Source organism: Dryobates pubescens, chromosome 1 (genome assembly GCF_014839835.1).
Source record: "Dryobates pubescens isolate bDryPub1 chromosome 1, bDryPub1.pri, whole genome shotgun sequence".
Classification (NCBI taxonomy): domain Eukaryota; kingdom Metazoa; phylum Chordata; class Aves; order Piciformes; family Picidae; genus Dryobates; species Dryobates pubescens.
In genome coordinates, this window is record NC_071612.1 from 21,272,803 (window position 1) to 21,328,318 (window position 55,516).

At 55.4% G+C, this 55,516-nt stretch overlaps 3 protein-coding genes across 4 annotated transcripts in view; all 3 read left to right on the forward strand.

The window, feature by feature from the left end:
* The first annotated feature begins 943 nt into the window (after positions 1 to 943).
* Positions 944 to 31,813, forward strand: CELSR3 (cadherin EGF LAG seven-pass G-type receptor 3). 2 transcript variants are annotated; one of them, XM_054162593.1, is made up of 36 exons: positions 944 to 4,081; positions 10,439 to 11,071; positions 12,891 to 13,113; positions 13,507 to 13,622; positions 14,430 to 14,518; positions 14,918 to 15,075; positions 15,277 to 15,440; positions 15,896 to 16,021; positions 16,195 to 16,364; positions 16,562 to 16,747; positions 16,898 to 17,008; positions 17,279 to 17,447; positions 17,692 to 17,833; positions 18,022 to 18,142; positions 18,447 to 18,630; positions 18,724 to 18,825; positions 19,460 to 19,474; positions 21,091 to 21,185; positions 21,833 to 22,042; positions 22,515 to 22,698; positions 23,168 to 23,317; positions 23,580 to 23,760; positions 24,063 to 24,230; positions 24,555 to 24,681; positions 24,834 to 25,040; positions 25,148 to 25,322; positions 25,822 to 25,934; positions 26,245 to 26,324; positions 26,951 to 27,077; positions 27,667 to 27,780; positions 27,974 to 28,110; positions 28,200 to 28,306; positions 29,059 to 29,232; positions 29,377 to 29,577; positions 29,760 to 30,816; positions 31,469 to 31,813. In XM_054162593.1, the coding sequence occupies exons 1-36, from the start codon at positions 967 to 969 to the stop codon at positions 31,494 to 31,496; spliced, it is 9,459 nt and encodes a 3,152-aa protein (XP_054018568.1). In that variant the 5' UTR covers positions 944 to 966; the 3' UTR covers positions 31,497 to 31,813. The 2 variants fall into 2 exon arrangements, 1 of the variants encoding a protein (XP_054018568.1); XR_008462307.1 differs by lacking the exons at positions 26,951 to 27,077; positions 28,200 to 28,306; positions 29,059 to 29,232; ... (1 more) ...; positions 29,760 to 30,816; positions 31,469 to 31,813 and having other exon boundaries at positions 27,974 to 28,081.
* A 5,423-nt stretch (positions 31,814 to 37,236) lies between these two features.
* Positions 37,237 to 42,333, forward strand: SLC26A6 (solute carrier family 26 member 6). Its single transcript, XM_054172201.1, has 19 exons — positions 37,237 to 37,427; positions 37,734 to 37,873; positions 37,973 to 38,083; positions 38,326 to 38,498; positions 38,585 to 38,749; positions 38,877 to 39,029; positions 39,199 to 39,281; positions 39,376 to 39,523; positions 39,630 to 39,743; positions 39,851 to 39,928; positions 40,052 to 40,147; positions 40,270 to 40,376; positions 40,465 to 40,534; positions 40,701 to 40,793; positions 40,884 to 40,988; positions 41,524 to 41,700; positions 41,826 to 41,880; positions 42,105 to 42,223; positions 42,310 to 42,333. The coding sequence occupies exons 1-19, from the start codon at positions 37,300 to 37,302 to the stop codon at positions 42,331 to 42,333; spliced, it is 2,139 nt and encodes a 712-aa protein (XP_054028176.1). The 5' UTR covers positions 37,237 to 37,299.
* Positions 42,334 to 45,312: 2,979 nt separating this feature from the next.
* The window catches only part of LOC104308811 (cytochrome b-c1 complex subunit 1, mitochondrial), a 10,247-nt gene continuing 43 nt past the window's right edge, over positions 45,313 to 55,516 (forward strand). Inside the window, exons 1-13 of the mRNA XM_009910036.2 lie at positions 45,313 to 45,427; positions 45,949 to 46,089; positions 46,519 to 46,605; positions 48,077 to 48,206; positions 49,155 to 49,353; positions 49,901 to 49,980; positions 50,125 to 50,240; positions 50,448 to 50,591; positions 51,316 to 51,476; positions 52,440 to 52,525; positions 53,748 to 53,836; positions 54,386 to 54,461; positions 55,319 to 55,516. The exon at positions 55,319 to 55,516 is cut by the window's right edge and continues 43 nt beyond it. Of these exons, the coding sequence (XP_009908338.2) occupies positions 45,356 to 45,427; positions 45,949 to 46,089; positions 46,519 to 46,605; positions 48,077 to 48,206; positions 49,155 to 49,353; positions 49,901 to 49,980; positions 50,125 to 50,240; positions 50,448 to 50,591; positions 51,316 to 51,476; positions 52,440 to 52,525; positions 53,748 to 53,836; positions 54,386 to 54,461; positions 55,319 to 55,383 (1,446 nt within the window). The 5' untranslated portion in view covers positions 45,313 to 45,355 and the 3' untranslated portion in view covers positions 55,384 to 55,516. The remainder of the gene's footprint in view (positions 45,428 to 45,948; positions 46,090 to 46,518; positions 46,606 to 48,076; positions 48,207 to 49,154; positions 49,354 to 49,900; positions 49,981 to 50,124; positions 50,241 to 50,447; positions 50,592 to 51,315; positions 51,477 to 52,439; positions 52,526 to 53,747; positions 53,837 to 54,385; positions 54,462 to 55,318) is intronic.

Genomic DNA, 55,516 nt, shown 5'->3' on the forward strand with positions numbered 1-55,516 from the left:
TGGAGGAGACTTAAAAGGGGCTTACGGGAAAGATGGAGACAGTCTTTTTAGCAGGGCCTGTTGTGACAGAACAAGGGGTGATGGTTTTAAATTAAGTCTGGTTTGACAATGAGGGAGGTACAGCAGAGGATCAGGTTGCCCAGAGATGTGGTAGATACCCCATCCCTGGAAACATTCGAGGTCGGCTTTACAGGACTCATAACTTGAGCTAGATGTCCTAGCTCATCGCAGGGTGGTTTGACCAAACCAAGTCATTCAATACCTGGGGGCTGGCTGGGATGCAACCCCTCACCGCATCGCAGCAGCTAGACCCCGCCTGTGCCCCGATGTGCCGAGGGAAGCCCGGGCTTTACTACTGGCAGCCATGACTGGAGCTGGCACCGCTGGGCTCTGCGTGCCTGAAGGGCAACCAAGGATGGAGGCAGGTTGTGCCGGCAGGCAGCTCGCCCGCTGCCCCCCGCGACGTAGGCGGACATGTCCTGCGTGGCAGCGCCCGTGCCTCCCGCGAAGGCTGCCGAAAGTCCCGAGAGGGCTAGCAGGTCTCCCTGGGGGCGGACACGCCTCGCCACGGCGCAGGTGTGCCGCACACGGGGGTGGCCACCCCACACAGTGAGACCAGGGGACACGACCCTCCCCGCGACACGTCCCTGCACGGTGCCCGTTACACCCCTCTCTGAAGCCCCGGCAGGCGGCACCGCGACCGCTGCACTAGAGCTGAGCAGCGACACGACCGGCATCTACCTGCCCTCCGCCAAGATGGCAGCGGCGGGGCGGGTGGGGGCGCGGGGCGGGGTGGGGCGGGGCGTCGGGAGCCATGTTGGGGCTGCGGGAGGAGCCGCCGCCGCGCCAGCCCCGGTAGTGGCAGCGGCGCAGCGGGGCGGGGGGTGGCCATCGCCGCCGCTAGGCGGGGGCGGTGCCGAGCCCAGCCGCCGTGCGCCCGGGCCGGGCGGCGGCCGCCGAGGCACCATGGCGGCGGAGGAGCCGGTGGCTGCCTCGAGCCGCGGCTGCCGCCTCCGCCGCCACCAGCACCGGAGGCCGCCTCCGCTGGTGCTGCCGTTGCTGCTGCTCCCTTTGTTACCCCCCGGGCTGGGGGCTGCCGCGTCGCCGCCGCTGGGCTGGGGGCCGCCGGTCCGCGGAGGCTGCCCCGCCGCCGTGCCGTGCTGGCCGGCGGCGGTGCCTCCGGGGCTATCCGCGGTGCCGCGCCGCCGATTCCCGTCGCGCTGCCCGCCCCGCGCCGCCCCGCTGCGCCCGGTCCCCTTCCCGTCTCCATCCCCGGGGCGGCGGGGCCGGCGCGCAGCCCCCAACCGCCACCCGCTGTTCCCCCAGTACAACTACCAGGCGGAGGTGGCGGAGAACCAGCCGGCAGGGACGGCGGTGGTGACCGTGGCAGCGCAGGACCCCGATGGGGGCGAGGCGGGGCGGCTGGTGTACTCCATGGACGCCCTGATGAACAGCCGCTCGCTGGAGCTCTTCAGCATCGACCCTCGGGCTGGTCTTATCACCACCACGCAGGCCCTCGACCGCGAGAGCATGGACCTCCACTACTTCCGCGTGACGGCCGTGGACCACGGCACACCCCGGCTCTCCGCCACCACCATGGTCGCCATCGCTGTGGCTGACCGCAATGACCACGATCCAGTCTTTGAGCAGAGCGAGTACCGGGAGACCATCCGGGAGAACGTGGAGGAGGGATACCCCATTCTGCAGCTGCGGGCCACCGATGTTGACTCTCCACCCAACGCCAACATCCGCTACCGCTTCGTTAATGAGCGGGCTGCCCACGCTGTCTTTGAGATCGACCCTCGCTCTGGCCTCATCACCACTAGTGGGCCAGTGGACAGGGAAAAGATGGAGAGGTACTCCTTGGTGGTGGAGGCCAATGACCAAGGAAGGGAGCCAGGGCCTCGCTCTGCCACAGTCAGGGTCTACATCACAGTCCTTGATGAGAATGACAACACCCCTCAGTTCAGTGAGAAGCGCTACATTGTCCAGGTGAGAGAGGACATACGACCCCACACTGAGATCCTGCGTGTCACTGCCACAGACCTGGACAAGGACAACAATGCGTTGGTTCACTACAACATCATCAGCGGCAACAGCCGTGGTCAATTCTCCATTGACAGTGTCACTGGAGAGATACAGGTGGTGGCCCCGCTGGATTTTGAAGTGGAGCGGGAGTATGCTCTGAGGATCCGGGCTCAGGATGCAGGGCGCCCTCCCCTCTCTAACAACACTGGCATGGCCAGCATCCAGGTAGTGGACATCAACGACCACGCCCCCATTTTTGTCAGCACCCCTTTCCAAATCTCTGTCCTGGAGAATGCTCCCCTCGGCCACTCCGTCATCCACATCCAGGCCGTGGATGCAGACTATGGCGAGAACTCACGCCTGGAATACAAACTGACAGGGGTCTCATCTGACACACCTTTTGTGGTGAATAGTGCCACAGGGTGGATCACAGTCAGTGGACCCTTGGACCGGGAGTCAGTTGAGCACTATTTTTTCGGGGTAGAGGCTCGAGACCACGGCTCCCCATCTTTATCTGCCTCTGCCAGCGTTACCATTACTGTCATGGATGTCAATGACAACCGCCCCGAGTTCACCCAGAAGGAGTATTTCATCCGCCTGAATGAGGATGCGGCCGTGGGCACCAGCGTCCTCAGCGTCACGGCGATTGACCGAGATGTGAACAGTGCCATCACCTACCAGATCACGGGAGGCAACACGCGCAACCGCTTCTCCATCAGCACGCAGGGTGGGATGGGGCTCATCACTCTGTCTCTGCCGCTGGACTACAAGCAGGAGAGGCGCTACGTGCTCACTGTGACAGCCTCTGACCGCACCCTGCGTGACAACTGCCACGTTCACATCAACATCACTGATGCTAACACACACCGTCCCGTCTTCCAGAGCGCCCACTACTCTGTGAGCATCAATGAGGACCGACCTGTGGGCAGCACTGTGGTAGTGATCAGTGCCACAGATGATGACGTAGGGGAAAATGCCCGCATCACATACTACCTAGAAGACAATGTCCCTCAGTTTCGCATTGATCCGGATACTGGAGCCATCACTCTTCAGGCAGAACTAGATTATGAGGACCAGGTCACATACACTTTGGCTATCACTGCAAAGGACAATGGGATCCCTCAGAAAGCGGACACCACCTATGTTGAAATCATGGTGAATGATGTTAATGACAACGCCCCTCAGTTTGTCAACCCTCATTACCAGGGCATCATCTCTGAGGATGCACCTCCCTTCACCAGTGTGCTCCAGATCTCTGCCACCGACCGGGATGCCCACACCAACGGGCGAGTGCAGTACACCTTCCAGAATGGGGAGGATGGGGATGGAGACTTCACCATAGAGCCCACCTCAGGAATCATTCGCACTGTCCGCAGGTTGGACCGCGAGAACGTTCCCGTCTACGAGCTGACTGCGTATGCTGTGGACAGGGGCATCCCTCCGCAGAGAACTCCTGTCCATATCCAGGTTACCATTCAGGATGTGAATGACAATGCCCCTGTCTTTCCCGCTGAAGAGTTTGAGGTCTTGGTAAAGGAGAACAGCATCGTAGGCTCTGTTGTGGCCCAAATCACAGCCATTGACCCGGATGAAGGACCAAATGCCCAGATCATGTACCAAATTGTGGAAGGCAACATCCCTGAGATATTCCAGATGGACATCTTTTCTGGGGAGCTCACGGCCTTGATAGACCTGGATTATGAGACAAAACCTGAGTATGTGATTGTAGTGCAGGCCACCTCTGCTCCTCTGGTCAGCAGAGCCACTGTCCATATCAAGCTCATTGACCAGAATGACAACAGCCCTGTTCTCAAGAACTTCCAGATCCTGTTCAATAACTACGTGTCCAATAAGTCTAACACCTTCCCTTCGGGGGTCATAGGGAGGATCCCAGCTTATGACCCAGATGTGTCTGACCGGCTTTTCTACACCTTTGAGCGGGGAAATGAACTGCACTTGTTGATTGTAAACCAGTCAAGCGGGGAGCTGAGGCTGAGCCGTAAGCTGGACAACAACCGTCCACTCGTGGCCTCCATGCTGGTGACTGTCACAGGTAGGGTGTGAAAATCATTAAATCTTTAGTGCAGTACCTTTGGGGAGCTCTGCACAGTCCCCCTTAGGGAGCCCACTCTACATCAGGTGGGCAGGTTGGGGATTGGCAACAACGTTTGTGTTGAAAGTCTCTTCCATTCAGGGAAGGGTTTGGGAAGGGTGGCTGTGGAGGGCATGCTGCTGGGAATGCACTGTAAGGGGGCTGAGGCTGGAGGTGGGTTGCAAGAACAAAGCATCGTTACTCAGCTGTGAGGATCGCTTGTAGCTGCTAGCGAGACACCTTTGGGGGGGTGGCACCAGTGGGGCTGTGATGTGCACCATAAGGTGCTGGCCAGGCAAGCAGCTGTTTTCTGGGTTGGCTAAGCTGCTGGCCCAGGGGGTGGCACACCACTTCACTCCCAAGCCTGGGTGACTCTTCTCCCTGCTGGGACCGAGCGCTTCCTTCAATTGCTCAGGAGGGAGCAATTGAACTCGATGTGGAGAGAGCCCTCTTAGATACCCATCTGCTGGTATCAGTGCTGTAGATTCAATCTGGATTCTGGCTGTGGCACCTGCTGACACCTGCATTTTGTGGTGTGGCTTTTAAAACCTGGTACCACCTTTCTGCAGCCAACTTAGTGTTGCAGGGCACAGCTGTGACAAACCTCAGAGCACAGAGCTTAAAACTCTCACATCATGGGTGTTCCCGGAGCATCCAAATGCAGATGCTAGCAGTAGCTGCTAGGTTGACTTTGGGGAGTGTTGGAGTCTCCTCGGGCCAAGCTGAGAGCAGGACAAAGATGGACCTATGGGTTTGTGAGCAAGCAGGGTCTGGACTTGGAGCTCCCTACTGCCTGAGCTTTGCCTTCACCATCAGCCTTTCTTTGCTTGTGAATGCATGAGCTGAAATGGAGGCATCTGTCCATTGCTGAACCAAGGAGCAGCTCTGAGGGAGGGAGGATAAGAGCCTTTTTTGGAGGGGCCAAGCACCGAATTACAAGAGTGCCCTGGGAGCCATTCGTTAAATCATGAAGCTCCTCTGACCCTCAGCTATCAGCTGCCTTTTCGTCCTCCCCCCTTTCTCTGGCTTATTCGGTGAGGAGAGGATTTCTTTCAAATGATGGAGTGAAGGCTTTAAGAGGAGACCTGCTCAAGGCAATTCTGCATGACCAGCACCAGCCCATCATGGATTTGTGTTCTTTGGGGGTTAATTGTAACCACGGGGCTGGCTGAGAGTGGGTGCAGGCACACACATGCCGGTTGCTGGAGGTGGGGGGTAGTTTTGACCTTTGCAGCTTCTTCCCGAATGTGTTTATGCAAGCCCTGCCTCCTCTTGCACTTAACCCTGCACAAAGGCAGGAGACAATCACATCCCCAAGTCCTGCATCGAGCTGCCTCGCGGCAAGGGGGCCCTTGCAATTAGAATGTCGTCATCTTCCAGTGGGAAGGGAAACTGGGAGAGGTGTGCTTGCGGAGGAGGGGAGAAGATGGAAGGCAAAGAGCTATAGCGGGGAAGGGAAGCAAGACTGGGAAACAGGCATTTTGTTGGCGTTGGTACTGGCATTTGAGGTCTGATTTGTGGTTTTGGTCCTTATTGTTTGAACACCCCTGCCCAACTGACAGCCCCACTGGCCCCACGCTGTTGCTGTGTGCAGGGGGAGGGTGGGAGTGTGGATTTGCAGAGCTGGCATCCAGGACATTCAGACCAGGCTGCATTGTTTGCCCCGGTGCACTGCCGGCAGAGCACCTTCCTCCCGCAGTAAGGCAACAATAGCTCCTAGATGGCAACTCCTAGACAGTCAGCATCTGAGGAAGGAGCAGCTTCCCTGCCTGCCTGTGTGCTTTATGGTCCCTTTGAGAGAGGCTGGATCCCCTAAATCACAGGGCAGCAGGCCCTTCTATTTGCCTGTGCACTGTGTGTTCTCAGCTCAGCCCCTTGTAGGAAGCAGGGAGGACTTGAGCCATCACAAACCAGCACCTTTCCAGGTGGACTCACAGCCTCAGAACTGACCCTATCTCCTTGCTGATTCATGGACATCTATGGCTGCTAAAACCTGCTCTTGGCTGCTGTGGATGTGAGACAGTTGGGTGGTGAAGCTGTGTCTGTGGCCAGCAGCACAGTGTGAAATTGGAGCATTGCAGAAGGCTAACATCGTGTTGGTTTTAATCCCTTCCAGACTGGTTTCACTGGATTTTTGTTCCCATTTAGGGAACAGTCATGGAGTTGTCTTAGTATGTTTTAGTCTGTGTCTTCAGAGCTGCCAGGAGAGTGACATTCATACTCTGATAAGAAATGTTCACCTTACCCATACCTGTCTCCTTTCCTGGCTTCTTCATCTGGAGATGTTTTACTTCTCCTCAGCAAATGTGAAAGCTGCCCCCATCTGCCCCAGTGCACCCTCACCGTTCAGGGTGTCGCAGACAGAGGAATGACTTTTTGTTTTCTCAGATGATAGCTTTGCTGCTCAGAGGACAGGTGGTGATGCACCAGAACCCATTTCTGAGCTGGGCTCCCCAAGTGAGGGATAGGGGTGCATTCCCTCCTGGATCAGGGAGGCTGTTTGAGCTGAGCTGCCTTCTTCCCAATCCCTGGAGAAATCACTGAGAGGATAAAGGCCAAAGTGTTTGCTGTAGAGGAAGGGGGATCTCTGCTAGTTACCCAAGGCTCTTGGGGGTGGGACCTTTGGCTGGAGCCCATGCCTTGTGCTCCATGCCAGGCTGGGTTGCTGCCCAAGGATCCTGAGAGCCTCTGGAAGCACAGGGGCACAGGAAAGATGGGCTCTCAACTTGGCTGACTCAGGAGGCCATTGAACAATGGTCAGCAGTCCTGCTCCCCCTCAGAGGTTTCCAGAGCAGTTTTGGAGCTCCATTCCTAGGCTGACAGTGCAGCTCTCCAGAAGCAGTCTGCTGTCCATCCTGCTCTCCAGCTGGAGCTCTTCTTTATATAGCTTTGCTGCTTTTGAAACTGGTAATTGTCAAGTCTTGGAACCGCAAACATGATGACCTGGTGCTGCCCAGCATGGGAGGTTAGAGCCTGTCATGTCCCTTCTCCCTGCTCCTTTCCCTGTAGGCATGTTTCCAGGGCTCCTCACTCTGCTGTATGAATATTCACCAGGCACCAGCTCTCCAGCCACAGGATTTAATCAGAAAGGCTGAGCATTTGTGATTAAAATGCTTCCCAAGGGGGTCAGTGCCTCCAGCCAGCTTTGAGCTTTCTTTTGGTAGCTTCTTTTTTTTCCCCCACCCATTTGCAGCAGGTCATTCTCTTAACCATCTGCTTCCCCTTGCACAGAACGGAGGGAGGAGACAGCCCTGTGTGTGATGCTGAGGTGCTACAGGAAAGCTTACCAAGGAGGCCTGTGGGGCTGGGCCTGGCTCTGCATTGCTGTGGGGAAACACAAAAAGAGGCATTTGGGCTCTCATGTCATGGGCTGGGCATTGCCAAAGGCATCAGGCACCTTGCAGCCCACCTTCTTCCCTGACAACAGCCTTCTTGCTTCTGGGGGGCATTGCTGGCCTCTGACCTGCCCCAGGACTCAACATCACATCATTAAAGATGTGGCAGGGGGGTTGGACTCCATGATTGTTTGAGGTCCCTTTCAACCCCTAACATTGTGTGATTCTGTAAGAGCCATAAATAAGGCAGATGTCTGCCTGCCTGTTGCTGGCTGCTGAGCAGCCCTTAGGGAGAGCAAAAGCTGTCTCTGGGCCTTGCAGCTGCTTCCAGGTGAGCCAGGACCTAGAGAGAGGAGAGCGGAAGGCAGCTGGGCTGGAACCAGGCTCCTACTTGCGTTGACCAGAGGGGCAAACTGAGAAGAGGACAAAGGGAGAGAAGAGGGAGTGGGAAGGGAGCTGGTATCAAAGTGGTGGCTTCTTGGAGTGTAGCCTCACTGAGTGGTCCCTCGGGGAGGGATGCTCATGACTTGGGGAGTATCTTACACCAAAAGTAACTGAGCCAGGCTTGTGGCTTTCCCCTCACTCCTGCTCCAGGGCAGGGTGATCACCAGGGCTGGGTGATCTTGGCAGCCCATGAGCCTCTTGCAGAGAAAAGGTGCCCTGGGGGACACAGGCGACAATGCCAGTTCCTTGTGCTAAACCCAGGTAGGTCTACATCCCTGACACCTCCAGCCAAGTGCTGTTTGGTAACCACTGTTCCTGCTGCCCTCCATGTCAGAGCTGTCACAGTGTTACATAGAGGCGTGGTTTCTCACCTTGCTTCCATATGAAGTGGGAGCAGTTTGATTTCAGAGAGAAGCAACCCTTGCTTCCTCCAGGAGATTAGCTCTTGGGTGACTGTGCTGCTCCCACAGCCTGGTGTGAGCCTTATCTCCAGAGCACCAGCCCCAGCACACAGGCTGGTGTTCGTGCTGGAATTTGCAGGGTTGCCAGAAAGCTTTCACCTTCTAAAGAGCAGAAGGGAGAGAGGGGGAAAAGGAAGGCGTTTCAATCTTTAAATCCTCCTGCACTGCAAACTTCAAACGGGGCTGAGGGAAATCAAAAGGCTATGCAGTGCAGCAGCTATGGGAGGAGAGGAACAGTAAAGGCAGCTTTCTTTCCACATGAGGCTTGGAGCTGGGGCACAGGTAGGGGACAGGTGGTTGGCATTTATACCCCTGGTTCTCATCAGAACTGGGACTTGACCAGGGTGGTGAGATGCCTGCAGCCCCTGGTGCCAGCTTGCACTGAATTGTGGAAGATGAAGCAGTGCTGCAGGGTCTGGCTGGCTTTGCCAGGCTTGTTTCACATGTGACCTTGGCACAGGCTGATGGCAGTGGTCTGGTCATAGAATTGTTTGGGTTGGAAAAGACCTCTGAGATCATCAAGTCCAACCATCAAGACCTCTGACCCAGGCTGGAAAGGACCTCCAAGATCATCAAGTCCAGCCATTTTGGTCCATTAGTCTGTCCTCATCAGAGTGCCAGAGATGTGCCATGTAGTAATGGCAGCACAGGCAGGGAAACTGTGCCTTTGTGTGACTGAGGACAGGATCACCTTTGAAGATGTGAGTCCACTCCTGCTCTGAGGAGAACAGGATGGTGTGCTACCCAGGCCCTGAGAGGGGCAGAGATTACAGCGTACAGCTCTCCTGTGCTCACACCAGTAATGCACTGTGTAGATGTTTGGGGCTCTCAGATCACTGGGAGGTGAGACATGGGAACAGTAGGTGATAGCTGTGTGCTGCTGGTGCCTGTGGGGCACTGGCAACGGGCTGGGAGATGGATTGTCCGATTTCACCAGGAGCAGTGAGGGTCTTGATGAGCCTCCCTGAGTGTTTCTGGGGCCACAGAAGTTAGCGTGGTCCTTGCTTGTTCATGCTAAAGGTTGTCTCTGCCTGCTAGAGCCTGTTTCAGGAGGTGGAGGGCCCAGAAGGAGGAGGACTGGAAGAGAGGAGATGTCCTGGAGCAGCGGGCAGTCTTCTCCCCATTGGGTGCCCCATCCAAAACTGCTAGCAAAGGTGCCTGGGGTGGCCTGAGCGAGGGGGACATTGGCAGGCTGCTTTGTTGGGATACTTCCTGGCAAAGCCACTGACCAGGGTCACATGTAAAGGAGAGTTAGTGACTGAAAAATAAAAACCCTGCCCAGACTTGTGTCTGGGCAAAGAGAAGAAAGAGCACCAGCCCCAGCAAAGGGGCTAGTGGCACCTCAGTGTGCCTGATGCGGGGTGAGATGCTGCTGACAGCCGGGGTCCTGGGAGATAGCAGGTGGGCACAGTCCCAAGTGTGTGAGTGTGCTCCTGTGTTCAGTGCCTGGGAGATGGCTTACGTGATGCAGTGTCCCAGGGGAAAGGAGTTTGTTTCTGAGCAAAAAAAGATTAAAGAGAATTAAACAAACCAGAAACGGGCTGAGGGAGGAAGAGATGCAGAGCAGATGGTGAAAAAAGGGGAGACAAGGAGACCAGCACAAAAGCCATGGAGACTCTGGAGGAGAGAGGAAGGAAATGGCAGGAGGAGAGCGCAGGGAAAGGCATCGTGGGGGAGGCAGACAGAACACAGCAGGGAAGCAAAACACCCCAGGCTCTGGCATCACTCCTGTGTTTGCCCAGCCTCCTGCTGAGACTTCCTTCTGCCCAATTCTCACCAGCATCTTTGTTCCTGAGAGCTCAGTTTGCTGCCAAGATCCAGGACAGGGAGCAAACCTGAGAGTTATCTCAGTGGAGAGCCTGAGAGGAGGGAGAAGATGCAGCCACACCAACTGCTCCCTCTCCAGCCCAGGTGGCCCCCTGCTAGCCCATGGGGCTGTGGCTCCAAGCTTCCTTGGCCAAAGACTTGGGCCTTTTGGGGGTTATGCTAGCGTGCAGGGCTCCGCCTCAGGGTGGGAAGGAGGAGACCCTCCAAGCAGCAGGCAAAGACCTGCAGCGTGTCCCTGTTCCCTCCCACAGATGGGATCCACAGTGTGACGGCCCAGTGTGTGCTGCGAGTGATCATCATCACAGAGGACATGTTGGCCAACAGCATCACGGTACGGCTGGAGAACATGTGGCAGGAGCGCTTCCTGTCCCCACTGCTGTCCACCTTCCTGGAAGGGGTGGCCACTGTGCTGGCGACGCCCAAAGAGGATATCTTCATCTTCAACATCCAGAATGACACAGATGTGGGCGGTACCGTGCTCAATGTCAGCTTCTCGGCCCTGGCTCCGCGGGGCGGGCGCTACTTCAGCTCCGAGGAGCTGCAGGAGCAGCTGTACATGAAGCGCATGGCGCTGACCGGTGCCTCCATGCTGGAGGTGCTGCCCTTCGACGACAACGTCTGCCTGCGGGAGCCCTGCCAGAACTACATGAAGTGCATCTCCGTCCTCAAATTCGACAGCTCCGCTCCCTTCATCGCCTCCCCCTCCACCCTCTTTCGGCCCATCCACCCCATCACCGGCCTGCGGTGCCGCTGCCCCCAGGGCTTCACCGGGGACTACTGTGAGACGGAGATCAACCTCTGCTACTCCAACCCCTGCCTCAATGGTGGCATCTGCACCCGCAAGGAGGGAGGATACACGTGTGTGTGCCGTCAGCACTTCAGCGGTGAGTGCCCAGGGCTGGGGACCACGAAGGAAAGAGGGGGCAGATGAGTGTGTCCCTCGGTGTTGATGTCACCTTGGCAGGGTACTTTTCCCAGCAGGGTGGGGGATGTTGGAGTCCCTGTTTGTCCACAGAGGTCCTGCTCTGCTCCCAGCTCTCCGTGTTTCCATGGCACTGGATGTGCAGGGCTGAGGTTGCCATAGAAATCTGGCTTGTAGGGAGGTGACATGGAGGGCTCTTGGGGACTCTGGCCACCGCCTCCCAGCGTTTTTCACGGAGCAGGAGGATCAAACTGGACCACGCCAGGCTGGGACATAGGAGGCTCCTCAGCCCTGTTCCATGCCCATGAGATGATGGGCTCTGGGACCATGTAAGGTGCTGGTTTCAGTTAATCTGGCAGAGGTGTGGAGTCTGTGCTGGCTGCGTGTGTGGTGGGTGAGCTGCTGCCCACCCAGAACAGAAGGCAATACTGGGCCTAGCTGCTCCAACAGGCAGGACCCAACCCAGGCAGATCTGTGGGGGGAATCCCTCAGCCAGACAGTGTTTTGTTGCCACAAGTAGTCAATAAGCCGTGGAGACCCATGCCTGGCCACTGGCAACTTGCGGGTGAGGGAAGATGGCCTGTGGCTGCTGGGGAGGGAGCCCCTGCCTTGTGTGGCAGCAGATGGCTGCCTTGGAGCTGCTCTGCTGTCAGTGGCTCCTGGTGAGATAAGCAGAGTCAGTGGTAATTAACCCCCAGCATTTGAAGCATGAACAGCCATTAGCAGAAGGGTTAATGAGCTCATTTCCCTGTCACTTCATGCTATCTCCTCATCCTCCTTGCATGCCACAGAGCAAGTAATGGGCCTGGGGTGTAGGATTGAATCTGAGTGGGTCCCTTCATGCTGCAGGGACACCATGGGAAAAGGGGCTGGCCAGACCCCCTGCACAGTACTGCTTGGGGTGTCCTCATTACCAGTGCTACAAGGTGCAGGAGTATTTGGTGCCCCTCATCTGGTTGGTTTCCACTTGTCTTTTGTTCCTATGTCAGAGCCTGCATGCAGGATTATGAGGCTCCTGGTGCTGTGGGTGAGACTTTAATAGCTATTGTCAGGGGAGCTCAATGGTACTGAGCTCTCCCTACACCCTGTGCACCAGGGGAGGTTTAGGCTGGATGTTAGGAAGAAGTTCTTCACAGAGTGACTGGCCATTGGAATGGGCTGCCCAGGGGGATGGTGGAGTCACCATCCCTGGAGGTGTTTAAGAGGGGACTGGATGAGGCACTTGGTGCCATGGTTTAGTTGATTAGATGGTGTTGGGTGATAGGTTGGACTTGGTGATCTTGAAGGTCTTTTCCAACCTGGTTAATTCTTTTCTATTCCTGGAGCCTGGACTGTGATGCCTATCCCAGGCCTGTGTAGTGGTGGTGCCCAAGGAGGCACTCTTAGCATTGCCAGGACTTTCCTGGTTTGTCCTTGCCTCTCCATCCTTAGGACTGTGCAGCCCAGCTGTGGCCAAACCCCTCCTGTCCCATTCCCATGCCATCCTGGGTCCGAACTTGCCTCTTCAGCCAGAGCTGGCATCCCATCCAAACCAGTGACTTTGGCTGCAGGGCTGACCATGTCAGCTACCTTGCTGACTACTGCGGGGGACACCTGGGTGACACTTGGGCTGTCACATTATTTGCCTGCCCCCAGCCCCACCATAAACGGCTGCCCTGTGGTGCCCTGCCCCATACCTGGGTCGAGGTGTGCACTTCCAGGGCAAGAAGCAGATGGGTGGCTGCTGTGTGCACATCCCCCGGCCAGAAGATGCCCCAAGCCTTGGGTCTCTCTTCCCGCAGGTGAGAACTGCGAGGTGGACAGCCGCTCGGGGCGCTGCATGCCCGGCGTGTGCCGCAACGGCGGGACCTGCACCAACGCTGCCGACGGCGGCTTCCACTGCCAGTGCCCGGCGGGTGGCTTCGAGATGCCCTTCTGCGAGGTCTCCACACGCTCCTTCCCGCCGCGCTCCTTCGTCATGTTCCGGGGCCTGCGCCAGCGCTTCCATCTCACCCTTGCCCTGTCGTGAGTGCCCTCCTTCCTCTGCTGGACACCAGCACCCACTCTGGCCTGCTCTGGTGGCTCTGGTGCACCCTGAGCCTGTCCAGAGGCTTGCTGATGCTCTCCAGATCCCTGTGTTACTAGCTGCCCTGGCACCTTTAGCCAAAGGACTCATGTATGGGCATGTCTCTCTTGCTTATGCCCTTCCCCTGCTGCCAGGTCTCTGCCTCCATGCCAGGACCTTATGCTCCCAAAGCATCTGCTGTATCAAGCTCCTGTCCCCTTCTCAGCTGGACTTGCACCCAGGCCAGGCCCAGGTCTCACCCTGTCCCTGTGCTGGAACACTGGTGTGTGCCATAGGAAAGCAGGGATCTCCACATGCTCCTTGTGCACATCCTGCTTCCTCCCATGCCCCAGGTTCAGCACCGTGGAGCCCAATGGCCTCCTGCTCTACAACGGGCGCCTGAATGAGCGGCATGACTTCCTGGCAGTGGAGATCATCCAGGGACAGGTCCAGCTGAAGTACTCCACAGGTAGACTTGCCCCTGCTTATTGTGGGATTTGTGCTATGGGAGCTGCAGAGAGCGCAGACTGCTGCCCTGGAGTGAAGTGATGCTGAGGGAAACAGGGTAGAGAGAGATGTTGGTGAGCATCAATGGATGGCATAGAGGATGGGTGTGTGTCTCAGGACTCTTGCTTGGCTTATGAGTGCAAGTGGAGCAGGGGGATTGTGAGCATAAACCAGGAGAAGCCCTTCTGGGGTCTTTGCCACTGTTCTGCCCCTTTGTGTCACCACAAGCTTTACTTCCTGCCTTTCCATGAGCTAGTCTGAAGGAGGAGGACCCTCCTGGGAGGCCTTGTGCTATTGCTGTGTCTATCCCGCTCCCAACCTGCGTGTCCCAAGGGGTGTCAGGATCAGCTGCCAGGAGCGCTGTGCCCTCATAACAACTGGGGCTTCCCTGGTGTCCTGGATCTGGCACTCCTCCCTGCTCACCTGCACAAAGCAGTTGGTGGCCATCTTGCTACTACTCTGGTTGCACTGGTCTCTCCAGGGCAAGGCAGATGGATGGTACCAGGGTATCCTGGCAGTCAGCCTGGACAGAGGAGCCATACTGGGGTGCTGGCTGCCAGTCCTAGAGCTGTGATTCATCCTGCCTCTGTTCCTTGTGCAAGACTGCAGCAAGCACAGGCTGATGTGCTGAGATTGTTTCCCTGAAAACCTTCTCCATTCCAGCATGAGGCTGTCAGCAGCATGCTGGGCTTGTTGCCTTCAGGAGGAGTGGGCACATTCAAGGGCTGTTCAGCCTCCCTCCAGTGTACCATCATCTCTGTCTCCACAGGGGAGTCAAGCACAGTGGTGAGCCCTTACCTGCCAGGGGGCGTGAGTGATGGGCAGTGGCACACGCTGCAGCTCCGCTACTACAACAAGGTAGGTATGCCCCAGCTGTGCCCCCAGCACACCTAGGGCTATTTTCCCTGAGGCATGAGTGATCAGCTCTGGCACTACCCAGTGAGGAAGGAGGGTGTGGGTGGTTTTTCAGCCCTTGGGGATGGGTGCAGTGTAGTAGACAGACAGATGAAGGGGGAGATTGACCTCAGGACCACACTTGGATACTGCAGGAACGCACTCCGCACAGCGTCCTTGCGCATGTCCACCTCTGGCACTGCTTGCCGGGCTTGGCTGGACACGTCCCTCCTATTTACTCACCCCTCCAGCAGCACAGTGGTGCCTGAGCCATGCTCAGGCCTTTTCCTTGCCCTTGTGCGAGCCCTTGGGTGCCTGGGTCTGGGGTTCTCTGTGTTACTAACACCTTGCATTTGGTTTCAGCCCAAGGTCAGTGCCCTGGGGGTGGTGCAGGGTCCATCCAAGGACAAAGTGGCCATCTTGACAGTGGATGAATGTGATGCCTCAGTGGCCCTGCAGTTTGGCAGCGAGATTGGGAACTATTCCTGTGCTGCAGAGGGGGTGCAGACCAGCTCAAAGAAGTGAGTTCTTCGCGGGCAGTGCTGTGGTGGGGAGGGGAGCAGGGCATTTGAGTCCCCTGCAGAGTTAGCCCTTCACGTCTGGGACCTTGGCTGCATATCAGTTCCTGAGGATGTCTCCCTCCCAGCCCCTCATGCTGCGGACCCAATTAGCTAGCCTTAAATCGCTGCGATTCTTAAAGCCCTGGCCTTCTGTCCTTGTAGGTCCCTGGACCTCACAGGTCCCTTGCTCCTTGGAGGGGTCCCCAATCTTCCAGAAAACTTCCCCATCACTCACCGGGACTTTGTGGGATGCATGAGAGACCTATACATCGACAGCAAACGCATTGACCTGGCCTCCTACATCGCCAACAATGGAACTACTGCAGGTACCAGTGCCTCTACTCCTGTCAGCCCTTGCCCTGGGAATTGCCTCTCCTGCTCATACAGCTGCACTACCAGGCTGTAATAGTGTCTTGGCAGCACAACTGGCGCTAAGCAGCTTCCCATCTGAGAACAGGACCTCCAGATCTCTTTAAATGAGTTAGTTCCCACCCTAGACGCTCTCTGAGAATGTGTCTTGAACCCAGATGTGCAGTCTATAGAGATGGCTTGTCTGGAGAACAATAGATAGCTCCACAGTGTCTGTCTTCTGACATGAGGAGCAGTGACAGCCTTGACCCTCAACCCTTAGGAGACAGAGCCCATGTAGAGAGACTGAGTGGCTGGGCTTGCCCCTCTGGCAGCCAGGGAAAGGGCTAATGGGCAGTGGTGCCTCTCTGTACGGGCTGAGGGAAGGTGAGGAGTCAGTTGAGACTGATGTGGGTGACTGTGGTACTTCCAGGCTGCCATGCCAAGCACAAGTTCTGCGACTCCAGCCCCTGCAAGAATGGTGGCACCTGCTCTGTCAGCTGGGGAACCTACTCCTGCCTCTGTCCTGTTGGCTTTGGTGGCAAAGACTGCCGCCATGGTGAGTGAGCGGGTGCTGCTGCTGTGCATGCTGCTGCAGCAGGGTGTGCAAGGCTTGTGGGGATTACTTTGGAAGCAGAGTAAAGGGTCCATGTGAGATGATCTCTCTGTTTTGCCTGCATCTGTTGCTCCCTATGTAGTGCCCATGCCTTCTCATCTGCCTTTCCTTTCCAGCCATGCACCATGCCCACTATTTCCAGGGCAACAGTGTCCTAACCTGGGACTTCAAGACAGATGTGAAGATCTCAGTGCCATGGTACCTGGGGCTGGCATTCAGGACACGTCAGACAGATGGGGTGCTTCTGCAGGCCCACGCTGGCCAGTACACCACCCTGCTCTGCCAGGTAGGGCCTCAGCTGCAGCACTGTGCCCCAGCCTCTACTGTTGTCCTCCATGTTGTCTTCATCCCAAGCAGAAAGTGGTTGTGGTGTTTAGCAGGGCTGTGTTTCTCTCTCTGGGCTCAGAGGAAGGTTAGGCTGGAGGCAGACAGAGTTGGTTAGGCCTTTGCTCACTGCTGCTGATTCTGGGTTCCTGTCTGCAGCTAGCTGGGGGCCTGCTGTCCTTCATGGTGAGCAGAGGGTCTGGGCGCAGCACCAGCCTGCTCCTGGACCAGCTGCGGCTCAGCGATGGGAGGTGGCACGACCTGCAGCTGGAGCTGCGGGACATCCGCAGCGGGCGAGACTCGCGCTACGTCATCACCCTCACCCTGGACTTTGGGATCTACCAGGTAGGTGCTACTTGAGACCCCTGCACTAGGACAGGAACCCTGGGGGATGCTGTGGGTGAAATGCAGGCTGGGCTGGGTCTGCTTACCCTCAGAAGGGACTGGGGCAGGGCTGATGCCAGTTGCTCCATGTTGCTCCCTTTCCTTCTGCAGGATACAGTGGTTGTTGGCAATGAACTGCATGGTCTGAAGGTGAAACATCTGCATGTTGGAGGGGTCCTGGCATCTGGCGAGGTGCAGAATGGGTTGAGGGGCTGCATACAGGTGAGTTCATTGCTTTGAGTCTTCCCCTTGCAGTGGGTCCATTATATGGAGAGGTGGAAAAACAGGCCTGGCAGGTGCTGCCAGCATCCATCCTGCTGGTGACACTCTCCCTCTGAGCATTCAAGGCTCTGAGGTGCTGTGGGGCAGCCATAAATCAATACAGTAGGGGTGATGGGAAGTGACTGCCCCTGGGGGTTTGTGAAGGGCAAGAGGACTGGAACCTTGTGTGTCTGTCCTAGCTTCACTGTGAATTTGTTGCCTGCCTTGCAGGGTGTGCGACTGGGTGACAGTGTCACTGGAACCCTGCTGCCCAAGCCCAGCCATGCTCTTCGAGTGGAGGCTGGCTGCAATGTGCCTAGCCCTTGTGACTCCAGCCCCTGCCCAGCCAACAGCATCTGCAAAGATGAGTGGCAAAGCTACTCCTGTGTCTGCCATACAGGTAGGGTTTGCAGAGCCCTGCCATCCATTTGCTGTCCATGCCTATCTGTCTTCTTGTCCCCTGTGACTCCCTTGTGGCCTGTGTTTGCTTTCCTATCCGTCCCTTGGGCAAGTCACATCCCTGTCAGACACTCACTGAGTTTTATGAAAGTCAGAATTTTCCGAGCCCTCTGAATCCACTCTTTGGTGCTCTGGTACCTCTCAGGGGTGCTCACTTCACACTGTGCTCTCTGTTCACACCTCAGGGTACTATGGAGGGGACTGTGTGGATGTATGTCACCTCAACCCCTGCAAGAACAAGTCAGTGTGTCGCCGCAAGCCAGGCTCACCCCTGGGCTATGTCTGCGAGTGTGGAGGGAACTTTTTTGGGCAGTACTGTGAGCACAGGTGAGATACAGGACATGGGACAGGGCATGGCCTCCATACTTGGCCCTGTGCTGCCCTCTTGTCCTGGCTCTGATACCAGGGACCTCTCAGTGCCACTTGGCTCCTTGGAGCTGCTGAGCAGCTGGGCTGATAAGAGGAGAGGAGCTGGGGGATTTGGTGGGTATAACAGCAGATGTATTTCTCTCTAGGATGGACCAGCAGTGTCCGAAGGGCTGGTGGGGGAACCTCACCTGTGGGCCTTGTAACTGCGATGTGAACAAAGGCTTTGACCCCGACTGCAATAAAACCAATGGGCAGTGCCACTGCAAGGTGAGGGGCAGCTGTGTGCCCATGGGAATGTGGCTCTTGACTTGACAGAAGTCTTTGAGGCTGTTCCTTGTCCCTTCCAAAGGCCTGGTGGCCACGCAGGCTTCACATTGTGTGCCTGGTTCTGGGCTGGATCCCTGCTCAGCTCTTGTGTGCAGCTTTCTTGCCCCAGCATGGTGACAGAGGGGTGTTTGCAAATCAGGAGGTTCTAGCCCTTCTCTGCCCTCGCTCTAGTGGTTCCCCAGGCAGCCTAGCCTCGGCTGCTGTTCGGATGGACTGTCTGATGTCTGTTCCCTTTTCCTCCCAGGACTTCCACTACCGCCCCAAGGGCAGTGACACCTGCCTGCCTTGTGACTGCTACCCTGTGGGCTCCACCTCACGCTCGTGTGACAGGGAGAGCGGCCGGTGCCACTGCCGGCCTGGCGTCATCGGGCGCCAGTGCAATAGCTGCGACAGCCCTTTCGCCGAGGTGACGCCCAGCGGCTGCGAGGGTGAGTGCGGGCACAGCAAGCAGCTGGTACTGTGGGGCTTGGCAGCAGGGGCCTCCCCCTGTGACAGGCCCCTCGGGGTGTGTGTCTCCACAGTGCTCTATGATGGCTGTCCCAAAAGCCTGAAGGCGGGAGTATGGTGGCCCCAGACTAAGTTTGGCTTCTCAGCTACTGTGCTGTGTCCGAAAGGCTCCTTGGGTGAGTAGGAGATAAGATGGGGAGGGTGCAGCCTGGCTGTCTTGCTGTGGGCTGTAGCAGTCCTAGCGTCTCACTCTGTTCTCGTGCTGTCCCAGTCCCATTTAGCTGGGCTTCAGAGCTGGGAAAAGGAAGTTAGAGGACAAAATGCCCCAGCCTGGGGGAGAGCAGAGGTACCTTGCAGTGGGGCCGAAACTGGGAACAGGCTGTGGGGTCCTAGGCCCATCACCCAGCCCTCAGGCTCTGCTGTTCCCTCAGCCTCAGGCCCCACCTTCTTCCTGCTGCTTTTTTGTTTCAGCAGGCTTGAGGCTGAGGCTAGGCCTGGCATGGCAGCTCACTGCCCCCAGCACCTTGCTGTAGCTCCACTGGCCCTGTCCTTGGTGTGTGGTGCCGGGGGAGCAGGGCACAGCATGCCCTTAGGTGAGTGTCTCAGCTAGAAGTCAACATCCCGAGCTGGAGGAGGCCATCAGCACTGATGGCAAAGACACAAGCAGGGTTTCTGGGACTGTAGGGCAGCACAAGCCCCAGGGGACAATACAAACCCTGTCCTTCTCCAGCCGTTCGCCCCAGGAGGAGGCAGGTTCGGCTCCTAACTGTTGTCGCTTCTCTCCCCGGTTCTCTCGCCCTCCGTGCTCAGGCTTGAGGGGTGCAGGTAAGGTTGTTCCCATCTCCTTCCCCCTGTGCTGTAAGGGCTGTGCCATGTGGCTTTCCCTCCTTGCTCCCTGCCTGGCACCCTGCACACCCCTGCACTTTCCCCACCGCTTCTGAAGCTGCCGAGTGTCTTCCCAATGCTTTGCCTGGCCTCACTGCTCCTCCGTGCTCTTCCCTGCTCCCAGCTCACTAACCAGCACACTAACCAGCACAAACCTGGCTGCAGTTGCATGCAGCCCCTGCCACCCACTGTCCTGACCCTGCAGTGCTGGCTCTGGGCAGGTCCATGCTCTGCTTCCTGGCTGGGATAAATGCTGGCTCTCCTGGACTGCTACCTTCTTGCTTGGGATGAGAGGGGAAGAGATGGTGATGAGCAATGGGTAGTGAGGCCAGGGAAGTCATGGAGGAATGGCTGTGGGTTGGAGGAAGGGATTCACTTGTTAGGCAGGGAGCAGTAGGATGGGGGCAGGAAATGATAGGCATGTACAGCATAAGGTCCTGTCCCTCTGGCTGGCAGGGCTGGGGAGAGGGACACAGGGCCTCAGTCCTTCCCAGACCTGTAGCTGAGCTGATGTTCTTGGTTATCTTCCTCTGCTGAGGGAAGGCCAGCAGAGTGGAGGTTTCTTTGTTCTCTCTGCTCCCAGCTGCAATGGCACTGGTTCCTGTGTTTCTGCAACTGAGAGAAAGGTGACTGAGGAGGACAGCACGGAGCTGGAGATAGTGGGAAGGGGCATACAAATCACTGAGGCTTTTCTGACCAGCAACTGGAGTCTCTTTCAGGCTCCCTCTCCATGGCCACCTCTGCAGGCTTCTCTGCCCACGTGCCATTTCCAGGAGGACCTGGTCCAAAGTCCTGCTGGGTACCCTGAGGTTTCCCAGGTTCTGTTTGCTCAAAGTATGCATGGTGATAGTCCTGGCCTGGTACGCTGCTCTTGATGGCAGCTTTAGCAGTGCTTCTGGTGGTGATGAACAGCTGATCCCTTTCATTGCTGATAACTCTATCACTATGCAGTAGTGCCTGGGCCCCAGCTAGGGATTGTGTACTGAAGTCATGCTACTGTATGGGAGTGTCCTCCATCCCACCTGACTGCAGAGATTTGTCTCTGGGATAGGTTTGCCAGCCCTGCAGCAGATGTGTTGTTCCCTTGGGATAACTTTGCCCTTTAGAGAGAGGCAGGACCTCAGCAGGCTTTGCAGGCTGTCAGTCTGGGAATAACCAGAGCTGCATGGTCTTCAGTAGTTTGGGGTCAGATGCGCCCTGAGGACACAGACATATCTCCACCAGAAACCAAGGGCTTCTCCAGCCTGAGCCATGCCATGTCACTTATTCATCTTTGCAATTCTGTGTGATGACACCTGGTATGATGAAGCCCAGGAACCCAGCTCCTGGGAGGAGGGGATGGCAGTAGCTTGTGGAGGTGATGCAGACCAAGGGTGGAACAGATTGCAGTGGTGCAAAGCAGAAGGATGGCCCTAGGGTGTTACAGGCTCTCCCCATCACTTGCCAGTGCTGCTCTTTAGGATTAGCTGGTGCAGAGGGTCCCTGGGAGGGGGATGCAGCAGGGGACACACATACCCTGTGCTGAATTTCAGACATGCCTTTCCTCCTGGATTTAGGTGCAGCTGTCAGACACTGTGATGAGGAGAAGGGTTGGCTGGAGCCAGATCTCTTCAACTGCACTTCACCTGCCTTCAAGGAGCTCTCCATGCTGGTAATCCCCTCTCAGCTCTGCAGCCCTGGCAGGGCAGGAGCCATACAAACAAGGGCTCACAGCTAGGTTTGAAGGTGCTCCCCATGGGCACCTAGGGTAGGAGAGGGCTTAATCACAGTGCTCAGCACCTTTCTTTTCTCATCCCCTCCCCACAATCTCACACTGTTGGAGTACTGAGCTGAGCTGAGGTTCACTTAGCTTCATCTTACCTGGGTGTCCCCATCAGAAATGTCCTGTGTCCTGCCCCAGTATGTAAGAGGAAAACAACCTGAGCAGGGCTCCATTGTTTGATTCTGGCAGGGTGTCTGTCCCATGGGATAGGTGTAGTCACCAGACCCTCCAGTGGCAAATCCCTTTGAAGTGTCCAGACAAGTTTATTGAACATTTGCATCCCACCAAGGCCAGGACAGTTTCCAGGGAGCTATCACCAGGTGCTTGTCCTGTCCTTTCATCTCTTTGGCCTCTGCCATGTATTGTACTGGGTTAGCTGGGCCTTGCCCAGTGCAACAGTGTTGTTGTGTTTGTTTGCCAGAAATGCTTTAGTGACCACCATTGCCAGTGTCCATGGTTTATGCTGTGGTTTCAAAAATACCTCTGTGTCCATCAGGGCTTGATTGTTTAATCTACTCCTGTCTCCCTGCTGGCAGCTGGAGGGCTTGGAGAGGAATGAGACTGAGCTGAACACAATTGAAGCCAAGAAGCTGGCCCACCGCCTCCGTGCCGTGACAGACCACATGGACCACTACTTCGGCAACGACGTGCACATCACTTTCCGCTTGCTGTCCCGCCTCATGGCCTTTGAGAGCCAGCAGCGTGGCTTTGGCCTGACGGCCACACAGGATGCACACTTCAACGAGGTGAGCCCTTTGCCAGTTCGGAGTGGCTCCTGATACTGCTTGTTTGCATCAGCCAACCTGAGCCTGGGTCTTTATGAGGGTTGGTGATACTGTGAGACCGCATCAGGAGTACTGGGCTCCCCAGTGCCCCACAGACATTGGCCCACAGGAGCAAGATCTGTGTGGCTGGGGCTGGAGCACAAGGTGAATAAGAAGAGGCAGGGGGTTGTATTTTCTCAGCCTGGGAAGGTAAAGGGAGACCTTATTGCTGCTTGCAACTCTGTCATGGCAAGGGTGCCAGGAATATGTCTCTGTAGGACACTAGTTGATGAGCGTAGACGGCAGGGGCCCACTGTGGCTGAAAGTCACCCTCTTTCCCCAGCCCCTGTGCAGCAAGCTGGGCAAAGAGCGCGGTGCTGCACCTTGAGGTGGTCAGGACAGGACCCAAAGGCTCTGCTTCCTTCAGCCCTGCACCCATATCTCTCCCATGCAGAACCTGCTGCGTGCAGGCAGTTCGGTGCTGGCGCCAGAGAACCGGGATCACTGGGCTATGCTGCCACACAGCGAGCACGGCAGCACCAGCCTCATGGAGCAGCTGCGGGACTACTCGGGCACCCTGGCCAGCAATATGAAACTTACCTACCTCAACCCCGTTGGTGTCGTCACCCCCAACATCAGTGAGTAGGCACTGGGTGGTGCTGCAGAGCCACTCCTTGTCCCCCTCTCACCTCACAGCTCCTCAGCAAGGGTGCTGAACAGGCTCTTCACCTCCTTGGTGGTTCTCTCAAACATGGAGAGGTGTTTGTGAGAGACATCCTGGTCCCACACCTGCTTGGAACCGCAGGTGCAGTCCCAAGAGCCAGCAGAGCCCTGAGTATGCCTCTTTCTTCCACTTTCCCAGTCCAGCCTGACTCTCTAGTCAAAAAGCCCCTGGTCTCAGCAGCAGAAGTGTCCTGCCCTATGGCAGAGCAAGAATCTGGGCTGGGAAGGAGCACCGTGGATGCTGGGATCTCGTGCTATGCGCAGCCACAGGATGTATCTATACAATCACCTTGGGCTCATGACTTCAGAATTGGGATGCCCTGGAGAGTGGTTGCATTCCAGGTGGCCATCCTACAGCTGTTTTTCACTCTTGCTCCTCTGTAGTGCTGAGCATTGATCGCATGGAGAACCACTCCCACGTCCGCCGGCGCTATCCTCGCTACCACAGCAGCCTCTTCCGCGGCCAGCCTGCCTGGGACCCCCACACCCATGTTGTGCTGCCACTGTCTGTGCTGAGCCCCCCAAAAGCTGAAGGTGAGCATGTGAGCATCACTCAGGGAACAGCATGGGTGGGCGTGGCTGACAGGGAAGCTATAGAATCATAGAATGGTTTAGGTAGGAAGGGACCTTTAAAGGTCTTCCAGTCTGCAGGTATCCCTCCTGCAACCTGTCTCTGTCAGAGGTCCACAAGTTATCCCTGAGAGCTCAGTTTCTGACTCTACCACATCACTAAGGCCTTACAAGTTGCCTTCAGAGCAGCATGCTTGTGTTCTCACCATCCCTTTGTGTGCCTCAGCTGCTCCCACAGCTATGCCAACACTGTCTGGGATTGAAGGGAACTACACTGTGGAGAACTCCTCTCCGAGGAAGGTGCTTCCAGAGCCTGATCCTGCTCTCACTGTGATCATCCTCATCATGTACCGCACCCTGGGGGGGCTGCTGCCTGCACGCTACCAGGTGGATCGGCGCAGCATCAGGTACCTCCTCCTTCTCTTTGCCCTTCACAAGCACCAGTGGAGGGAGGCCTGCTGGACTCTGCTTCCTCTGGTAGTTGCTGACTGTCTGTAATGACTTGGGTTTGGCTCCTGGTCAGGCTGTCTGTGGTTCTCTGCCTGTTCCTCACCTTGGTGTTGCTCTGCCTCATGTTTCCCAGTCCCTTGGTGTGTGCTGGGCAGAGCTGTTCCTTCTGAGATGTCAGTCCAGGGCATCCAGAAAGTCTGCAGAGAGCTGCAGCTGCCAGACATGATGATGGTAGAGCTAGCTCCATCACTCCTTGCAGGCTCCCCAAGAATCCTGTGATGAATTCCCCCATTGTGAGCGTGTCTGTGTTCAGCAATCACACCTTCCTGCGGGGACCCCTGGATACCCCCCTTGTGCTGGAATTTAGTCTGCTGGAGACTGTCAACAGGAGCAAACCTCTCTGTGTCCAGTGGAACCACTCTAACCAGTGAGTCAAGCACGGCTGGGCTCTATGAGCTGCTTTCCCAGGCACCACCTCGCTCCCTGAGTCTCCCTTCCTGTGACAGGCTGTATGCCTGGGCAGCACAGGGATGTTGAGGTTTCCACCTTCTCCCAGGAAGTTCATTCCTGCTGGGAGGGCACAGCAGGATCCCTGCAGGGCTCTGTCTCCAGTACTTCAACTGTAGGAGTGCAGTTGCATCTGCTGGTAGAAAAGCCTAGCCAGTCACCCCTCTTCTCTGTGGTTCTTTCCCTACACACCACACTCATCTGTCTTCTCTCCTAAGTGTGCTCTGCTTTCTGGTGGCTGCAGGACCAACCCCTCTGGCTTCTGGACAGCCAGGGACTGTGAGCTTGTGTACAGAAACACCACACACGTCCACTGCCAGTGCTCCCAGTTTGGCACCTTTGGGGTTCTGATGGACAGCTCACATCGAGAGGTAACCTCAGTGTGTGGGGCTGTGGCAGTGGTGGTGGGGTGTTTGCCCCTTGGGTCTCAGAATAGGCAAAAAAGTAGTGTTGGAGAGCTCAGCAGATTTTCCACATCTCCTTCTAACACTACCATTTGCTTCTGTTTTTCCTGCTGCTGCAGCAACTGGAAGGTGACCTGGAGACACTGGCAGTTGTCACCTATTCCTTGGTGTCTCTCTCCCTGGTGGCTCTGCTGGTGACCTTCTCCTTCCTGACCTGCCTCAAAGGCCTGAAGTCCAACACACGTGGCATCCACTCCAACATATCAGTCACACTCTTCTTCTCTGAGCTGCTCTTTCTCCTGGGTATCAATCGCACTGAGAATCAGGTCTGTGAGCTTGAGCAAGCACACCCATGGAAGCGGGGGCAAGGTGTGGGGGATGTGGTTAGTGTTGGCCCAGTGGCATCATCTTTGGGTGGCTTTTGTCTCCCCAGTTTCTTTGCACTGTGATTGCCATTCTCCTCCACTGCTTCTTCCTCTCCACCTTTGCCTGGCTCTTCGTCCAGGGCCTCCACATCTACCGCATGCAAACTGAAGTCCGCAACATCAACTTCGGGGCCATGCGCTTCTACTATGCCATCGGCTGGGGAGTGCCTGCCATCATCACTGGTAAGAGCTGCTTGTCCTACAGCCATGCCCAAACTGCCAGCTTTCAAGCAGCCTTCCTGATCCCCTGGTGTTGCCCCGTGGGTAAGTGCTGGCAGCAGCGCTGTGGCAGTCAGCTGGGGACCATATATCAAGGGCTGTTGTCTTGACTCCTGGGGAGAAGTAATTCCCTAAGCATCTCCTCATGGCTTGTTCAGTGGGCATGGAGCTCCTGCTGCCCCAAGGCTTGTGGTTAAGGCCTTCTGGTTCCCAAGCCTGTGTGCTTGCGTTGTTGCTGGCAGTGAACACCTGCTGGGCTGGGCCGTGTCAGGGATGCCTGGAGAAAGATCCTGGTGCTGGGGTTTGCAGTCCTGGCTCTTTCCTTTGGCAAGGAAGCCTGTGCACAGGACAAGAAGCAGTGAGAGAGCCCTTTCACAGCCTTCAGTGCTGGGGTGGGGTAGACATGGCTTTGGCAAGTCCAAGTCTGATGGCTCTGGATATGACCTCTCTCTTCTTCCTGCAGGGCTGGCTGTGGGCCTGGATCCTGAGGGCTATGGGAACCCTGACTTCTGCTGGATTTCCATTCATGATAAGCTGGTCTGGTGCTTTGCAGGCCCCATTACTGTCGTCATTGTGGTAAAACCCTGTCCTGTTTCACCCACAGCCCTCTCCTGCCTCCCTTCTCCACACCATGGGCACTCCTCCCTTCCTTGGCTGCTCACTGCCTGCCCTGTTCTCTGTACTCTCCTTCCTCAGTTCGAGGCCCTCTCTCTGCCCCTTCTTGCTCCAGCCAAACCTGGGGGAGGCCATGGCTTGGGTGTGAAGGGAAAAGGAGGGAATGTTTGCATGGGCCTGGCAGACCTGGAGTATGCCCATGCTCTGCTCTGGGGGTGTCAGGTCAGAGCTGGCTTTTGGCACAGTTTCTAATCAGTGCCAATGCTTTCAGATGAATGGGGTCATGTTCCTGCTTGTGGCCAAGATGTCCTGTTCCCCAAGTCAGAAGGAGACCAAGAAGAAATCGGTTCTGTGAGTATTAGTGGCCAAACTCCCAGCAGAGCTCCTGTGGTTCAAGGAATTTAGCATTTTCAATGACCATCCTCCTTCTTCTACCATCACAGTCCCCCTCTGCACATCAGTATCAGCCTTGAAGCCACTCTCCTCTCCCACACCTGACAGTGACATTAACCATTCCTAAACTTTGTCTTTTCTTCTTGTTCCTGTCCCCATCTCCACACTGTCCCACTGGCCTGTCTCCTTTCACCCCCCTGTCCACACAGCTTGGATGCAACACTGCCCATGTCAATTCTGAGCACTTGCTTCTTCCTTTTCTACATGCTGCTGCTGGGATGTTTCCCACTCCCTCCTGGGCCAGCCCTGAAGCGTGACTCAACTCTCTGCAGCTCCAAATGACTTGTGTCCTTTGGGCTCCTGTGTTTGCTATGTGTGATCCAGAAGGGAAGGCCTGGGAGTCAGGGGGAGCTGAACCACTGTGCAGGGGCATGCCTGCAATGCTGGGGGCAGCAGGGAGGGCTGTGCAAGAGTGTGCTCTCCCCTCTGGATCTCTGTCTGTGAGCACTAGACTATAGATTAACAATAGGGCACTAACCTCTTGGTGTGTGTCTGTGTGCCTGTCTGTCTCTCTCTCTCTCCAGCATGACGTTACGGAGCTCCTTTGTTCTGCTTCTAATTATTAGCACTACCTGGCTTTTTGGTCTCTTGGCTGTCAACAACAGTGTCCTGGCTTTCCACTACCTCTACACTGTCCTCTGCAGCCTCCAGGTAACTGCTTGGCCTTTGCCAGGGGAGGGCACAGGTCAGCCCAGGAGAGCATCTGCGAGAGCTGGCACCCTGTGCTGAGGCCCTAGCATCCTGCTGGGCTCCTTGTCCCATCCACTGCCACCACTATCACCCCTGCCAATCCTCACTGCTGTGCCTGCAGTGAGCAGTGGCACAGAGCAGGAGGTGGCTTCGAGGTACTTCATTCAGATAGGCCAGCAAGGACTATCTTTGGAGGAAAGAGGCCTGGATGCTCTTGAAGAACAAAGCAAGAGAGTGGCCTACAACAGAGGCATTGAACACTCCAAATATGACTGCAGACCTCCTGCCACCACTGTGGCTGGCACTACTGCAGGGGCCTCTGCCATCCACTTCTTGGCCACTGCCCACCCTTTCCTCCCTTGTCCATGGCCACCATAGGGGTTAGCAACAATTGGTGCTGGGGGGCTTTTTGGTGCATCCCAGTCCTTGTGGCCACCAGGGCCAAGGTGCTGAGCCCTGAAGGAGCCAGGGACTGTCCCAACACTGGCTCTGTGGGAGAGCGGGTCAGCCAGCAGCAAGAGGCTGTCTCTCACAGCACCTCTCCCCACAGGGCTTGGCTGTGCTGGTCCTGTTCTGCGTGCTGAATGAGGAGGTGCGGGAGGCCTGGAAGCTGGCCTGCCTTGGCAAGAAGGGGCAGAGCGAGGAGGCCACAAGGAGCACACAGGTGGGTGCGAGCAGGAGCAGCCCTGGGGGCTGGGTCCAGGATGCCTGCCAAGTACAGGAGCTGTCAGGGACAGGAGCTGATTGGGACACCCTCGCTTCCCTGTGGGGAGTGGCAGGTGTGGGTGGGAAGGCCATCCCCTGGGCTGCTGTGTCATCTCCTTTACAGGACACATGCCCTCTCTTCACCTCAGCAGGGCCCCAATGCCTACAACAACACAGCACTGTTTGAGGAGAGTGGTCTGATCCGCATCACCCTGGGAGCCTCCACCATCTCCTCTGTCAGCAGCGTGCGCTCTGCCCGCACCCACTCCAGCCAGAGAGCTTACCTCAGGTAGGGAATGCTGCAGGGCTCTGGGGTGCCAGGAGTGGGCAGAGATGAAGGTCCTGCCACTGTGACTGTTCAGGCCTCCTGTCTTTCAGAGATAATGTGACAGCACGTCAGGGCTCATCCCAGGACCACAACCTGCTGACTCATGCTGGCCCCACGGACATTGACGTGGCCATGTTCCACCGCGATGCTGTGGGAGGTAAGGCTCAGCCCCGTACCTGGGTTTGGGGCTGACCCCGTGCTCCCTGAATTACCTCCTGGCTCAAGGAAATCCTTCCCTGTGCAGGGTCTGGCTGTATGGTTACATTGGAGACTTGATGGGGTGCTTGGAGCCATGGTTTAGTTGTTTAGGTGGGTTGGATTGGTTGATGGGTTGGACACAATGATCTTGAAGATCTCTTCCAACCTGGTTTATTCTATTCTATCCTCCACCCCTTGTTCAGTTAAGACTTCCAAATGTGCTGCAGGGAAGGCAGCAACTGTGTTGCTTAGCACAGCTTCCTCTTGGAGAGCTGGTAATAGGCATAGCCAGCCTCCAAGGTCTAGAAATGGAGGCAAGAGAGAAGGTGTGGTCTGTTGCAAGGTCCTTGGGAATGCTGGGCTCCCCAGTACAGCACAGACAATTGACTCACTGGAATGAGACTGGCAGGGGCTGCAGCATGGGACAGGTGAGCAGAAACTGAAGGAGGTGTGTTTGCTCATCCTGGAGGAAGAAGGAGATGAGGAGGATCTTATGGCTATTTGCAGTTGCCTTATGGGGAGGTGCAGCAAGATGGAGCTGGGCTCCAGTGATAGGGCCAAGGAGCGTGCACAGGGTGCTGCTGAGGGAAGGGCAGTGAGGGGCAAGGCAGGCAGTTTTCTCATGGCGATGGTCAGTTCTGGGGTGGTTCTGCCTTCTTGGCCCTGCCACTTTTGTTCCAAATACCTCCCCATCACACACTGTCCCTGCAGACCAGGACTCAGACTCAGACAGCGACCTGTCTCTGGATGAGGAGCGCAGCCTCTCCATCCCATCCTCAGAGAGCGAGGAGAATGTTCGCCTGCGGGGCCGCTTCCAGCGCCAGTTCAAACGGGCAGCACACAGCGAACGCCTCCTCACTAACCCTACCAACACCACTCCCAAAGGCAAGTCCTGGGGGCTCTGGATGGGGAAGGGCTGAGCTTAGGTGCCTGGGGACCAAGCTGTGTTTTCCTATGGCTTCAATTGCTGCTCATAGAAATATTCTCTTCTTCTTCTCTGGGGCCTGCTTCGCTGTGTCCCTTCACCAGATGTGGATGGCAATGACCTCATGTCATACTGGCCAGCCCTGGGTGAGTGCGAGGTTCACCCTTGCTCCTTGCAGAAGTGGGGCTCTGAGAGGAAGCTGGGATTTGACATCAACAAGGACGCAGCCAACAATAATCAGCCAGACCTGGCCTTGACCAGTGGGGATGAGAACTCCCTCACCCAGACTCAACGGCAACGAAAAGGTAATGACCTGGAGCAAGTGGACGGGGTGGGGGCCTTGCCTGTCTCGGGCTGATGTAGTCCTGAAGGCTGAGCAGCACATCCATGCTGTCACGTCCCTGGGGAGGTGTGGCTTCCATCCCCCAGCTTTTATGCTGTTTTTACTGTTCTGCAAAGATTTGACTTCTCCTTCCGCCCGGCGCAGGGATTTTGAAGAACCGTCTCCAGTACCCTCCCACTCTCCAAGGGCTGCCACCTGCGGGCAGGATGCCCAACGAGCTGACGTGGTACAAGACCTCCACGCTGGGCCACAGGGCTGTCCCCGCTGCCTCCTACGGCCGGATCTACTCTGGCGCGGGCAGCCTGTCGCAGCCAGCCAGCCGGTACTCGTCGCGGGAGCAGCTCGACATGCTGATGAGGAGGCAGATGTCCCGGGAGCAGCTCAGCAGGCACAACTCAGGAGAGTGCTTGGAAACGGTGCCCAGCCGGCATGGCTCCAGGGAGCAGCTGGACACCATCCCCAGCAGGCATGGGTCCACTGAACACCTGGAAACCATCCCAAGCAGACACGGGTCTAGGGAAAACTTGGATCTACTTGCTGCTAGGTCCAGTCAGAGAGATTATGGGAACACGCTGCCCCGAAGGCAGGGCTCCAGAGACCACCTTGACACTTTACCCTGCAGATTTGGGTCAAGAGAGCAGCTAGACTATGGGGCAGTAAGAGAGGTCTCGAGAGAGTGGCTAAACACTTTGCCAAGCAGGCAAGTGTCCAGAGACCAAATAGACACATTGCCAAGTCGAGATACTTCTCGAGAACAGTTGGATTTGCTTTCTAGAAGACAGCCTTCAAGGGACCAGCTAGCATCGGCTAGACAAACTTCAAGGGAGCAGCTGGACTTTCTGTCCAGAAGATCTAATTCCAGAGAGCCTCTGGACACAGTGCCTAGCAGGCATCCTTCACAGGACAACCTGGGAAGCCTCTCTAGGAGGCAGCTGTCTAGGGAAAGCCTAGAGCCACTGTCAAGGAGACAGCCTTCTAGAGAGAACTTGGAGGCCGTTCCTAGCCGGCATCCTTCTACCGAACAGTTAGATATCCTTTCTTCCATCCTTGCTTCTTTTAACTCCTCCGTCCTGTCCTCGGTGCAAACTTCGAGCACACCTTCAGGCCCCCAGACCACTGCCACACCCTCTGCTGTGCAGACCTCCTCAACACCTCACTCCACCACCTCCCACAGCATTTCGGAGCTGTCGCCAGACTCAGAGTAAGTGCGTCCCTTCCTCAACTAGGCCTTGTTCAGCTGGTCTTGTGCATTGTCTGCCTGCCTGCCTTCTTCCCAAAGGTTTGGGGGGAGAGGGCTGTGTAAAGGTGAGCCCCCAGGCTGAGTGGCAGGTGTCTCCTCGTCCTGAATAGTGACCAGGCATGGAGAGCCCTCAAGTGTGACAGCCCAGGGTGTTTGCAGTGCAGCAAAAGCAGAAACACCAGTGTATCTGAGTCTGCCTGCTCTGCAAGAAGTGATGGCTGCCCTCACTTGTGCCCTGTAGGGGCTTGGGAAAGATGCTTTGTGCAGCCAGGCTGAGCTGCTGGCTGTCTCAACCAGCAGATGTCAGGGCCAGGCTGGCTGGAAAGGAGACCCCAGTCCTCCCTGTTCCCTGCCTAAGTACCCCTGACCTTTCTCCCCATGGACCCTGTCCCAGTCTGTCATTTCTTCTTCTCCAGCCCTGCTCTCTGCTGCCATCCCATCCCATCCCGCCCCTCCTTTCCTCCTCCCTGAACTCAGAGACTTGGAAACAGTTGATCCTGACACAATGCAGAAGTGGTTTTCTGTCCTGTTGCCATCTGGTGTAACTGTGGGAAGCAGATGGAGCCCAGGGAAGATGCCATGGCCTAACACTGTTTTTCTTTCCTCCGACAAGAGTAACAAGAAATGAGGGCCATTCCTGAGGGACCGAAGCTGTCCACAAGAGAGACCGAAGAAGCAGGGCCCTTCACCTAGCCAGGAGCTGCCAGCTGAGGTTTGGTGTCCACAGGGGGCAGGTGCCAGAACTGATGGTGTTCAGAGGCCCCAAACCAACTCTGCTTTCCCCTACCCTCAGAGCTGAGGGGCCAGCAGCCCACACCACCCACTGCTGGGAGCCTCTGGACCCTCAGCTGCCACCGTGCTCCCCATTGCCTGCCCGGTGTGACAAGCATGACAGGAGCCTGTTTGGGTGAGGGTGTCGACATAGAGCTCTTCCTCTGTGAGCTGTTGGTGTGGGGGGGGTGTGTGTGGAGAGTGGGCAGGGGGATGGAAATGGAGCCCAGGACATGGGGGCAGGGGAGGGTTTTCTACCTTTTTGTATCTTTGTAATCAGAGAAGAGAAATTTCTATGGTTATTTTTACGGATGGTCTGTTCCCAGGACCTGGAGCCCTTTGCCACCTTCCCTGGGAGCACCGGGGACCATGATCCCAGTGAACAGCGTGAGGCAGCCCTCCCAGCTTTGCTAGCACCACTTTGTCCTGTCCCCATTGGGAGACAGCTGATCCCACTGCCCCTCCCCTCCTGCCCTGCAGCTCCACCTGTCTTGGTGCAGTCTTCCTGCCTGGTGTGTCTCAGCCTCCCGCAGCCAGGTTCCCCTCTGCCTCCCTGTGGGACCCACCTTGGGGCTGACTCCTGTCTGTGAGCCAGTGAGAGCACAGGGGAGCAGGTCAGAAAATCCAGCAGCAGGGACCTGCTGGGGTAGGAAACAAATTTTGCTGTCCTGTCCTGTACCAGAATGGTCCTGCTCCTATAAGGGCTGGTTTCCTCCGCTCTAGGAGCAGTATGTTCTTACCCACTGCATGTTGTGCTCTTTAACCAGAGCAAACCTTTGTGGGTCCAGGTAAGGAGCTGGATGACTTTAGCCCAGCTCAGCAGCAGGCTAGGCTGTTCTCAGAGCCAGCATTCACCCTGTGGAGGGTTAACAGCCACAGGAACATGATGTGGCTCTAGTCTCAGGGTCCAGCACTGCCCTCAAAAGTATCTAGCTGATTCCTTGCAGGCTCTGCATACATATGCACATCCCTATACTCTGGATGGCAGAGGATCCCAGCTCAGAGTGGACTGGATTTTAGGAGATGGAGATAAAGAACACTTTGCCCTCTCTGGAAATTCAGGCCACCCTCAAGGTTTCTCTGCTCAGGCAGAGGCCTGACCCCGTGCTCCCACTGGCTGTGAGACAAACATTCCTCTGTGCCTACCCCAGCCTTGGGCCAGGGGCCTTTGCTGAGGGGGACAGCATGCTTCCTTTCACCAGCTGAGCACAGTGCCTCTACTCAGCTGCCACCATGGTGCTCTTGGGGCTGCACAACAGCACCGCTCCTTTACTGCCTTACTACCACACTGCTGTAGCGTTTTACTGCAGCCCAGCCTGACATGTTTACAGGAGAGGACCTGTGCCACTGTCCTCCAGGCCTCCAAAGAGGCCAAGGCCTCTGTGTTGCATCCCCCAGTCAGCAAAGAGAGTGTGGAAGGAACAGAAGGGCTGGGTGACAGAGCTGCCATGGGCCTGGTGGGGCTGCTGGCCCCTGGCATAACCCAAACAAGGCATGCTGGCTGCCACCCTTCTCCCAGGGGTGGGGTGGGAAGGCTCTGCTGCCATGTTTACACACAGGGAAAGCCTGCTGGCCCCACATGTGGGGAGCAGCCTGGGCCCTCTGTGCTGCCTGCCTTTGCCTTTGGGAGCAAGCTTGTTTACATGTTTCTCTCCAGCTGTGTAGCACTGGCATGGGAGTCCTGGGGTCTGTCCCTGCCCCCCCTGGAGGGCACAAGTTTCTGCCCAGTTGGGTACAGGGGCTCTTTTACTGGTGCCAAATGGAGAGCAAGTGCCAAAAAGAAGAGAGCAGCAGAGCTGATGCTGGGCTAGTCAGGAAGCATGAGTCAGTCTACAGCTTGGTCCCTGATTGTAGTGCTGTGGCCTGGGCTCTGGGGAGCATCCTCCTTGGGTTTGGGTTTGTTTCTTAGGGGTTTGGTTGTTTGGGTTTTTCTTGTCCCTCTCTCCATCTCCCAATTCTGTGGCCAAGGAGCAGGGAGATGCCTGTGCCCCACCTCCTTCCCCACCAGCTGTGTAAAAGTGTATCATGGAAGCACCAGATTTGGAAATAAAAGTCTATAAAATGGTGCTGTCCTCTCTGCTGTCTCTCCCTGTGCTCAAGATCCATGACTGGGGCTGTGAGTGCAGCACCTGGGCTTGAGGTCATGCTAGGAGGGCACTCAGGCAGCAGCTGGCAGCCAGTTCCTGGGCTGAAGTGGAGTTGCTGTGGCTGTGAGTGAGGTGACCAGGTGACGAGGACTTCAGGTGCTGCCAGTTGCTTGAACTTGGCTGTGTCCAGTCCAGTTCACCCAGAGAAAGGGTCAGCTGCAGTGCTGCCCAGTGCTCCCAGCTGGCAGGTCTGCAGTGCTGCGGTGGATGTGGTTAGTCATGGGCCCCATTCCTGTCCAGCAGCCAGCAGTGTCCTGGTGGGTAGCCTGGCTGGTGCCAAGGAGAGACAATCCACTGTTCAGAGGTGGTGTGACCTCATTTGGGCTGATCTGGGCTGCCAGCAAGGAAAGGGAAGTGTAAGGAGGAAGAAGCTGAGCATGCTCCTGGTGCCCTGTGTCCCTCCCTTTCTTGCTGTTGGAAGGGAAACAGCAGGTGAACAAAGGGTAGAATTGATCCATGGCACCCTGAGCAAGGGTTGTCATCAATCACCATCCTTTGGTCCCACACAGGCTCCATCCCGAGCGCTGGCCTGAGCCTGACCCCTTCTGGGGCAGTCCCTGGGCACTGGTGGGTGCCAGACTCATGGTGCAGGCTTCTGGGGAGTGGCATTGGCAGGGCCAGGAGCTGCAACCCTGCCCCACAGCCCTCCCAAGGCTGTCCTGGTGTGAGGAGCCAGGGAGAGCTGGCAGGGGTCTGGGGGAGCTAAGGGAAGCCACAGACAGAGTGGCCAGCCTGGGGTGCAGGAAGCAGCAGCACAGGGTAGAGAGAGGGAGCAGCGATAAGGAGGCAGTAAATGGCACGCAGTGTTATCAGTTGCTACTAAGCAGGAGCCCTGTGATGGCCTCCACTCTGTGCCAGGTGAGCAGATAAATGATGGTGAGGCAGTATGTAGGTATTTTTGTCAGCACTGGTGTGCCATTACCTAGCCACAGTGAGACTGATGAGCAAGAGGCTGCTACAAGGATGTGGGAGAGACTGAGGGGAGCATCTTCAGCCCTGATGCTGAAAGGCAGCTGGGGAGTCTGCCTGTGGCTGCAGTGGGCCCTGGGTCATGCTGACCATGGGCAGAGCTAGGGTGCCCACAGGTTCCTCCCCCCAGCCAGCAGCAATGGGAACTGACCTCAGAGTGTGCTTCTGGGTGTCATCTCTCGTATCACTCACCAGCCTCGTCCCACCACTCAGGACACCTGCATGCCCTGCCCTGCTGGCATGGAGGCACCCACAAAACAGGCAGCAACAGCCACTGAACACTGTGAATTTATTGTCATGAAATCTGCTCTCCTTTCCACAATAAAATCACAGGTTTGCATGTCACTTGGGAAAATCCTGTTGCAACCTAAGGAAACTACTTGTAGAGATGAACCAAAACCTGCACATTCACTCGGAAAATCTCCACACGGACGCCCAGGATTCGTGTGTATATATATCTCTATATTCACCAAGAAGGGAGGTGAGGTCTCCTTGGGGTCTGTTCTTAAGGGGAGAAGTTCTGAGCTACACAGGCTGCTTCTGTGGAGAGCGAGGGAGCTCTCCTCTCCTCTCCCTGGCAGAACTCCGCTTATATCCCTGCGGGTTTGGCCGTGGTTTGCTAATCGCCTGGAAAGCCGGGCTCTTCAGGCAAACAAAGGAACCCGAGACCTAGAGGCACCAGAGACAAGGAGAAAGCTGATCTTTATCAGCTTCTAGCAAGCCTCCGCTGGAGGTCTGTCGGGACCCTGCTCTGGCAGGGGTAGCTGTACCTGCCACATCTGCCCCCGGCTTCATTTCACACCCTGGCACCTGTCAGCCCAGCCCACCAGCGCCTGGATTTCTACTACTGTGTCCCCATCGGTCTAAGCAAAGCGTGACTCAGAAATGCTTCAAAATCCATGGCAATTAACAGGTCATGGTGGAGTCCAGGAAGGTGTCATAAGTTCTGAAGAAACCTGGTGCCCGCTCGGGACCTTTGGAACAAGATAAGGGCTGGGTCTGTGCGTGCTGTGGGAGACCAGGACAGTCCACAGGGCACAGAACACCGTTTTCCACCAGGTAAGCAGGGAGCAGGGGCTGTGGAAAAGATCCTGAATGCTTTTGGCCAGCAGCTGTAGGTAACCCTCCTTACCCCCTACCCCTTACCTTACTCCTGCTCCAGGATGTGGAACGGGGAGAGGGCACGCATGGGAACCCTGAGGGTACAAGAGGGTAATGGCAAAGACCCCGAGCAGTGCCCTGGAGAGGTGAGCGCAGAGCAGCTCGTAGCGGAGGGTTGGCACTAGGATGTGCTCAGCAGCAAGTAAAGTTCTGCTCTGTGCCTGGCATGGATGCTGAGGCACTGCCCACAACAGGGCAGCAGACCACGAGCTGAGACTGATCAGTACAGTCCCCAAGATGGGGTGGCTCTAGAGACAGAGGTCACAGTGCTAGGCCTGCCAGAGCTGAGGGACCCAGCACAACAGGGTACTAGGGGAACTTGAAGGGTGCTGCATGGCAGTGGGACTGGAAAGTGGGCAGTTCCTCAACAGGGCAGGAAGGAGGGCAAGAGGTAGGGAGCGGTGTCTCAAAGATCATGGGCTGCTATTAATAAATAGGAGGGAGCAGAGTGTGCAGCTGGCTGCACCTGGCTGGCAGCACCTGACCAACTTGGGCACAACAGGTAGGAGACCTGGAGTCAACACTGGGAGTTGGGCTGGCACAGCTCTGGGTACTTTGTAAGTGGCTTGTGGGTCCAGTTGCAAGTGGGGGAGCTTCTTGGGGGCCAGCTATATCCACCAGCCATGTAAGGCCAGCAGGATGGTGGCAGCTCTCAACTCAAACCCCAAGGAAGGCCAAGCTGTGGATCTGTATGGAGAGGCCACAGTCCCACTGTCCAAGCTCCATGAAGGGAGACACTCTAGCCCAGTCTCATTGTTCTGTGCCCATGGACTTGCCCTCACTCTGCAGTGCAGGGGGCTGGGGAGGGCGCCAGCAGGGAGATGGTGAGCTTGTGACATGCGCTGGGGGTTGACATTCCTGGTCCCCTCATGTGTAAAGGGACAAAGTCTGCAAACGGGTCGTGGGGTGGCCAGGCTTTGTTTGGTGTCTGTGCTGGCCTGCTGCCCTGGCTGCACTGTGGTACGTGGAGGAGAAGGGAGGTTGGCACCAAGGTGAGTCCCACATGGGCAGGCAAAGGGGGAGGTCCCCCACCGGGGCAGCTGTGCTGGCAGCTCCCATCTGCACACCCCCGTGGGGCAGATGGGGCTGGTGTGGAGCAGGAACAGGCAGAGCTGATTGTGGGAGCTTCCACTCCTTCCCTGCCCACACACCAGCTGCCTGCTGTTTGCCATCCTGAGTTGCTGCCACTGCTTCAGGACTCCAAAATCTGCCTGACCTCTGGCCTCAGTGATGATCCTGCACACCCAGCTGGAATCAGATGGCTCTGGGCAGCAAGTTGGGGTGCAGGAAGGGCTGCAGGGTGGGTAGGGTGCCAAGTGCCCCTGACCATGGGCATATAGATGAGCTGTGCCTTGCCTCCCTGCAGTGGACTGGTACGTGAGAGGGACAGGCAGCCATGACAGAAGAGATGGTGCTAAAACACCGGGCACCCCATGAGGTGCTGAGTGAGGCTGACCTGGAGGAGGTGGCACAGCGGAAACCCCCCCCAGAGCCCTCACTGTGCGGCTGTCTCCGTAAGACCAGGTAAGCTTGTGCTGGCCACAGGGGTGTGCCCGGACCCTACCAGGGACCCTGCACCCCAGCCCCACTGCCGTGAAGAGCCTGGCTCTGGCTATCCCTGTCCCTGTGATGGACATGGTGCAGACCTGGGGATTGGTTCCTCCAAGCCCAGATACCTGTGTCAATGCTCTGTCCTCCTGCCTGGCTCCTGTGGATGGAGCTGGGGTCTCACAGGATACATTGCTTCCAGTGGGGCTCCATCCACCCCTAGTGATGTCCCCAAACCTCTGTACCTGTGCTCAGCCCCAGCTCCTGCTCTTTCCCCACCAGATGCTCAGCCTCCACTGCTAAGTCCCTGCTCTTTCGGTTCCTGCCCATCCTGCACTGGCTGCCTCGCTACCCAGTCAAGGACTGGCTCCTGGGGGACATTCTTTCGGGGTTCAGTGTGGGTATCATGCACTTGCCCCAAGGTGAGTGATACTATACCCAGGCTGCTATGACATCCCTGCAGGTTGGGGGCACCAGGGCTTGGCCATCCATGGTGTGTCTTCCTGTTCCATCATGTCCAGGGCTTGCCTATGCACTGCTGGCTGGACTGCCGCCTGTCACTGGTCTCTATTCATCCTTTTACCCTGTCTTCCTCTACTTCTTCTTCGGGACATCAAGGCACAACTCTGTGGGTGAGCACACACTCCTAGGGGGATGGTGGGGAGGGCTCAAGGATAAGATGGGCAAAGCTCCATCTGCAGCACAGCACTGCAGAGGAGGAGTTTTTTTGCCTTTGCCTCACCAAGCAGCTGGGTGGCCAAACCAGAGCTAAAGCACAGAGGTTGTGACGAGCCTGGCCCAAGGGGACCAGTGGACCTCAAAGAGGACCTGGTGCTGACCTTGGGCTCCATGCCTACACCCGCCCTGTCCCCAGGCCCCTTTGCCGTCATCTCTGTCATGATCGGGAGCTTGACAGAGTCCCTGCTGCCCAGCGAGAACTTCCTGGAGTCTGTCAATGGCAGCAACATGACAGTCAATGAGGCACGGCGGGATGCTGCCAGGGTGGAGCTGGTGGCCACCATCACTGTCCTGACGGGCATCTTCCAGGTAAAGGGGCCCTAGCCTAGCTTGGCAGGGAACAGAAAGCTGTGGTGCCACAGGCTGTGGATCACTTCAGCTATCTCCCCTTCCAGGTGGCCCTGGGCCTCCTGCAGTTTGGCTTTGTGGTAACCTACCTCTCAGACCCCCTGGTGCGTGGCTATACAACTGCAGCCTCTGTACACGTCCTCGTCTCCCAGCTCAAGAATGTCTTTGGGGTCTCTGTGGGTGAGCAGTCGGGACCGCTTTCAATGTTTGTGGTGAGTGAGGGCTCGCTGCTGCCTGTGGCCTCCTGGGTATTCACCTGTGGGGCACATAGAGGCACCCCGAAGCCTGCTGGGGGGCATCTGCTTTTCTGACCTTTTCCCCTCCTCCTGTGTCCTCTAGACCGTCATTGAGATCTGTAAGAAGCTTCCAGAGACCAATGTGGGCACACTGGTGACAGCCATCATTGCCATGGTGGCCATCTTCCTAGTGAAACAGCTCAACCACAAGCTGGCTGCAAAGTTGCCCATGCCCATCCCCATCGAACTTATCACGGTACCCAGAGCTACCCCAGCTCCCTGTGGGGACACAGCCATGGCTGTCCCTGTCTTCTCCAGGGCAGGCAGAGGTGGATGTTGCCAGGGTGCCTTGGCATTCCCTCCTCCTCTTCCCCTACGGTCCCTGTGAAGGAAGGCTTTGCCTCACTCCAGCCATCCTCCCCTAGATCATCGTCTCCACTGGCATCTCCTATGCCGTCAACCTGAATGACAAGTTTGGCATCTCTGTGGTGGGCAACATCCCCAGCGGGTAAGCACGGCTGGGTGGTGAGGCTGTCTGCACCAGGGCATCAGGCTGTCCACAGGACCCTCTTTGGAGCCCTGTCTCCCTGTCTTGGCTGTAGGTTGAAGGCACCTGTGGCCCCTAATGTCAGCTACTTTGGGCAAGTGGTGGGCAATGCCTTTGCCATTGCTGTGGTGGGCTATGCCATCTGTATCTCCCTGGGCAAGATCTTTGCCCTGAAGCATGGCTACAAAGTGGACAGCAACCAGGTGATGCTTTGACATGTAGGGCCCCCACCCTGGTGAAAACCAAGCTTGTGCTTCTTGCAGCTAGGGGAAGGCATGGTTCTCCCCCATCACTGTTCTGTACTTGCAGGAGCTGATTGCACTGGGCCTCTGCAACTTCATGGGGGGCTTCTTCCAGTGTTTTGCCATCAGCTGTTCCATGTCACGGAGCCTGGTGCAGGAGAGCACGGGGGGCAATAGCCAGGTGGGTCTGGGCAGCACTACCTCCCTTCACAGGGCTGGACCATGGGCAAGGAGCACAGTAAGTGGTGGTGGGGCTCACTTCTCACCTTCTGCTCTCCTTCACCTCAGGTAGCCGGTGTCATTGCATCTTTGGTCATCCTAGTGACCATCCTGAAGATTGGGGAGCTCTTCCGGGACCTGCCCAAGGTACATCTGGTCCCATAGCCTCTGTGTCCCTCCCATGCCAAGGTAGTATGTCATGGGAACACACCAGGGCCTCCCTCAGACTTGCCATCAGTATCCTCATAGCTGCAGGGACTTCTCTCCTAGGCCATCTTGTCTGCCATCATCATCATCAACCTCAAAGGCATGTTCAAGCAGTTCAGTGATCTCCGGATGCTCTGGAAGTCCAACCGGGTGGACCTGGTAAGGTGCTGACTGGCTGTGGGGCTTTGGTCTTGTCCCTGGCGAGGATATCTCTGTCCTCCTTGAGGTTTGTAGGTGCCAGCAGGGAGGCTGGCCCACAGCTGACCTTGTCCCTCCTCCAGATGGTCTGGATTGTGACATTTGTGGCCACCCTCCTGCTGAACTTGGACATTGGCCTGGGGGCCTCAGTAGCTTTTGGGCTGCTCACTGTCATCTTCCGTACCCAGCTGTGAGTAACCTGGGATGGGGTCCAGTGCTGCATCCTGAGGGTAGAGGAAGCTCATGGTGACCTTAGCCCCTTGCTCTGCTTCTTGCAGCCCCCACTATTCAATCCTGGGACGGATCTCTGACACTGATGTTTACAGAGATGTGGCTGAATACCAGATGGTAACAGCACCAGGGGGTGGGAGAAGAGCTACCTGCAATGTGGGGGAAGGTCAAAGCACTCCTAGGTGCTGTTCACTGGGGAAAAAATTGGGGGGGACATTTAGAGGGAGGGAAGGGGAGCAGGGGGCTCTGTTCCTGGGCTAGCACCCTCCCCATCTGTCCCTAGGCACAAGAGGTCCCTGGTGTGAAGATATTCCGCTCCTCCTCCACTATCTATTTTGCTAATGTGGAGCTGTATGCTGAGGCCCTGAAGAAGAAGGTAAGAGAGCTGCCAGACCCTCAGTACCTCCACCTGCCAGCACCAAGGTGGCAGTGTGGTACCTGGAGATGCAGGGCTGTTATTTTGCAGAGTGGCGTGAATGTGGACCGCCTGATCCAGAAGAAGAAGAAGGCCCTCAAGAAGCTGAAGAAACAACAGAAGAAAATAGAGAAGGAGAAGGCAAAGAGGAAAAAGGTGCTTCCCTGCTATGGGGGACCCTTCCAGTACCATGCTGCACTGCCTCCCTACCTAGTCCTGGCCCTCCTGCCCTTGCATTTGTGGGGCCCAGTAGCCCTTGGGGCTCTGGGGTCAGTCTGAGTGAGAAGAGGCTGTGTGGCAGAGCTGGGCCACAGTGTCACACCCAAGGTTGGATGGGAAAACTATGTTGTTAATGATTAGGTGGTGGAGCCAGTGAGTCATTAGCCATTTGTTGAGTTAATCAGAATTAAGAGTGAGAGCAAAGGCTGACCTGGCACCAGCTAGCGAGCCCAGCAGTAGAGAAGGTCACTGAGGAGAGGGGTGAGTCCTGGTGAATCCGGAAAGAACTCGGGGATGGGTGAAGGTGTGAGCAAGGTACCCACACCCACGGCACCCACTGCTTGTGCCGCCAAGGAGCCTCACCAAGCCCCACTGTGCTATAGGGCAGGTCAAGCCCATGGAGGGGACATTGCCCAGCCAGGGGTGTTGCTAGCCCCTGTGAAGTGACACTGGGTCTCCTACCCTCCCCCAGGACATGCAGAATGGTCCAGGCGTAGCTGTGATAGAGCTGAGCAGCGTGGAAGGCACCTCGCCCCCTGAACCTACCCTGCGCACCCTGGGGCTGCCCCAGCCTCCCTTCCACGCTGTCGTCTTGGACTTCAGCCCTGTCAGCTTTGTGGACACTGTTGCCATCAAGATCCTCAAGAATGTAAGGGGCTGGAGGAGCAGGCAGGCCGGCAGCCTCACCAAGTGTATCCCCAGGGCCCTCTTCAGGGAGGCCTGATGGCTGCTGCCCATTACTCTTCCGGGGAAAACAGTTTCTGCCATTTACAGATCTTCAGGGATTTCCGTGACATAGAAGTGGATGTCTTTGTTGCTTGCTGCCCGGGTGAGGAGTTTCCGAAGACCTATCAGCACTTCTGCTGGATGTGCTTTGGAACACAGCTGCAGGCCATGCCCCCTCCATAGTGTCCCTGTCCCCAGGCGAGGCAGCCGGACCCCTGGTGGTGGCGGCAGCATCCTCTGCAGCACAGCGGGAGAGAGGCTGATCCGGGTGGGGTGTGGAGGGCTCAGGTGGGTGCCATAGCTTTGGATGTCTCTCCCACCACACAGTGTCTGTCCTTGCCCAGCTGGAGCGGGGCAACTTCTTCAGCTCGACCATCACCAAGCACTGCTTCTTCCCTTCGGTGCATGATGCCGTGGTCCACAGCACCAGGAAACGCCTGCCCTCAGTAAGCACCTGGACTTGACCCAAACCTGACAGCACTAAGAAGGAGGGGGACAGCTCATCCAACCCCTTTGTGTTTGTCCCCCTTAGGTGGAACTCAGCACCAAAATGTAGCCCTACAAGAGGAAGACATCTCCATGAGGAGTTGGGTGGGTGAGAAGGGTCTTGCCACCATGATGGCACCAGCTCACCCACCCAGGGGGCTGGAGACCTTGCGCCCTCCCACCCCTTTGGACTCTGAGAGCTTGGGCTGTGTCCTGGCTGTGAATGCTGCAGGTCATCACACCGAAGCCCACTTGTACCGCTCCTCAGCCCCTGCACAGGCCTGTCCCACTGGGCTGGGCAAGGGTTAGGGAGGCAGCAGAAGGACCCCTGGACCTAGCCAAGCAGAGCCCCTTCCCGGCAGTGGCTTGACATCACTGATTAAACTGTGTTATGTTTCTCAAGCGTCATTTTATGGCACTTTCCTCAATAAAGGTGATTGCACACAGAGCCACTTGGCTGCACTTGCCACTGCTGGACACTGGCCTGGGCCTGACCTTCGCTGCGGGCTGGCTGCTCCGCTATCCGCCACCCCTCCCTCTGACCTATTTATGTCACTTTGGCCCTCGAGGCGCTCCGGTCCCGTCGCGCTGCCGCTTCCAGCCCACTCCTACCCTCACCCGTCTGCGCACCCTCCCACCACCAGAGGGAGCCGCCGCATGCCCGCGCCAGTTTGCACGTGGGACGCACTGCCCCCCTGCAGGACTGCTTCCTGACGCAGCTGTTAAGTGAGCCTACCAGGGGACAGGCTCTGCTTGACCTGCTGCTCTCCAACAGGGAAGGGCTGGTGGGAGATGTGATCGTGGGAGGCTGCCTAGGGTGCAGTGACCACGAGATTGTGAAGTTTTCAATATGCAGGGCGAGAGGGAGGACCACCAACAGAACCTTCACCTTGGACGTCCGGAGGGCAAACTTCAGCCTCTTCAAGAAACTTATACGTAAAGTTCCCTGGGTACCAACCCTCATGAACCGAGGGGTCCAGGAGGGTTGGACCTACTTCAAACAGGAGCTCTTGAAGGCACAGGAACTGGCGGTTCCCATGTGCCGAAAGATGAGCCGGCGGGGGAGGCAACCGGCCTGGATGGACAAGCAGCTCCCGGAGGATTTAAGGGGAAAAAAGAGGCTGTATCACCTTTGGAAGGAGGGGAAGGCTTCTCGAGGTATGTTCAAGGAAGTTGTTAGATTATGTAGGAATAAAATTAGAGAGGCAAAGGCCCAGTTGGAACTGAAGCTGAACACCTCTGTGAAGGACAATAAAAAGCAATTTTACAAATATATTAACGCTAAAAAGAAGGGCAAGAAGAACCTCCACTCCTTACTGGAGCTGGAGGGGAACACTGTGACTGAAGACAAGGAAAAGGCTGAGGTCCTGAACACCTTCTTTGCCTCAATGTTTAACAGCAAGGCAGGAGTTCAGGACGAGTGGCCTCCTGAGCTGGGTAATAGGGTCGAAGAGCAGTGTGATGCCCTGGAAATCCATGAGGAATTAGTTCGGGACCTGCTGAGCCACTTGGACACTCACAAGTCCATGGGACCGGATGGGATCCATCCTAGGGTGCTGAGAGAGCTGGCAGATGAGATGGCCAAGCCGCTCTCCATCATTTTCCTCCAGTCCTGGCTCACTGGAGAGGTCCCAGATGCCTGGAAACTGGCCAATGTGGTCCCCATCCACAAGAAGGGACAGATGGAGGAACCTGGAAACTCCAGGCCAGTCAGCCTGACCTCAGTGCCAGGGAAAGTGATGGAACAGATTATCCTGGCGGCAATAACTGCGCACCTGAAGGATGGCCAAGGGCTCAGGTCCAGCCAACATGGATTTAGGAAGGGCAGGTCCTGCCTCTCCAACCTGATCTCCTATGATCAGGTGATCCATCTGGTGGATGTAGGGAGGCCTGTGGATGTGGTCTGCCTGGACTTCAGCAAGGCCTTTGACACCATCCCCCCACAGTAAACTGCTGGCTGAGCTGTCAGCTCATGGCTTGGACCGCAACACTCTCTGCTGGGTTAGGAACTGGCTGGAGGGCCGAGCCCAGAGAGTGGTGGTGAATGGTGCCACAGCCAGCTGGTGTCCCCCAGGGATCAGTGCTGGGCCCCATCCTCTTTAACATCTTCATTAATGATCCGGATGAGGGGGTTGAGTCAGTCATCAGCAAATTTGCAGATGACACCAAGTTAGGAGCAGATGTTGGTCAGTTAGAGGGTGGAAGGGCTCTGCAGAGGGACCTCGACTGACTGGACAGATCGGCAGAGGCCAATGGGATGGCATTCAACAAGTCCAAGTGCTGGGTGCTGCACTTTGGGCACGGCAACCCCATGCAGAGCTACAGGCTGGGGTCAGAGTGGCTGGAGAGCTGCCAAACAGAGAGGGACCTGGGGGTGCTGATCGACAGCCGCCTAAACATGAGCCAGCAGTGTGCTCAGGTGGCCAGGAGGGCCAATGGCATCCTGGCCTGCATTAGGAATAGTGTGGCCAGCAGGAGCAGGGAGGTCATTGTGCCCCTGTACTCTGCACTGGTTAGGCTGCACCTTGAGTACTGTGTCCAGTTCTGGGCCCCTCAGTTTAAGAAGGACATCGAGACACTTGAATGTGTCCAGAGAAGGGCAACAAGGCTGGTGAGAGGCCTTGAGCACAAGCCCTATGAGGAGAGGCTGAGGGAGATGGGATTGAAGAGGAGGCTCAGGGGTGACCTCATTGCCCTCTACAACTACCTGAAAGGTGGTTGTAGCCAGGAAGGGGTTTAGACTCGAGGTGAGGAGAAAGTTCTTAACCGAGCAAGTCGTTCATCATTGGAATGTGCTGCCCAGGGAGGTGGTGGAGTCACCGTCCCTGGAGGTGTTCAAGAGGAGATTGGATGTGGCGCTTGGTGCCATGGTCTAGTCATGAGGTCTGTGGAGACAGGTTGGACTCGATGATCCTCGAGGTCTCTTCCAACCTCAGCGCTACTCTGATGCCGCGATGCTGATGCCGCCCCGGCCCGCGCGTATGCGCAGTGCAGCACGCCTCCTGCGCGTGCTCCGGCCGCGCCGCAGCCCCGCCTCCCGCGCAGGCGCGCGGCGGCCCGGGCGGTCGGTCAGCGGCGGTGGCAGGGACAAGATGGCAGCTTCCTCTGTGTGCCGGGCCGGCTGCGTGGCGGGGCGGGCTCTGCTCCGCGGCCCTCGCCCCTCTGTGAGTTATCGTGGCCGGCGGAAGGGGCAGCGGGAAGGTGGGCTGGGGGGAAGCTGGCTCAGGGAGCGGGAGGCCCGGCGATGCCGTGGGGCTGCTGGGCCTAGCCTGCCGGCAGGTCGGGAAGGTCACGGGGATGCGGCGGGCAGTGCGGTGCGGACAGCGGTCGCCATGGAAGCCCCACAGCCTCCGGAGTGGGGCTGTGCCGGGCGGCCGGGAGGAAGCGAGGCTTGCCGGGAGCCTACTGTCCGATCCCTTCCTCCGCCTCGGTTCTGGGTTGTGCCTGGTTCGTGAGTCTGTTTTTTCCCTGGGGTTTTCGACCTGTTCGAAACCTTGGGTGCTGCGGAGGGTTTCTAGCTCTCTACTTACTGAACGATGTGTAGCAGGAACTCCCCAGTATAAACGCGAATGAGCTTGTCTCGCCTAGCTTTGGTCAGCAGTGTGCCTGGCAATCTGTGTTCAGGACGTCTGCGCTGTAGAGGGAAGTTGATGCTTAGCGGTCATCATAGCCTTTATTTCTTTAGGCAGCTTTGTTGACTTTGACAAGGAACCGAGGTGCTGCCACCTATGCCCAGACACTCCAAAATATCCCTGAGACCCACGTCACCACTCTGGACAATGGTCTTCGTGTTGCTTCAGAGGAGTCCAATCAGCCAACATGCACGGTAAGTGCCTGGTCTGTAGCTGACCTTCTGACTGTGACAAACGTCTGCTTGAACTGAAGGTTTTGACAGAGACCCTATCACTTCTCTGTTAACTGGAAGGATTAATGTAGCAGTGGAAGGCCTGGCCTGGCTTTGTGTAAGTCTGTAGTCAAGCTTTTGTGCTCTACAAGTGTTCTTAGGCCTGCAGGTTTGGGGTAAGCAGTGACTAGCAGCATTTATACCTTTGACAAAACTCAAAGGATTTTGTGAAGCAGCTGAATGAAAAGCCAGAATGTGTACCAGGAACGGTTTATGGTGCCTGTTCTTATTTTGCTGCTGCTGCTAGTGCAATGTCTGTGGAGCAGACTTCTTGTCCCTGCCTTTAAACTTGTGGCAGGAGGGCTGAGCATGCTGTTTGCTTCCTTTTCTAACGTGTGTGCTCTGTGTCAGGTGGGTGTGTGGATCGCAGCGGGGAGCCGCTACGAGAACGAGAAGAACAACGGTGCCGGTTACTTCCTAGAACATCTGGCCTTTAAGGTAAGGAGATAGGCTAGGTCTGGCACAGGTGTGTGTGGAGAGCTGTTCTAAGTATTCTGCTTCTACATTGTGCTCTGCCTTTGGAGGTTGCAGCTGTTAAGAGGGTAAGTCAGGTCATCTGAGTCCCAGGAACTTTTCATACAATACAAAAATAAGCTTCAGAAGGTCTATATGGTCTGCTTGCTAGTCTGTGTGGTGCTCTTGGCTTGAATGTGTGGCACCACACAAGCATGCATGAATTACTACAGCTCTTATTTACTAGTTACTGTTTTCCCTCTTAAAGGGAAAAGGTGGTAAGTGATGAGACTTGAGTCTCTGACGCTGTGATTCCAATCCCTGCCTGTCCCAGCCACTGCATAATGCACATGCAGGACTACATTATCATAGGATCACAGAATTTCAGGGGCTGGAAGGGACCTCAAAAGATTACCTAGTCCAACCCCGCTGCCAGGGCAGGGTCACCTACACCAGATTACACAGGAATGCATACAGGTGAGTTTTGAATATCTCCAGAGAGGGAGACTCCACAACCTCCCTGGGCAAGCCTGTTCCAGTGCTCTGTCACCCTCACAGTGAAAAAATTTTTGCTCATATTTACATGAAACTTCCTATGCCTCAACTTCCACCCATTGCCCCTTGTCCTGTCATTGGGCACCACCAAGAAGAGCCTGGCTCCATCCTCTTGGGGCTCACCCTTTTCATGTCTATAAACACTGATGAGGTCACCTCTCAGTCTTCTCTAAGCTAAGGAGCCCTCAGCTCCCTCGGTCTCTCCTGGTATGAAAGATGTTCCACTCCCCTAATCATCCTTGTGGCTCTGTGCTGGACTCTTTCAAGTAGCTCACTGTCTTTCTTGAACTGAGGGGCCCACGTTATGAAGTGTGTGTCTTCAGGTCAGCTGGCAGAGCTCAAAGCAACATTTCCTGTAACTGTTTATTTTCCTTTGTTTTTTAAGTGGAACAGCAAAGTTTAGAGGCACCAGCTCTTCTCTGGTAGTGTGTCTGCTGAACAGCCCTGAGGCAGAAGGCATCTAAGCCTGGGGATAGCTGACACCTGTCCAGCCTGTGCCATCACAGGCAATTGCAATATCTGGCTTGCTCCTGAAGAGATGACCTCTGTATTAGAAGTAGTTTTGTGCTCTTATTCTGTCTGCTTCTGATATTGCTGCCTGCATAACTAGAAACATGATTTAGTCTCATTCTTGGTTTTCTTCCATTGATGTGATCTTCAGCCAGTTCTCTCAGCATAGGCCATCTCCTCTGCTAGGTTTCTTGGGTCTTTAAACATAACACCTCAACTATCCTTCAGCTGGGGCAAGTAAGCCAAGATTTAAATCTGTTGTTTTCTGCACTTGCTTCTGGCTTTTATGATTCATGTGACATTAGATTTTACTTGTTCTTTCTCTTGCTTCAGTTCTGCCTGAGAGGGAAACTTTTTCATTTCATAATCGTCTTTAATTGTTTTCCTTCAGGGCACGAAGAACCGTCCTGGCACTGCCTTTGAGAAGGAGGTGGAGAGCATGGGAGCTCACCTGAATGGGTACACCTCACGTGAGCAGACTGCCTATTACATAAAAGCCTTCTCCAAGGACATGCCCAAAGGTAGGGTGGCCAGTGGGCAAAGTCTGATTTGCATGTTAGGCCAGTGTGTGTGCTTGACACCAGCATCCTTTCTAACAACAGACCAGGGAATGAAGTCCTAGTCTGGCAGTAAACTGGAGATTCTAGGTGGTAGTTGAAGAGGGCACTGTTATGACGTGGTGCTTCAAAGACTTAAGTTCATGTGTTCCTAAACCCAGATTTGCAAAACTCTTGTGTCAGGATGCATTATGTTGCCAGGACAGAGAGTCGAGTGAGTCAGTTATTTTATGGAGCTGAGAAACTGAGGTCAGTGACAGTCACTCTGTCATGAGTCCTCAGTGCAGTTCTTGAAGACCTTGCTTGTGCTATGTGCAGACTCCTCCTGGGGTCAGTTTTGTCCATAGGTGGTGATTTGAGTCAAAGGTACTGTGGATGTGGGCAAGTCTCAGGCTGCACCAGGGGAGGTTTAGGTTGGATGTTAGGAAGAAGTTCTACACAGAGAGAGTGATTGCCCATTGGAATGGGCTGCCTGGGGAGGTGGTGGAGTCATCATCATTGGAGGTGTTCAGGAGGAGACTTGATGGGGTGCTTGGTGCCATGGTTTAGTTGTTTAGGTGGGTTGGATTGGTTGAGGGGTTGGACACGATGATCTTGAAGGTCTCTTCCAACCTGGTTTATTATTAAGTGGTCTGTAAGGGTTAAGCATGTGTCTATGGCAGTGCCCTGCTTCTGACATGCTTCACCTGCAGCTGCTGCCTGCTTTCTGATGGCAGTGATGCTTGGCAAGCTTTGGAGACTTCATGCTAAACCAGTGTGACTTGTCTGTCCCTGATGCTGTGGGAATTGATCTACTCCATCTCCTCCCCAGCATGGCTTGTTGCTCTCTCTTGCAGTGCTGTCTTCTCTTCTTTCAGCAGCCCTGGGTAGCAGTCAGGCAGTTGGATTGCTAACATAGGAAATATGTTGCAGTTGTGGAGCTTCTGGCTGACATGGTGCAGAACTGTTCTCTGGAGGAGTCTCAGATCGAGAAGGAACGTGGTGTCATCCTTCAGGAGCTGAAAGAGAACGACAGCAACTTGACAGAGGTTACCTTCGATTACCTTCATGCCACGGCTTTCCAGGGGACTGCGCTGGCCCGCACTGTTGAGGGGACCACAGAGAACATCAAGTGAGCAACAAGCTGGATGGCTTCAGTCCTTGGGGTGCATGATTGCTGCTTCCCAGCAGTGGTGACTGCATGAGGAAACCAGCCTGTACACAGAGGTGGTCTGCCCTGTGGGCTTCTCCTTGTATTCGGACTGTGTTTTCCCTGTTAGCGCTGGTGCAAGTGTAATGCTGCACACAGTGCTTACAACCCTGCTCACAGGAGATGTGAGGTTAGTGAGCCTAGCTTGAACCTTGTCCCATAATTGTCAGCTTAACACCATTAGAGAAATTAAGAGCCAGAAGCGCTCCTTAAAGCAGTGGCAGTGGCTGCTAGCATGCTGGTAGCTCAGGCTGAATTGAAGTCTTATCTTTAACTCTCGTGTCTTGGCCACCAGTTCTCTGTGTTCAGAGCACAGGGAAAATACAGACGGTGCAGTCTGGCTTTTAAACAGCTTTGTTACCTCACAACTAAGAGAATCAGCAGCATCACTGCTGTGAACTTGTGTCTCCTAAGACTCTCATCTCTCCTACTCAGAGGTGCTGATATACTGGGTCTCTCTTCCTTCCAGGCATCTGACTCGATCAGATCTTGCTTCCTACGTTGATAGTCACTTCAAGGCACCTCGTATGGTCCTGGCAGCTGCTGGAGGTAAGTTCTAGATCCTTGTGATTCTAGCAGGCCTGGGTATTTTCAGCGTGGTGATCCAGCCCCTGGCACACATCTGTAATGTAAAACCAGAGGATTTTGTTCAACTGAGCTACATCAAGTGCAAATTTCCCTTCCTGTTGCCAGGTATTTCCCACAAAGAGCTGGTAGATGCAGCTAAGCAGCACTTCAGTGGAGTGCCTTTCACATACAAAGAGGATGCTGTGCCTGTCCTTCCGCGCTGTCGCTTCACGGGGAGTGAGGTAAAGCTGGGCTGGTCCTGAACGAGACACAAGTGTTGCCAGTACTGTCGTGTTGGAGCAGCTGGTTTGTGCTCAGTAGTCTGAGACTATTGTGTTTCACTGGTGTCATACCAAGTGCCCCAGTGTGTCACTTGGCATTGCAGCAGGCTGCAGACAGAGCGGTGGTGCTCATGCAGTTCTTCCCTCCACTCCTTGGTTGTTTCCTAGATCCGTGCCAGAGATGATGCCCTGCCTGTTGCCCATATTGCTCTTGCTGTGGAGGGGCCGGGGTGGGCTGATCCAGACAACGTTGTCCTCAATGTGGCTAATGCCATCATTGGACGCTACGACCGTACTTTCGGAGGTGGTAAGGTAAGAGGCTCTTGAGTGGGATAGGAAGAACTTGGAGCCTTTTAATGTGAAGTGTTACGGAGGTCCTGGGTGAGTGTGCTTTATGGGAGGCTGTTCTGGTTAGATTCCGACTGTGAAGTGGTTAGGAGCCTGGAAAGTGGGGTGGAAATGTAATCAAGGCTAATCCAGGACAGGTGATGCTGGCAGATGAACTGAGCCTTCTCTGCTAAATTTGGAAGAGGTTTAGCTGATGAATTCTCAGCAGCTTATTCCTGCTCTCACGAACTAACTGCTCAGTGGGGGGCAGTGATGGAAGCAGGACAGAGTAGTCTGTAGTCTCATGATGCAAGCTTGTCTCACAAATGTAAAGCAAGTGGAACTTGTTTAAAATAGTGCATCTGTTCTCATCTGAAATCTTTCTGGCCTGCATAACTGTTAACCACTGGTACTGGGAGACCTTGCACTTCCCATTTTCTTCCACTCCTGCAGTGGTATGCATACTAGCTCCTCATCTGCAGCTGGAAAAGGAAATGGTTTTGCTGGATGGACTCCTAGGCCATTGTTTGTGGCTTTCCCACTAGTGAATCTCATCTGTTGACCAAATGAAAGGTCTAAATTAAGCTCCTCTTCAGTGAAGTATTCCACTGTCTTGTCTGTGGTCTTTGTGAAAACAGCTCAGTTGGAAAGAATTTGAGCTGAGGAAGCTGTAAGACTGAAATGGCTGATGGTATCCTCTCACTTGCAGAATCAGTCCAGCAGGCTGGCTGTGCTTGCTGTGGAGCACAAGCTCTGCCACAGTTTCCAGACATTCAACACCTCTTACTCTGATACCGGCCTCTTCGGGTTCCATTTTGTTTCCGATCCTCTGTCCATAGATGATATGATGTACTGTGCCCAGGGGGAGTGGTAAGTACAACTGCAGCAAACATTCCTGTTGAAGGTTTGACCCTCTTGTGGGAGACTAAGCTGGTGGGAGGAGCATATTAAGTCTTCAGAGAGCGATGTCTCTTGATGAACTTGATAACTTGCATTCTGGTGAAGTGGTCCAGTAAGTGGTTTCTCTGAATGTCTTAGGATGTGGCTTTTGAGGAGCTGTTTCAATCCCTTGGGGTTCTTCAGGTCTTCTATTCATGCTTCCAAGTATTAGTACTGAGGCTTTGGGTTTTCTCATCTACAAGTGAGATCCTTCCTTGGAGACAAGGCTTTCCCATGTGCCCAAGAGATGCATCTCCGTTGTCTTGTGAAGTCTGAGCAAAGCAGACAGAGTTCCAGTCCTTCACACTGTTGTGTTGTGTCTGATAGATGCCCCATTTCTGGAGTTATGCCAGTGCTTGGTGGGGGCTTTCTGTCTTACTGTATATATGTACATCACAGTAATAGTTTGAGGCTACATCTGAGATTCAGAGGTGAACTGTGCTGTGTTTGAAGCGCATAGAGTGAGACCTTGCAGGTGACAGGGGAGGAGGGGGTTTAGCAGCTGGAGTCCAAACAGACTCTGTGGAACTGTCTTGTTCTCACATTATGAGAGTTTCCTTAGAAGCTTGTCATGCCTCCTTCTCCTGTGATAGTGTACCACAGGCTGCTGCTGCTGTGCCTGATGGCAAGCTAGAGCCAGCACCAGGGCTGCTTAGACCTTTGTGAATGTAACTCAGCATATAACCTGCTGAATGATACCTCCTGCCTCTAAGCTTGAGCCTTTGCTTCCTGCCATTCACTGCTCCCTAGTTCTTAGCTGCTCTGCAGCAATCAATGAATCTCAAGACTAGCAGTGTTGATAATAGCTTAGGCCTGGGAAGGGAGGAAATCACTTTCTGTATGAGCAGACACACATCTTTAAGAGCTTTAGTGGTCTTTCCATCTCCTCTCCAGGATGCGTCTGTGCACTAGCGCCACAGAGTCAGAGGTGAAGAGAGCCAAGAACTGCCTCCGAAACGCTCTGGTGGCTCAGCTGGATGGTATGTTCTGGTTTCTGCACTGACCACTGTGCAGCTGTCAGAGGCTTACCTCCTTGTCTCTGCTGGGATGCAGGAGTTCTGCTAGATACCGTAGTACACCAGGCAGAATTTTCTTGCCTCTGCTATGCATTCCTCCTACCCTGCTATCAAAGACAACCCTATGCAGTGCCACAGGCTGGGGGCAGAGTGGCTGGAGAGTGGCCAGGCAGAGAGGGACCTGGGGGTATTGGTTGATAGTAGGCTGAACAGGAGCCAGCAGTGTGCCCAGGTGGCCAAGAAGGCCAATGGCATCCTGGCCTGTGTCAGGAATAGCAGGGCCAACAGGAGTGGGGAGGTCATTCTGCCCCTGTACTCAGTGCTGGTTAGGCCACACCTTGAGTACTGTGTCCAGTTCTGGGCCCCTCAGTTTAGGAAAGATGTTGAGTTGCTGGAATGTGTCCAGAGAAGGGCAACAAAGCTGGGGAGGGGTTTGGAGCACAGCTCTATGAGTAGAGGCTGAGGGAGCTGGGGTGGCTTAGCCTGGAGAAGAGGAGGTTCAGAGGAGACCTTCTTGCTCTCTACAACTACCTGAAGGGAGGTTGTAGCCAGGTGGGGGTTGGTCTCTCCTCCCAGGCAACCAGCACCAGAACAAGAGGACACAGTCTCAAGCTGTGCCATGGGAGGTTTAGGCTGAATGTTAGGAAGAAGTTCTTCATAGAAAGAGTGATTGGCCACTGGAATGTGCTGCCCAGGGAGGTGGTGGAGTCACTATCACTGGAGGTGTTTAGGAAGAGACTGGATGGGGTGCTTGGTGCCATGGTTTAGTTGGTTAGATGGTGTTGGATGATAGGTTGGACTTGGTGATCTCAAAGGTCTTTTCCAACCTGGTTAAATCTATTCTATTCTAAAGCAGCTGACTCCAGCCTGCTGTGCTCCAGGCTAGCTCTGACTCTGTAAAATTCTACTTGCTCTATTGCTGAGAGCAAATAATGTACTACCTGATGAACTTAGAATTGAGACCCTCAAACTGGTGTGCCTTGGCTGTAACACTTTGGAGGCCGAGGAAGTCATCTTTGTATTGCTTACTTCCTGCTGGATCTGCTTAGAGTGTAACTACACCTGGTACTTCATGAGAAGCCAGTTTAACAAAGAGTTTCTTCTGTCTGCTTTGGCTGACAATCAGGCTGTGCAACTCTGGGAGGCTTTCTGCTGTGCTGACCATATGATCTCTCCCAACATCTAGGTACTACACCAGTGTGTGAGAACATTGGAAGCCATCTCTTAAACTATGGACGCCGTATCCCCCTGGAGGAGTGGGATGCCAGGATTGCTGTATGTATCCAGTTACTTTGGTTAGGGTGTCTAAGTGTGGCTGGCTGGTGTCAGCATTTTCTGGCCTTAGTTTGCTGCAGTAATGTGAGGCTTACTTATCTCTTAGGCAAGCTGCCCAGAGTCTAGGCAGTTAGCTCACTGACTGACAGGGATGTGTTAGACTCTCTGGCATAGACTCAGCATATCCTGTGTCCCTGTGACTGGATTCAGTCCATGCCAGGAAAAGGCCTTATGCCTGTGTTAAGCAGGAAAACTTGGAATTAGTTTAACAGTTTCCCTAGAGGTGGCCAGCATCTAGTTTGTTTAATTCTACAGCCCCAGTGCTTTGGAAGGCTTTGGATTTTGGGCTGCAGTGTCTTCTGTCCCCTCAAAAGAATGTACTGTATGGAATATTAGCCATCCTTATAGACAAAAGCTGAAGAGTTGGTGCAGATGGCCCCCAAGTCTGATTATTTATTAAATGAGCCTGATATGTAATGGCAACAGTCATCTCCAACTTTGAGAAATGCTGTCTGCTGGAATGGGCAGTAACTCCTTGGTGTTTCTTAGGCTGTTGATGCAAGAATGGTGAGAGATGTCTGCAGTAAGTACATTTATGACAAGTGCCCAGCAATTGCAGCAGTTGGTGAGTAGCATGTGGCAATGAGTGAGTACACAGTAGCTCCAAAACCAGGAAGGGGTCAGGAGCTGAGTGGAAGTGAGCTGCAGGCAGTTTTCATGTGTCTGTTCTGGCCTCCTAGGCGCTCTGGTTCTTTGCTGGTATTCTCCTTCCTCTGCATATGAGATGTGCCATGGCACATTTGCCCAGAGATCAAGCCTGCAAGGTGATGGAGACAGTGGCAGTGAGCTGCTGGCTGTCCTCCCACCTCTCTACTTGCTGTGGAGCCATGACTAAGATTGGGAGTCCCCTGGGCTGGGTGTGGACCCAGTGGTGTCTACCAGGTGTCCTTACCCTGGGGTCATGGTGGTTTATGTAAGGGAAGTGAAGGGACTTGATTCTCTTGTGCTGCTCTGACATGTCTGCCTGGCCAAGGACAAATTCCTCTCAGAAAACCTGCCTGAGCAGCTCAGCTCCACTCTGCTGCCTCCTTCCTGTGTGTTGTGGAGTCCCCTCCTTCATGCAGCTGTTTCCTCTGGCCTTCAAAGTGGAGCAGCTTGGAAAAGGGAGACAATTTCTGAACAGGAAGTTGGAATGAACTAGCCAAAACTTCATGTTTTGGTGGCTCCCTGTACTTCATACCTGTGTGTGTGAGCATTATACAGCAGTGTGAGAAGACAACCTGAGGAAACAAGTAACCGTTTCCCGGTGGGAGGTGGGATCTACTGGTTTTCCTGGTGTGGATTTGAGATGCAGTTGCCTGGGTTTTTCCCTGGCTGCTCTGCTTCATGAGCACAGTCTGCTCCAGCTGCTTTAAGACCATGGGAAACTGTGTGGAGATTTTACTACTGTGTCTCCAGTGACTAACTTCTGTTCACCCTCAGGTCCCATTGAGCAGCTCTTCGATTACAACCGCATCCGCAGTGGCATGTACTGGGCCCGTTTCTAGGACCTGTCCCTGCCAGTTGGAAACAGTGAAGCTGAGGACTGTAACAGGCTCCTTCTGGATCTGAATGTCTTGTGCAGCAGGGGCAAGAGGAGTCCCATCAAAATGGCTGTCTTCTCGGTGTTAAATGTGTAAA

What these genes read in the sequence shown, in the direction of transcription:
- CELSR3 (XM_054162593.1), top strand. Translation starts at nt 967, where the DNA reads ATGGCGGCGGAGGAGCCGGTGGCTGCCTCGAGCCGCGGCTGCCGCCTC. An exon ending in CTCCTGTGTCTGCCATACAG is followed by an intron (nt 17,448 to 17,691) that starts GTAGGGTTTGCA and finishes TTCACACCTCAG; the next exon opens with GGTACTATGGAGGGGACTGT. An exon ending in GACGCCCAGCGGCTGCGAGG is followed by an intron (nt 18,631 to 18,723) that starts GTGAGTGCGGGC and finishes GTGTCTCCACAG; the next exon opens with TGCTCTATGATGGCTGTCCC.
- SLC26A6 (XM_054172201.1), top strand. Translation starts at nt 37,300, where the DNA reads ATGACAGAAGAGATGGTGCTAAAACACCGGGCACCCCATGAGGTGCTG. An exon ending in ATGTGGCTGAATACCAGATG is followed by an intron (nt 40,535 to 40,700) that starts GTAACAGCACCA and finishes ATCTGTCCCTAG; the next exon opens with GCACAAGAGGTCCCTGGTGT. An exon ending in CTTTGTTGCTTGCTGCCCGG is followed by an intron (nt 41,881 to 42,104) that starts GTGAGGAGTTTC and finishes CCCACCACACAG; the next exon opens with TGTCTGTCCTTGCCCAGCTG.